Source organism: Lolium perenne, chromosome 2 (assembly GCF_019359855.2).
Source record: "Lolium perenne isolate Kyuss_39 chromosome 2, Kyuss_2.0, whole genome shotgun sequence".
NCBI classification, from domain to species: domain Eukaryota; kingdom Viridiplantae; phylum Streptophyta; class Magnoliopsida; order Poales; family Poaceae; genus Lolium; species Lolium perenne.
In genome coordinates this window covers 314,937,853-315,009,941 of record NC_067245.2, presented here as the reverse complement: position 1 = coordinate 315,009,941, position 72,089 = coordinate 314,937,853, and the positions used below count along the sequence as shown (strand labels likewise).

General features: G+C 43.5%; 1 protein-coding gene across 1 annotated transcript; it reads right to left on the bottom strand.

Moving 5' to 3' along the window:
- Positions 1-40,543: 40,543 nt before the first annotated feature.
- On the bottom strand, positions 40,544-49,835 carry LOC127336779 (uncharacterized). Its single transcript, XM_051363620.2, has 16 exons — positions 49,518-49,835; positions 47,346-47,407; positions 47,214-47,281; positions 46,909-47,030; positions 46,146-46,251; positions 45,975-46,026; positions 45,779-45,896; positions 45,658-45,688; positions 45,466-45,489; positions 45,261-45,385; positions 43,261-43,342; positions 43,010-43,132; positions 42,867-42,920; positions 42,701-42,770; positions 42,066-42,099; positions 40,544-41,118 (listed from the first exon to the last, which is right to left on the bottom strand). Exons 1-16 carry the CDS (start codon positions 49,726-49,728, stop codon positions 40,781-40,783), a joined length of 1,620 nt encoding a protein of 539 aa, XP_051219580.1. The 5' UTR covers positions 49,729-49,835; the 3' UTR covers positions 40,544-40,780.
- Positions 49,836-72,089: the final 22,254 nt, after the last annotated feature.

The following is a 72,089-nucleotide window of genomic DNA, read 5'->3' as shown; positions in this document are numbered from 1 at the left end:
AATTTTCCTGGCCAGTAATAATAAACTTAATACCCAGAAATGTGCATTTTTTAAAGTTTTCAAAAATTCACAAAAATTATACCGTTGGTCCTATTTTTCGATGAGGCACCTGGGAGCACCAGAGGATGACCTGTGGGGCACCACAGGGTGCCACACCACAGGCCGGCACGGCCAAGGAGGGGGGCGTGCCACCCTGTGGTGTGGGCCCCTCCTTGCCCCACTATCTCATCTCTTTCTCCCAGCATCTTCTCTCTCCCGAAAAAACTCGAACCAGCTTCCTCTCACTCGCGTTTTTGCTCAGGAACTCCAGATTTCTCGATCTCTTTGCTCAGCCCAGATTTCTGTCTGAGATTTGGCACATTTGCTCTTCGGTATGTGACTCCTCCGATTATCCAAGTAGAATTTTGTTTGGTGGAGTATATCTTGAATATTTTGCTGCTGTAGGTAACATGTTTAGTGAGCTTGCATGCTTGTTCTAAGTGGTAGAAACTAGTTTTGATGCATGTTTAGTACTCTAGCAAGTTCCTATGGTAGTTTCCCTCATTTATATGTCACCAAATCAAATTTTATATCACTTGTTGAAAATTTCAGAGAAGAGATGAAGAAGTTCAACTTTGGAGAGTTGTTCAAGAAAGGAACAACCAGCACCGGGAGGCCTTCTAGGGCCGCCACCCGGCTTAGGCGATCGTACAATGAGGATATCATCGCGCCTAGCTTCGCGCCCGAAGAGGACAACGGGGCTCCTAATGCTTCATTTTTTCCATGCTATGATTTTCTGAGAAATGCAGGGATATTGGATGATTTCTTCACCCTTGTCAATAGGGCGGGCTTAACCACCTACGTGGAAGACGAAAGGGAGCAATACTATATGCTCACCAAAATTTTCGTCGAGAGCTTCAGGTTCAACAACACGCAATACGAGCCGACAGTTGCATTCAAGATCTATGGTAATCCTGTTACTATGGAATTGGAAGATTTTTGTCGTGCATTGGATATTGCCCCTGTAGGTACAGCAAGTAGGATTGATGACAACCCCCGGGACTTGTTGGAGCTCTATCGAGGGATCACCGATGATGATTGTCGCACCATTCAGCGTGGCAAGATAAGGAACATTCAACTCCCCGCCATTAAGTATTTTGCATATTACATTGCTACTAGCATTCTTGGTAGGGAGAACACTAGCAATATTTCTAGTTACCATCTTGCTTTCTTGAATATTGCACTTACTGGTCGGACATCTTATCACCTTGGTTCTCTTATTGCTCGCCGCCTGTCTAATAGGGGGCCTATTTTTGGAGGAACTATTGCATTGCGCGTTTTAACATATTTAAGACTTCCTCTTGATCCTAATGATGTGCCATTGACCCCTAGGAGACTCGATATTGTTGCTATGAAGAGTCATCATTTTGTTTCCACTGATTCTACTTTAGATAATATGGTCTATAGAATGTTGTTTGCTGACGGGGATGAGAAGGAAATCCCTCTTCCCCAACCAGGTTTGTTCAGTATTGACAGGCAATCATGGTCGTGCACTAAGGAGGAGGTGGACGAACATATGAAGATACAAGACTTCCATCAGCAGCATGACTCCGAGGACGCCGAGGCCTCCCACGACTACACCGTCATGTATCCAGGTGCTTCTTCTAGCACATGCCCGGAATATGATCCATCTTCGTCGTACTACGGAGATACTACCTCATGGTCTCGATGGGATTGAACTCCACTTAGGCCAAAAGCCTAAGCTTGGGGGGAGGTATACCGGCATCACTCATTCTTTGCATATTATGGTTGCTGGATACTTGTACATACTTGTTTAGTTGCTTTGAGTGGTTTTCTAATGAGAGGAAGATGATATTTGGGGAAGTGCTGCCTGAAAACAGATTCTGGACTGTTACCGAAAAAATTCTCAAAAATAGCCAGAACGATATTTTGAGCTGCCAATTTTTGTGCAGGTTCCCCAGGTTGTTATCTAACTTTCATTAGTTGAACACTTTTCGAGCTGAGCAACGTAAGACCAAAAATCGATTTCTGTACTGCTGTCAGGTTTTGGCAGATTTCTGCCATCTCGCTTTTCTGTGTTTCTTCTAGTTTGCTATTTCTTGTTTTTGCTTTGTTTCCTTTCCAAAACACAAAAAGACCAAAAATATTTCTGTTGTTTCTCTTCATAATTTGTTTGCTTTGGTTTCTTGCATTTGTTTCGCTTTATTTGCTATTGCTAGTTTGCTACAAGAAAACCCAAAAAGATTTTGCTTTGTTTGCTTGTTTCCTTTTGTTCTTGTTTCTAATTCGAAAACACCAAAAATATTTGCTGTTCTTCTTTGGTTTGTAAAGTTCATCTTGAGTTCAATGGTCTTCGGTGGCTGGAGCGTGGTTTTCATTTCATATTATCCAAGGTACACAAGTGAAAAGCAATAATGACGATCTACGACAATTGGATTGTGGTGAGAGGCTGGTATGAACTCTATTTGTTTTCATTTTTGTACATATACTCATCCATGTGAGCATGCTTAGTTGGTTCATGTGAGGTATATGTTATTTGAGAAAGTCTAGTAGTTCATGATCTCTCATGTTTAACTCCAATTTATTAATATGAGTAGCATGTCATGGATGTTTGCTTGCATTGTTTTATTCATAAGTAGGTATGGCATTGTGGTATCCTCCTCTGAATAATTCATTTATATCGACTTGGCACATGCTCACGCATGCATATGACTGAACAAAAAGTCAATTAAGCCTCGATGATCTATATTGCTTCAGAGTTCTTGTATCACTTTTATGCCTCCGTTAATTTATTTTGCCGCAAGCATGATTATGACGATTCTTTGCTCTCTTGATTTGTCGCTCCCTAGTCTATTGCTAGCCTTCACTTGTACTGAGCGGGAACGCTGCTCGTGCTTCCAAACACATGAAAACCAAGTTATTCCAGAGTGTCCACCATAAATACCTATGCATGGAATTTCAAACCATTCCAAGTAAATTCTCATGCGCTACCTTTAAAACCTTCAAAATGCTTCCCAATTTGTGTTTATGTTTCATAGCTCATGAGGAAGTATGTGGTGTTTAGCTTTCAACCTTGTCATTTACTTTTGACGGACTCTCATATGGACTAGTGGCACATCCGCTTATCCAATAATTTTGAAAAAGAGCTGGCAACGGGATTCCCAGTCCCAAATTAATTAACTTAAATAGACACTCCTCCATGGTTTGTGATTGATGGACGGCACCGAAGGATTCGGTTAGCCATGGCTTGTGTAAGCAAAGGTTGGGGGAGTGTCATCATCATAATAAAACTAAAATAAAAAGGCACTCCTTCATGGTATGAGATTGTTGGCGAGGCACCCGAGGATTCGGTTAGCCATGGTTTGTGTAAGAAAGGTTGGAAGGAGTGCCACATAAATATGCAAATAATTCATGGGAGCCGCTCTTGAAAGTCCGGTTGGCGAGGTAGTTGGTGTACCCATTACCATTCGTTGACAACAACAAACACCTCTCAAAATGATTTTACTCCTGATTTCAAAAATGAAAAGCTCTAGCGCATGTTAATCCCTGCTTCCCTCTGCGAAGGGTCAATCTTTTACTTCTATGTTGTGTCTCCATTATTTCTTTGAGCACTATCTTGAGAGCACAACTGTCATTCTTAGTATAATATGCTTGTCTCAAAATATGATTGATTGTGGTATAACTTTGATGCTTTTATCTTTGACAATCACTACTTCTAATCTTTCTATGAACTCCGAGGTGCACAGGCATTTACGTTTTGCCGATCAAATACGGGCAAGCGAGATACCACTTTATCATACTCTCTTATGAACATTGCAATCCTGCTTATATACACGATTCATGATGCTTATTATTAATTGTTGGTACCTCTCCATGATTGACATAGCTGTTAGATGATCCTATTTGCATATATCTCATTATGAACTGCTTAAGTATTAGCCATAGCATGAGAATATATACATCATATGAGCAAATGTGTTCGTGAAAGTTCTTTTATCGCTCAGTTGTTAACTGAATTGCTTGAGGACAAGCAATAAGCTAAGCTTGGGGGGAGTTGATACGTCCAAAACGTATCTACTTTCCCGAACACTTTTGCTATTGTTTTGCCTCTAATTTGTGTATTTTGGATACAACTAACACGGACTAACGCTGTTTTCGTGAACTGATTCCGTGTCTCGTTTTTGTGCGAAATCCAACTTTCGGGAAAATCCTCGGAATTTATGCGAGAAGGCCCTATTTTCCCAGAATACCGACGAACGAGAAGGTCAAGTAAGGTGGAGGCCCGAGGGCCCCACACCATAAGGCGGCGCGGCCTGGGGGGGGCCCGCGCGGCCCTATGGTGTGGCCCCCTCGGCCGGCCTCCGATGCCCTCCTTCGGACTACTTATCGGCCTCGACCTAAAACCACAGGGAGAGAAGTCGAAGTCGCCAGAACCCTCCAGAACGCCGCCACATCGCGAAACTCCGTCTCGGGAGCCAGAAGTCTCCGTTCTGGCACTCCGCCGGGACGGGGAATTGGAGGAGATCATCGCCATCATCACCGCCAACGCCTCTACATCAACCAGCCATGTTTCCCCCATCCATGTGTGAGTAATTCCCCCGCTGTAGGCCGAAGGGGATGGTAGGGATTGGATGAGATTGGTCATGTAATAGCATAAGATTGTTAGGGCATAGTGCCTAGTGTCCGTAATTGGTACTTTGATGATATTGTTGCAACTTGCTATGCTTAATGCTTGTCACTAGGGCCCGAGTGCCATGATCTCAGATCTGAACATGTTATTGTTTCATCATGATATTCATTGTTTTATGATCTTACCTGCAAGTTGTATACACATGTCGTCGTCCGGAACCAATGGCCCCGAAGTGACAGAAATCGGGACAACCGGAGGGGATGGTAGTGATGTGAGGATCACATGTGTTCACGGAGTGTTAATGCTTTGCTCCGGTACTCTATTAAAAGGAGTACCTTAATATCCAGTAGTTTCCCTTGAGGCCCGGCTGCCACCGGCTGGTAGGACAAAAGATGTTGTGCAAGTTTCTCATTGCGAGCACGTACGACTATAATTGGAACACATGCCTATTGATTGCTTTGTACTTCGACACCGTTTTATTATTATCTGCAAATGCCCTGCTATGATTGTTACATGAGTTTCTCTCATCCATGCAACGCCCGTTCATCCGTCCCCGTGCCTACAGTATTTTAATCCTGATGTTTACTATAATCACTACTGCTGTCTTTGTTACTCTGCTGCTGTTATTTCACTACTGCTACTGCTATAAAACTGTTACTACTGATAAACTCTTGCGAGCAAGTCTGTTTCCAGGTGCAGCTGAATTGACAACTCCGCTGTTAAGGCTTCCAAGTGTTCTTTGTCTCCCCTTGTGTCGAATCAATAAATTGGGTTATACTACCCGCGAAGACTGCTGCGATCCCCTATACTTGTGGGTCATCAAAGAGTCACATACCGGAGAGCAAATGTGCCAAATTTCAGACAGAAATCTGGGCTGAGCAAAGAGATCGAAAAATCCTGAGCTCTTGAGCAAAAACGCGAGTGAGAGAAAATTGGTGTCGATTTTTTCGGGAGAGAGAAGAGTCTGGGAGGAAGAGATGCTAAAGTGGGGCAAAGGGGGGCCCACACGCCAGGGTGGCGCGCCCCCCTTCCAGGCCACGCCGGCCTGTGGGGTGCCACCCTGGTGTGCCCCACTAGTCATCCCCAGGTGCTCCCAGGTGCATTTTCGAAAAATAGGACCAACGGTATAATTTTTGTGAATTTTTGAAAACTTTGAAAAATGCACATTTTTACTGGCCAGGAAATTTTTTGAAATCTCTAATTAACTAAGGAACTTTGCAAAACAAAAGTGCTACAGCAAATAAGGCAAGTGGAGGAAGAAAGAGATGTTGTTTACCGCCTCTATGCATATAAAAAGTATTCGTTAGCAAGGTTGATCAAGTCTTGCCACCGAATAATTTTTACATAGCATAAGAAGAAATAAACCTCAAATCAATCATGTTACCTTGAATTGTATTGATATGGATCCAATCATAAGATTTTGATATCCTTCTTTAGGCTCATATATAGGACAATCAATAGTTCCAATTTTGATAGTTCTCACATTAGAGATAGTATTGACTCCGCATACTTTATCAATCCTCTTGGGGAAATAGACGGTATGCTCCTTATCATCAACATTGAAAGTAACCTTTCCTTTATTGCAATCAATAACAGCCCCTGCGGTGTTAAGAAAAGGTCTCCCAAGAATAATAGACATATTATCATCTTCAGGCATTTCCAACACAACAAAATCAGTTAATATCAAGCAGTTATTAGTAACTTGAACAGGAACATCCTCACATATACCAACAGGAATAGCAGTAGATTTATCAGCCATTTGCAAAGATATATCAGTAGGTATCAACTTATCTAAATAAAGTCTCTTATAAAGAGAAAAAGGCATAACACTAACACCGGCTCCCAAGTCACATAGAGCAGTTTTAACATAATTATTCTTAATAGAACAAGGAATAGTAGGTATACCTGGGTCGCCCAACTTCTTTGGCACTTTGCCATTGAAAGAGTAATTAGCAAGCATAGTGGAAATCTCCTCATTGGGGATTTTCCTTTTGTTAGTAACAATATCTTTCATATACTTTGAATAAGGAGGTAATTTAATAGCATCAGTCAAAGGGATTTGCAAGAATAAAGGTTTCATCCAATCACAAAATTTATTATAATGTTCTTCTTCCTTTGATTTTAGTTTCTTAGCAGGAAAAGACATTTGCTTTTGTACCCAAGGTTCCCTTTCATTACCATGTTTCTTAGCAATAAAATCTTCTTTAGTATACTTTTTATTTTTAGCATGCTTTTCAGGTTCATCTTCAACTTCTTCTTTATCAGAAACATCATTCTTATCATTATCATTATCATTATCATTATCATGTTCATTACCACTTTCAGTTTCAGCATCGGAAATAGAAATACTATTAGGATCATTAACAGGTTCAGAGGATTCTACAACATTTTTATGTTTCTTCTTCTTTTTCTTAGAAGGAGCACTAGGTTCAATTCGTTGAGAATCTTGTTCAATTCTTTTGGGATGCCCTTCAGGATAGAGAGGATCCTGGGTAGAGACACCACCTCTAGTTGTTACTTCATAAGCATGTTTCTCTTTAGAATTATTTTTTAACAGGTCACTTTGCACTTTAGTGAGTTGATCAATTTGAGTTTGAATCATTTAAAAATGTTTAACAAGCATCTTAACATCATTGGAGGTTCTCTCCACAATATCGTGTAAATTGCTAATAGCTTGAGAATTTTCCATTAGATGATTCTCTACTCTCATATTAAAATTTTCTTGCTTAACAATATAATTATCAAACTCATCTAAGCATTGCGCAGGAGGTTTTGAATACGGAATATCTTCCCTAGTAAAGCGTTGAAGGGAGTTTACCTCAATCATGGGTGAAGGGGGAATTATCTCACATATATCTTTTATGGGAGGTAGATTTTTCACATCTTCGGATTTAATACCTTTCTCCTTGAGAGAATTCTTAGCTTCCCTCATATCTTCATCATTCAATTCAATTAAACCCCTCTTCTTCAATATTGGTGTTGGAGTTGGTTCAGGCGTATTCCAATCATCATGATTCCGGCTTATTCTAGCCAATAATTCCTCAGCTTCGTCTGGAGTTCTTTTCCTGAAAACACAACCAGCACAACTATCCAAATATGCTCTAGATTCAATGGTTAGTCCACTATAAAATATATCAAGTAGATCATTCTTCTCTAAATCATGTCCAGGTCGAGCTCTGATAAGAGAACAAAATCTTGCCCATGCCTCAGGCAATTTCTCTTCATCTCCCTGGTCAAACCTATAAATTCTCTGTAAAGCAATATGTTGAGCACTTGCAGGAAAGTACTTTCGAAAGAAAACATCACGCAGCTCAGTTGGACTTTTAATAGAACCAGGAGGCAAATTATTATACCAAGTTTTAGCATCATCCTTTAATGAGAAAGGAAAAAATTTAGCGACAAAGTAAGTACGCATCTTGACATCATCAGAAAACAAGCTACTCATAGAAGAAAGTTCAATCATGTGTTCTACAGCACTTTCTTTTTCAGTACCACAAAAGGGTGCTTTCTCTACAATAGCTATATGAGATAGATCAAGAGAAAAATCATAATCTTTATCCTTAATGCATATAGGAGATGTGGCAAATTTAGGATCAGGAGATAACTTATGTCTAACAGTATATTGTGTAAGAAACTTTTTAATTTTTCTTGCATCAGCAGTAGCATTGCATCTATTAATAAAATCATCATTAAGCTCCACATAATCTTCATCAGAATCATCACTAGAATAATCAAGTTCAGGTGAATTAACAGGTGTAGTGGCATTTTCATTAGGAGTTTCAGCATTTTCAATTTGTCTAGACCTAGCAATTGTAGCATCTAGAAAGGATCCCAATGAACCACTGATACGTCTCCGACGTATCGATAATTTCTTATGTTCCATGCCACATTATTGATGATATCTACATGTTTTATGCATACTTTATGTCATATTTATGCGTTTTCCGGAACTAACCTATTGACGAGATGCCGAAGGGCCGATTCTTTGTTTCTGCTGTTTTTGGTTTCAGAAATCCTAGTAAGGAAATATTCTCGGAATCGGACGAAATCAACGCCCAGCATCTTAGAATCCCCGGAAGCATCCAGAACACCCGAGAGTCGCCAGAGAGGGGACACAGGCCCCCCAGGAGGTAGGCCGGCGTGGCCCAGGGGTGGCCCGCGCCCCCCTGTGGTGACGTCGCCTCGTTGACCCTCCGACGCCGCCTCTTCGCCTATTTAAGCCCCCTCGACCTAAAACCTCGAGACGGAAAAACCACGGTACGAGAAACCATCCAGAGCCGCCGCCATCGCGAAGCCAAGATCTGGGGGACAGGAGTCTCTGTTCCGACACGCCGCCGGGACGGGGAAGTGCCCCCGGAAGGCTCCTCCATCGACACCGCTGCCATCTCCACCGCCATCTTCATCAACGCTGCTGTCTCCCATGAGGAGGGAGTAGTTCTCCATCGAGGCTAAGGGCTGTACCGGTAGCTATGTGGTTAATCTCTCTCCCTATGTACTTCAATACAATAATCTCATGAGCTGCCTTACATGATTGAGATTCATATGATGATGCTTGTAATCTAGATGTCATTATGCTAGTCAAGTGGATTTTACTTATGTGATCTCCGGAGACTCCTTGTCCCACGTGTGTAAAGGTGACAGTGTGTGCACCGTGTGGGTCTCTTAGGCTATATTTCACAGAATACTTATTCACTGTTATGAATGGCATAGTGAAGTGCTTATTTATATCTCTTTATGATTACAATGTGTTTTGTATCACTATTAATCTATGTGCTACTCTAGTGATGTTATTAAAGTAGTTTATTCCTCCTGCACGGTGTAATGGTGACAGTGTGTGCATCGTGTAGTACTTGGCGTAGGCTATGATTGTGATCTCTTGTAGATTATGAAGTTAACTATTGCTATGATGGTATTGATGTGATCTATGCCTCCTTTCGTAGCGTGAAGGTGACAGTGTGCATGCTATGTTAGTACTTGGTTTGGTTGTGTTGATCTGTCGTGCACTCTAAGGTTATTTAAATATGAACATCGAATATTGTGGAGCTTGTTAACTCCGGCATTGAGGGTTCATGTAATCCTACACAGTTAGTGGTGTTCATCATCCAACAAGAGGGTGTAGAGTCTAGCATCTATCTATTTATTTATGTGATCAATGTTGAGAGTGTCCACTAGTGAAAGTATGATCCCTAGGCCTTGTTTCCAATACTGCTATCGCTGCTTGTTTACTGTTTTACTGCATCTCTACTGTCCGCAATATTACCACCATCAACTACACGCCAGCATGCACTTTTCTGGTGCCGTTGCTACTGCTCATACTTATTCATACCACCTGTATTTCACTATCTCTTCGCCGAACTAGTGCACCTATTAGGTGTGTTGGGGACACAAGAGACTTCTTGCTTTGTGGTTGCAGGGTTGCATGAGAGGGATATCTTTGACCTCTTCCTCCCCGAGATCGATAAACCTTGGGTGATCCACTTAAGGGAAACTTGCTGCTGTTCTACAAACCTCTGCTCTTGGAGGCCCAACACTGTCTACAAGAATAGAAGCTCCAGTAGACATCAAGCACTTTTCTGGCGCCGTTGCCGAGGAGGAAAGGTAAAAGGCACTCATACTCCGGTTCCAGTATGATGCTTTTACGGCGCCATTGTGTGTGTGCTCGAAGCTATTTCCTTTAGATCCTGCAATTGCATCTTTTTGTTTCTTGTTTACACTAGTTAGGCATAATGGAAAACAACAAAAATATGAGAGATCTTTATGAACTTTATCTTGAATTAGGACATGATGTGTTTGAAGAGAGAATTAAAAACCCATGGAACTTTATATGCATGCTAATGGGAATGTTATTAATATGAATGCTTTGAACACTATTGTTGCTAATGCTATGGAAAATTCTAAGCTTGGGGAAGCTGGTTTTGATGAGCATGATCTTTTTAGTCCCCCAAGCATTGAGGAGAAAATTTACTTTGATGATACTTTGCCTCCTATTTATGATGATTATAATGATAGTAGTCTTTTGTTGCCACCTGTTATGGAGGATAAATTTGATTATGATTACAATATACCTCCTATATTTGATGATGAGAATAATAATGATAGCTACTTTGTTGAATTTGCTCCCACTATTACTAATAAAATTGACTATGCTTATGTGGAGAGTAATAATTTTAAGCATGAGACTCATGATAAGAATGCTTTATGTGATAGTTATATTGTTGAGTTTGCTCATGATACTACTGAAAGTTATTATGAGAAAGGAAAATATGGTTGTAGAAATTTTCATGTTACTAAAACACCTCTCTATGTGCTGAAATTTTTGAAGCTACACTTGTTTTATCTTCCTATGCTTGTTACTTTACTCTTCATGAATTTGTTTATTTACAAGATTCCTTTTCATAGGAAGCATGTTAGACTTAAAGTTGTTTTGAATTTGCCTCTTGATGCTCTCTTTTGCTTCAAATACTATTTCTTGCGAGTGCATCATTAAAATTGCGAGCCCATCTTAATGGCTATAAAGAAAGAACTTCTTGGGAGATAACCCATGTGTTTATTTTGTTACAGTACTTTGTTTTATATTTGTGTCTTGGAAGTTTTTACTACTGTAACAACCTCTCCTTATCTTTATTTTGTTGCATTGTTGTGCCAAGTAAAGTCTTTGATAGAAAGGTTGATACTAGATTTGGATTACTGCACAGAAACAGATTTCTGTCTGTCACGAATCTGGGCTGAATTCTCTGTAGGTAACTCAGAAAATTATGCCAATTTACGTGAGTGATCCTCAGATATGTACGCAACTTTCATTCAATTTGAGCATTTTCATTTGAGCAAGTCTGGTGCCTCAATAAAATTCGTCTTTACGGACTGTTCTGTTTTGACAGATTCTGCCTTTTATTTCGCATTGCCTCTTTTGCTATGTTGGATGGATTTCTTTGTTCCATTAACTTTCAGAAGTTTTGGGCAATGTCCAGAAGTGTTAAGAATAATTGTGTCACCTCTGAACATGTGAATTTTGATTATGCACTAACCCTCTAATGAGTTGTTTCGAGTTTGGTGTGGAGGAAGTTTTCAAGGGTCAAGAGAGGAGGATGATACAATATGATCAAGAAGAGTGAAAGCTCTAAGCTTGGGGATGCCCCGGTGGTTCATCCCTGCATATTTCAAGAAGACTCAAGCATCTAAGCTTGGGGATGCCCAAGGCATCCCCTTCTTCATCGACAAATTATCAGGTTCCTTCTCTTGAAACTATATTTTTATTCGGCCACATCCTATGTACTTTACTTGGAGCGTCTGTTTGTTTTTGTTTTTGTTTTTGTTTGAATAAATGCTTGTGTGGGAGAGAGACATGCTCTGCTGGTTCATATGAACACATGTGTTCTTAGCTTTTAATGTTCATGGCGAAGGTTGAAACTGCTTCGTTAATTGTTATATGGTTGGAATCGGGAAATGCTACATGTAGTAATTGGTAGAATGTCTTGAATAATTTGATACTTGGCAATTGTTGTGCTCATGTTTAAGCTCTTGCATCATATACTTTGTACCCATTAATGAAGAAATACATAGAGCTTGCTAAAATTTGGTTTGCATAATTGGTCTCTCTAAGGTCTAGATATTTTCTAGTATTGAGTTTGAACAACAAGGAAGACGGTGTAGAGTCTTATAATGTTTACAATATGTCTTTTATGTGAGTTTTGCTGCACCGGTTCATCCTTGTGTTTGTTTCAAATAACCTTGCTAGCCTAAACCTTGTATCGAGAGGGAATACTTCTCATGCATCCAAATCCTTGAGCCAACCACTATGCCATTTGTGTCCACCATACCTACCTACTACATGGTATTTCTCCGCCATTCCAAAGTAAATTGCTTGAGTGCTACCTTTAAACAATTCAAAATTTATCACCTCTGATTTGTGTCAATGTTTTATAGCTCATGAGGAAGTATGTGGTGATTATCTTTCAATCTTGTTGGGCAACTTTCACCAATGGACTAGTGGCTTCATCCGCTTATCCAATAATTTTGCAAAAAGAGTTGGCAATGGGATTCTCAGTCCCAAATTAATCAAACTAAATAGACACTCCTCCATGGTATGTGATTGTTGGACGGCACCCGAAGGATTCGGTTAGCCATGGCTTGAGAAAGCAAAGGTGGGGAGGAGTGTCATCATAATAAAACTAAAATAAAAAGGCACTCCTTCATGGTATGAGATTGTTGGCAGGCACCCGAGGATTCGGTTAGCCATGGTTTGTGAAAGAAAGATTGGAAGGAGTGCCACACAAAAATAAAAATAAAATGGGAGCCGCTCTTTGAAAGTTTGTCTGGCAAGGGGGTTAGAGTGCCCACTACCATTCGTTGACAACAACAAACACCTCTCAAAATTTTACTTTTATGCTCTCTATGTTTTCAAAACCAAAGCTCTAGCACAAATATAGCAATCGATGCTTCCCTCTGCGAAGGGCCTTTCTTTTACTTTTTATGTTGAGTTAGTTCACCTATCTCTCTCCATCTCAAGAAGCAAACACTTGTGTGAACTGTGCATTGATTCTTACATACTTGCTTATTGCACTTGTTATATTGCTTTGCATTGACAACTATCCATGAGATATACATGTTATAAGTTGAAAGCAACCGCTGAAACTTCATCTTCCTTTGTGTTGCTTCAATACCTCTACTTTGAATTATTGCTTTATGAGTTAACTGTTATGCAAGACTTATTGATGCTTGTCTTGAAAGTACTATTCATGAAAAGTCTTTGCTATATGATTCATTTGTTTACTCATGTCATTTACATTGTTTTGATCGCTGCATTCATTACATTTGCTTACAATAGTATGATCAAGGTTATGATGGCATGTCACTCCAGAAATTATCTTTGTTATCGTTTACCTGCTCGGGACGAGCAGAAACTAAGCTTGGGGATGCTGATACGTCTCCGACGTATCGATAATTTCTTATGTTCCATGCCACATTATTGATGATATCTACATGTTTTATGCATACTTTATGTCATATTTATGCGTTTTCCGGAACTAACCTATTGACGAGATGCCGAAGGGCCGATTCTTTGTTTTCTGCTGTTTTTGGTTTCAGAAATCCTAGTAAGGAAATATTCTCGGAATCGGACGAAATCAACGCCCAGCATCTTAGAATCCCCGGAAGCATCCAGAACACCCGAGAGTTGCCAGAGAGGGGACACAGGCCCCCCAGGAGGTAGGCCGGCGCGGCCCAGGGGTGGCCCGCGCCCCCCTGTGGTGACGTCGCCTCGTTGACCCTCCGACGCCGCCTCTTCGCCTATTTAAGCCCCCTCGACCTAAAACCTCGAGACGGAAAAACCACGGTACGAGAAACCATCCAGAGCCTCCGCCATCGCGAAGCCAAGATCTGGGGGACAGGAGTCTCTGTTCCGGCACGCCGCCGGGACGGGGAAGTGCCCCCGGAAGGCTCCTCCATCGACACCGCTGCCATCTCCACCGCCATCTTCATCAACGCTGCTGTCTCCCATGAGGAGGGAGTAGTTCTCCATCGAGGCTAAGGGCTGTACCGGTAGCTATGTGGTTAATCTCTCTCCCTATGTACTTCAATACAATAATCTCATGAGCTGCCTTACATGATTGAGATTCATATGATGATGCTTGTAATCTAGATGTCATTATGCTAGTCAAGTGGATTTTACTTATGTGATCTCCGGAGACTCCTTGTCCCACGTGTGTAAAGGTGACAGTGTGTGCACCGTGTGGGTCTCTTAGGCTATATTTCACAGAATACTTATTCACTGTTATGAATGGCATAGTGAAGTGCTTATTTATATCTCTTTATGATTACAATGTGTTTTGTATCACTATTAATCTATGTGCTACTCTAGTGATGTTATTAAAGTAGTTTATTCCTCCTGCACGGTGTAATGGTGACAGTGTGTGCATCGTGTAGTACTTGGCGTAGGCTATGACTGTGATCTCTTGTAGATTATGAAGTTAACTATTGCTATGATGGTATTGATGTGATCTATGCCTCCTTTCGTAGCGTGAAGGTGACAGTGTGCATGCTATGTTAGTACTTGGTTTGGTTGTGTTGATCTGTCGTGCACTCTAAGGTTATTTAAATATGAACATCGAATATTGTGGAGCTTGTTAACTCCGGCATTGAGGGTTCATGTAATCCTACACAGTTAGTGGTGTTCATCATCCAACAAGAGGGTGTAGAGTCTAGCATCTATCTATTTATTTATGTGATCAATATTGAGAGTGTCCACTAGTGAAAGTATGATCCCTAGGCCTTGTTTCCAATACTGCTATCGCTGCTTGTTTACTGTTTTACTGCATCTCTACTGTCCGCAATATTACCACCATCAACTACACGCCAGCAAGCACTTTTCTGGTGCCGTTGCTACTGCTCATACTTATTCATACCACCTGTATTTCACTATCTCTTCGCCGAACTAGTGCACTGATGCGTGTAGTTGACACGTTCGTTGGGAACCCCAAGAGGAAGGTGTGATGCGCACAGCGGCAAGTTTCCCTCAGTAAGAAACCAAGGTTTAATCGAACCAGTAGGAGTCAAGAAGCACGTTGAAGGTTGATGGCGGCGGGATGTAGTGCGGCGCAACACCAGAGATTCCGGCGCCAACGTAGAACCTGCACAACACAACCAAAGTACTTTGCCCCAACGAAACAGTGAGGTTGTCAATCTCACCGGCTTGCTGTAACAAAGGATTAACCGTATTGTGTGGAAGATGATTGTTTGCAGAAAACAGTAAAACAGTATTGCAGTAGATTGTATTTCAGTATAGAGAATTGGACCGGGGTCAACAGTTCACTAGAGGTGTCTCTCCCATAAGATAAACAGCATGTTGGGTGAACAAATTACAGTTGGGCAATTGACAAATAAAGAGGGCATGACCATGCACATACATATTATGATGAGTATAGTGAGATTTAATTGGGCATTACGATAAAGTACATAGACCGCTATCCAGCATGCATCTATGCCTAAAAAGTCCACCTTCAGGTTATCATCCGAACCCCCTCCAGTATTACGTTGCTAACAACAGACAATTGCATTAAGTATTGCGCGTAATGTAATCAGTAACTACATCCTCGAACATAGCACCAATGTTTTATCCCTAGTGGCAACAACACATCCATAATCTTAGAGATTTCTGTCACTTCCCCAGATTCACGGAGACATGAACCCACTATCGAGCATAAATACTCCCTCTTGGAGTTACAAGCATCTACTTGGCCAGAGCATCTACTAGTAACGGAGAGCATGCAAGATCATAAACAACACATAGACATAACTTTGATAATCAACATAACAAGTATTCTCTATTCATCGGATCCCAACAAACGCAACATATAGAATTACAGATAGATGATCTTGATCATGTTCGGCAGCTCACAAGACCCGACAATTAAGCACAATGGGGAGAAGACAACCATCTAGCTACTGCTATGGACCCATAGTCCAGGGGTAGACTACTCACACATCACTCCGGAGGCGACCATGGCGGCGTAGAGTCCTCCGGGAGATGATTCCCCTCTCCGGCAGGGTGCCGGAGGCGATCTCCTGAATCCCCCGAGATGGGATTGGCGGCGGCGGCGTATCTGGAAGGTTTTCCGTATCGTGGCTCTCGGTACTGGGGGTTTCGCGACGAAGGCTTTAAGTAGGCGGAAGGGCAGGTCAGGGGGCCACACGAGGGCCCCACACTACAGGTCGGCGCGGCCAGGGCTTGGGCCGTGCCGCCCTAGGGTGTGGCCACCTCGTGGCCCCACTTCGTCTCCTCTTCGGTCTTCTGGAAGCTTCGTGGCAAAATAGGACCCTGGGCGTTGATTTCGTCCAATTCCGAGAATATTTCGTTACTAGGATTTCTGAAACCAAAAACAGCAGAAACAAAGAATCGGCACTTCGGCATCTTGTTAATAGGTTAGTTCCAGAAAATGCATGAATATGACATAAAGTGTGCATAAAACATGTAGATATCATCAATAATGTGGCATGGAACACAAGAAATTATCGATACGTCGGAGACGTATCAGCATCCCCAAGCTTAGTTCTGCTCGTCCCGAGCAGGTAAAACGATAACAAAGATAATTTCTGGAGTGACATGCCATCATAACCTTGATCATACTATTTGTAAGGCATATGTAGTGAATGCAGCGATCAAAACAATGTATATGACATGAGTAAACAAGTGAATCATATAGCAAAGACTTTTCATGAATAGTACTTCAAGACAAGCATCAATAAGTCTTGCATAAGAGTTAACTCATAAAGCAATAATTCATAGTAAAAGTATTGAAGCAACACAAAGGAAGATTAAGTTTCAGCGGTTGCTCTCAACTTATAACATGTATATCTCATGGATATTGTCAACATAGAGTAATATAATAAGTGCAATATGCAAGTATGTAGGAATCAATGCACAGTTCACACAAGTGTTTGCTTCTTGAGGTGGAGAGAAATAGGTGAACTGACTCAACAATAAAAGTAAAAGAATGGTCCTCCATAGAGGAAAAGCATCGATTGCTATATTTGTGCTAGAGCTTTGATTTTGAAAACATGAAACAATTTTGTCAACGGTAGTAATAAAGCATATGAGTTATGTAAATTATATCTTATAAGTTGCAAGCCTCATGCATAGTATACTAATAGTGCCCGCACCTTGTCCTAATTAGCTTGGATTACCGGGATTATCGCAATGCACATGTTTTAACCAAGTGTCACAAAGGGGTACCTCTATGCCGCCTGTACAAAGGTCTAAGGAGAAAGCTCGCATTGGATTTCTCGCTATTGATTATTCTCAACTTAGACATCCATACCGGGACAACATAGACAACAGATAATGGACTCCTCTTTTATGCATAAGCATGTAGCAACAATTAATTTTCTCATATGAGATTGAGGATATATGTCCAAAACTGAAACTTCCACCATGGCTCATGGCTTTAGTTAGCGGCCCAATGTTCTTCTCTAACAATATGCATGCTTAACCATAAGGTGGTAGATCGCTCTTACTTCAGACAAGACGAACATGCATAGCAACTCACATGAAATTCAACAAAGAATAGTTGATGGCGTCCCCAGTGAACATGGTTATCGCACAACAAGCAACTTAATAAGAGATAAAGTGCATAAGTACATATTCAATACCACAATAGTTTTTAAGCTATTTGTCCCATGAGCTATATATTGTAAAGGTGAAGAGTGGAAATTTAAAGGTAGCACTCAAGCAATATACTTTGGAATGGCGGAGAAATACCATGTAGTAGGTAGGTATGGTGGACACAAATGGCATAGTGGTTGGCTCAAGGATTTTGGATGCATGAGAAGTATTCCCTCTCGATACAAGGTTTAGGCTAGCAAGGTTATTTGAAACAAACACAAGGATGAACCGGTGCAGCAAAACTCACATAAAAGACATATTGAAAACATTATAAGACTCTACACCGTCTTCCTTGTTGTTCAAACTCAATACTAGAAATTATCCAGACCTTAGAGAGACCAATTATGCAAACCAAATTTTAGCATGCTCTATGTATTTCTTCATTAATGGGTGCAAAGTATATGATGCAAGAGCTTAAGCATAAGCATAACAATTGCCAAGTATCACATTATCCAAGACATTATAGCAATTTACTACATGTATCATTTTCCAATTCCAACCATATAACAATTTAACGAAGAAGAAACTTCGCCATGAATATTATGAGTAGAGCCTAAGGACATACTTGTCCATATGCTACAGCGGAGCATGTCTCTCTCCCATACAGTGAATGCTAGGATCCATTTTATTCAAACAAAACAAAAAACAAAAACAAACCGACGCTCCAAGCAAAGCACATAAGATGTGATGGAATAAAAATATAGTTTCAGGGGAGGAAACTGATAATGTTGTTGATGAAGAAGGGGATGCCTTGGGCATCCCCAAGCTTAGACGCTTGAGTCTTCTTGATATATGCAGGGGTGAACCACCGGGGCATCCCCAAGCTTAGAGCTTTCACTCTCCTTGATCATATTGCATCATACTCCTCTCTTGATCCTTGAAAACTTCCTCCACACCAAACTTAGAACAACTCATTAGAGGGTTAGTGGACAATAAAAATTAACATGTTCAGAGGTAACACAATCATTCTTAACACTTCTGGACACTGCATAAAGCTACTGGACATTAATGGATCAAAGAAATTCATCCAACATAGCAAAAGAGGCAATGCGAAATAAAAGGCAGAATCTGTCAAAACAGAACAGTTCGTATTGACGAATTTTATCGAGGCACCAGACTTGCTCAAATGAAAATGCTCAAATTGAATGAAAGTTGCGTACATATCTGAGGATCACTCACGTAAATTGGCATAATTTTCTGAGTTACCTACAGAGAAAACAGCCCAGATTCGTGACAGCAAAGAAATCTGTTTCTGCGCAGTAATCCAAATCTAGTATGAACTTTACTATCAACGACTTTACTTGGCACAACAAAACACTAAACTAAGATAAGGAGAGGTTGCTACAGTAGTAAACAACTTCCAAGACACAAAATAAAAACAAAGTACTGTAGTAAAAACACATGGGTTGTCTCCCATAAGCGCTTTTCTTTAACGCCTTTCAGCTAGGTGCAGAAAGTGTGTATCAAGTGTTATCAAGAGATGGTGCATCGTTATCATGAGCTCCCCCATCCGTAGTAGTACTAAGGGCTTTGTCAATTTTAGGCCTATAATAATACTTCTTTGGTTTAGGCACTTTAGAGACATACATAAACTTTTGCTCCTTACCCACATAAGCTTTCTCCTTATATTTAAGAGAAGAAAATGTTGAACCCAAGGTTCCCATAGTTTTTTCAAGTTCGTCAATCCTATTGCTTTGATCGTCATGGACAACACAAGTTCCTAGGACACTAATTCTTTCATCAATTCCTCCTAAGGATTTATCAAGTTCATCAGTTTTATCAAGTAACATTTCCAATTTGGCTTCAATACTTGGAAAATTTTTCTCTAAGGTTTCCAATTTTTTCATAACATCTTCAAGAGAGATTTCAGTCTTAACTTCATCAACAGGGGGTATTCCAAATAGACTCTCAATAATGCAGCTAGCTTCTAATGCAGGAGTACTTAGGAAGTTACCTTTCGCGAGACTATCAAGAACATACCTATTCCAGCTAGAGATACCAACATAAAAATTCCTGAGTAGGATAGTGGTGGAGTGTTTCTTAATGCACCTATTATGGGCATCACTAATTCTGTACCAAGCATCTCTTAAACATTCTCCCCCTCGTTGCTTAAACGTACGAACTTCAACTTCAGGATTACTCATTTTAGCAGTAGTAAATAAAGCAAACTAGATAAAGTAAATGCAAGTAACTAATTTTTTTTTTGTGTTTTTGATATAGAGTGCAAGACAGTAAATAAAGTAAAGCTAGCAACTAATTTTTTTGTGTTTTGATATAATGCAGCAAACAAAGTAGTAAATAAAACTAAGCAAGACAAAAACAAAGTAAAGAGATTGGGAAGTGGAGACTCCCCTTGCAGCGTGTCTTGATCTCCCCGGCAACGGCGCCAGAAATTTGCTTGATGCGTGTAGTTGACACGTTCGTTGGGAACCCCAAGAGGAAGGTGTGATGCGCACAGCGGCAAGTTTCCCTCAGTAAGAAACCAAGGTTTAATCGAACCAGTAGGAGTCAAGAAGCACGTTGAAGGTTGATGGCGGCGGGATGTAGTGCGGCGCAACACCAGAGATTCCGGCGCCAACGTGGAACCTGCACAACACAACCAAAGTACTTTGCCCCAACGAAACAGTGAGGTTGTCAATCTCACCGGCTTGCTGTAACAAAGGATTAACCGTATTGTGTGGAAGATGATTGTTTGCAGAAAACAGTAAAACAGTATTGCGATGGGTGTATTTCAGTATAGAGAATTGGACCGGGGTTCACAGTTCACTAGAGGTGTCTCTCCCATAAGATAAACAGCATGTTGGGTGAACAAATTACAGTTGGGCAATTGACAAATAAAGAGGGCATGACCATGCACATACATATTATGATGAGTATAGTGAGATTTAATTGGGCATTACGACAAAGTACATAGACCGCTATCCAGCATGCATCTATGCCTAAAAATTCCACCTTCAGGTTATCATCCGAACCCCCTCCAGTATTAAGTTGCTAACAACAGACAATTGCATTAAGTATTGCGCGTAATGTAATCAGTAACTACATCCTCGAACATAGCACCAATGTTTTATCCCTAGTGGCAACAAGCACATCCATAATCTTAGAGATTCTTGTCACTTCCCAGATTCACGGAGACATGAACCCACTATCGAGCATAAATACTCCCTCTTGGAGTTACAAGCATCTACTTGGCCAGAGCATCTACTAGTAACGGAGAGCATGCAAGATCATAAACAACACATAGACATAACTTTGATAATCAACACAACAAGTATTCTCTATTCATCGGATCCCAACAAACGCAACATATAGAATTACAGATAGATGATCTTGATCATGTTTGGCAGCTCACAAGACCCGACAATTAAGCACAATGGGGAGAAGACAACCATCTAGCTACTGCTATGGACCCATAGTCCAGGGGTAGACTACTCACACATCACTCCGGAGGCGACCATGGCGGCGTAGAGTCCTCCGGGAGATGATTCCCCTCTCCGGCAGGGTGCCGGAGGCGATCTCCTGAATCCCCCGAGATGGGATTGGCGGCGGTGTCTCTGGAAGGTTTTCCGTATCGTGGCTCTCGGTACTGGGGGTTTCGCGACGGAGGCTTTAAGTAGGTGGAAGGGCAGGTCAGGGGGCCACACGAGGGCCCCACACTACAGGTCGGCGCGGCCAGGGCTTGGGCCGCGCCGCCCTAGGGTGTGGCCACCTCGTGGCCCCACTTCGTCTCCTCTTCGGTCTTCTGGAAGCTTCGTGGCAAAATAGGACCCTGGGCGTTGATTTCGTCCAATTCCGAGGATATTTCGTTACTAGGATTTCTGAAACCAAAAACAGCAGAAAACAGCAACTGGCACTTTGGCATCTTGTTAATAGGTTAGTTCCAGAAAATGCACGAATATGACATAAAGTGTGCATAAAACATGTAGATATCATCAATAATGTGGCATGGAACACAAGAAATTATCGATACGTCGGAGACGTATCATGCACCTATTAGGTGTGTTGGGGACACAAGAGACTTCTTGCTTTGTGGTTGCAGGGTTGCATGAGAGGGATATCTTTGACCTCTTCCTCCCTGAGATCGATAAACCTTGGGTGATCCACTTAAGGGAAACTTGCTGCTGTTCTACAAACCTCTGCTCTTGGAGGCCCAACACTGTCTACAAGAATAGAAGCTCCAGTAGACATCAAGCACTATCATCAAGCACAGCACAAACATTATCAATATTATGAGAGTTTTCAGATTCAGCAGAAGTACCACCAAGCGAAGCTTGTGGCGGTGAAACAAGTTGAATTATCACAGATGGTGAATCAAGAGTAGCAGAGGTACTCAGAGTTGTACCTTTTCTTGTAGTGGATGGTAATATGGCGACTTTAGAATCGCGAGTTTTACCCATGATGGAGAATTTGCAGCGAACAATATCAATCCAAGTGAACTTCCAAATAAAGCTATGCTCCCCGGCAACGGCGCCAGAAAACAGTCTTGATGACCCACAAGTATAGGGGATCGCAGCAGTCTTCGCGGGTAGTATAACCCAATTTATTGATTCGACACAAGGGGAGACAAAGATTACTTGAGAGCCTTAACAGCGGAGTTGTCAATTCAGTTGCACCTGGAAACAGACTTGCTCGCAAGAGTTTATCAGTAGTAACAGTTTTATAGCAGTAGCAGTAGTGAAATAACAGCAGCAGAGTAACGGAGACAGCAGTAGTGATTTTAGTAAACAGCAGGATTAAAATACTGTAGGCACGGGGACGGATAACGGGCGTTGCATGGATGAGAGAAACTCATGTAACAATCATAGCAGGGCATTTGCAGATAATAATAAAACGGTGTCCAAGTACAAAGCAATCAATAGGCATGTGTTCCAATTATAGTCGTACGTGCTCGCAATGAGAAACTTGCACAACATCTTTTGTCCTACCAGCCGGTGGCAGCCGGGCCTCAAGGGAATCTACTGGATATTAAGGTACTCCTTTTAATAGAGTACCGGAGCAAAGCATTAACACTCCGTGAACACATGTGATCCTCACATCACTACCATCCCCTCCGGTTGTCCCGATTCTTGTCACTTCGGGGCCATTGGTTCCGGACAGCGACATGTGTATACAACTTGCAGGTAAGATCATAAAACAATGAATATCATGATGAAACAATAACATGTTCAGATCTGAGATCATGGCACTCGGGCCCTAGTGACAAGCATTAAGCATAGCAAGTTGCAACAATATCATCAAAGTACCAATTACGGACACTAGGCACTATGCCCTAACAATCTTATGCTATTACATGACCAATCTCATCCAATCCCTACCATCCCCTTCGACCTACAGCGGGGGAATTACTCACACATGGATGGGGGAAACATTGTTGGTTGATGGAGAGGCGTCGGTGGTGATGATGGCGATGATCTCCTCCAATTCCCCGTCCCGGCGGAGTGCCAGAACGGAGACTTCTGGCTCCCGAGACGGAGTTTCGCGATGTGGCGGCGTTCTGGAGGCTTTCTGGCGACTTCGACTTCTCTCCGTGCGTTTTTAGGTCGAAGGCAATAAATAGTCCGAAGGAGGGCGTCGGGGGCTGACCGAGGCCGCCACACCATAGGGCCGCGCGGGCCCCTCCTGGGCCGCGCCGGCCTATGGTGTGGGGCCCTCGGGCCCCCACCTGGCTTGCCCTTCTGGCTCCGCCAATATTCTGGGAAAATAGGACCTTCTGCATAAATTCCGAGGATTTTCCTGAAAGTTGGATTTCTGCACAAAAACGAGACACCAGAACAGTTCTGCTGAAAACAGCGTTAGTCCGTGTTAGTTGCATCCAAAATACACAAATTAGAGGCGAAACAATAGCAAAAGTGTTCGGGAAAGTAGATACGTTTTGGACGTATCAGGCGGCGGCGACCGCTCTGCAACATCTCAATCGGGGAGGCGCATGCGTTGTGCGAGGTGAGGATCCTTGTCTCACTGGACTGGCGCCTCCCCTCAGGGTGGAAATCTTCACATGCTGCTACGTCGTGCCGCCGTTGCCGGGTGCCCACACCCATGACGAGTATGTGCGATGGCAGCAAAGTCAACTCACGCCGGAAGGGCAGGCGGATTCGAGATGGGCTGCCGTTAGCCAGCTTTGAGGGGCTGCTTTTCGCGACAGAGCGCAGAGCGTCACTCGTCACGATCATCGGCCCGTACCACGGCCCCTACAACATCCGCAACGAATGCCGCGGCCACCGAACCTCATCGCGGAGTCGCCGGCCGAAGGCAACTCCACCAAGATGGTACTCAACTCCACCTGAAGGAACTTCACAACATCATAGACAAATTAACAATAATTATATACCACTTAGCAACTTCGTGACTATGGTGAGTAGCTTCGTAATAATTCTAGACAACTTGGCAAGAACAATAGACAACTTTAAAATTTCATCACCTAAACCAGTTGTTAGACAAAGTTAGCAGAACATTTAGGGAAATCTATGTATAGAATTGCCTACACACACGAGGATACTCATGAATTATGTTGGCTCCTCGTGATCACGATTGTGCACAGAAGATCAGTCTTGTACTTGAGTCGAAAGTGCTGAACACCACGTTGTAGTAGCACAGTGTTAGAATAGTACTACTGGTCATTATGGGTGTCTTCACGGGAGAGGAGCAAAATCCAAACTGAGCTCTATGTCTCTCCTGCAGTTCTGCTCCTCCGAAATCAATGGACGGGTGGCACTGTGGCAGCAACGCCCTGTCGGGCAGAGGATCCGCACCGGCGAGAGGACGAGGCCGCTGCGGGCACCGGCGGAAGGACGGGGCGGACGTCGTCCGCCCCACGCTGCTGAGAGGTCCAAGGCAGGCGTCGTCGTACCCAGCGGGAACACAAACCGATGAAGGAGAGCCCAGCTCCGCCTCCACGCCATGGACTCCGGGGCAAGAGAGAGCCTCACCCGGGGGAGCTGGCGAACCTGGCCGCGGTGGTAGCACATGATAGAGGGGAGGCCGGCGGCCGCGCGCACGCTCTGGTTCCTGCCACCGCCACCGCGCCTGGTAGAGGAAATGGGGTTGGGAGCCCATCGTGAGAATGAAAATGAAGGGGTAGGTTGGAAGACGGAAAAGAACGACGGGATTTTCTCTGTCGTGTAGTGTGCCCGCCAGAAACTTCGGTTTGGCACGCGCCCGCCCGAAAGAATTTGGGCTAAAATAAACCTACCCTTGATGAAGGCAGATTGTTGTTGGGAAATCAATCTGTCAATCAAGAGGGAGAATCTATTGGTAATAACCTTGGTAAAAATCTTAAACACACAATTTAGCAGACTTATAGGTATAAACTTCCTCATCTCTTTTGCATCATCCTCTTTTGGGATCAGGGTGATCATAGCAAAATTTAGTCTATTTATGTCTAATTTGTTATGACGCCAATCATCAAAAAGCTCAATAAGGTCCCCCTTAATAATGTCCCAAAAGGTTTGGAAGAAGAGGAAGGATAGTCCATCAGGACCAGGTGCTCCTTCAGCATAAGAACCAAACACTGCATTCTTAATCTCTTCTTCAGAGAACTCCTTCTCAAGCTCAATATTTTCCTGTGGAGTGACTTTCTCTTCAAGGGAGAAGAAGTCATTCAGTAATCTAATATCGGGTCTTTCTTCTTTTTTAAACAACTCCTTATAAAACTCAGTTGCTATTTTAATCATACCCTTTTGGTCAGCTATAGTACCATCTGACCCCTCTCAGACAATAATTCTTTTCTTCCTTCTTCTTTGATTAGCTACTGCATGGAAATAGGTTGTATTCCTATCTCCCTCAAGGATATTCCTATCCCTAGATCTCTGCCTAGCCTTAGTTTCCTCAATGATCCAATAAGTATTGAGTTCAATGAGGATATCATCTAATCTTTTCTACCTGGTTCATCTAGAGGTTGAGTTTCAGCCAAAATCTCCAAGGAATCATATTCCTCCATGAGTTCTTTTTTGTGTTTCCTAATGTCAGCCTCTAGATTAGCACTCCACCCTCTAGCTAACCTTCTAAAATATTTACATTTATCATGCCAACTATCAATAGCAGATTTATTTCCCCTACCTAAGCTCCAGGCTTTGATCACTAGATGTTTAAAATCAGGCCTGGATAACCACCACTGCTCAAATTTAAAACCACTTTTTGTTGGTACTTGATCACAGCCAAAATCCCAGACAATGGGGGTGTGATCACTTCCTACCCTAGGCAAGGCTCTAGCATGAGCTAAAGGAAACCTCTCTTCAAACTCAGTAGTACAAATAATTCTATCAATCCTACTCATGATCAAGTTTTCTTGGTTATTGGCCCAAGTAAAAGCTCTACCAGTAAGCCCAATCTCTACTAGGGCCCAAATATCTACCCAAGCATTGAACTTATCAGCCCATCTATGATCAATATTACCATTACTTTTATCTAAATGAGATCTAACAAGATTAAAATCACCACCAATAATGACAGGTCCTTCCCAATGAAGAAAAAGCTCATGTAGTTCAGAAATAAAACCATCTTTCTTCTCTTCATAGGGAGAGCCATAAACAGTGGTAATTCTAACAGTCACATCAGCTATCTTATTCCTAGCAACTACACTGACAGAAAAGTTCCTAATATCCCAAGCAACAACATCAAAGAGGTCAAGATTTATACCAACTAAAATCCCTCCCACAGAACCAACTGCAGGAAGGTGATTCCAAGCAAAATTCCTATTTCCTAACACACACTTCAAAAAGGAATTACTGGATTGCTGCTTTTTTGTTTCTTGGAAGTCAATATAGTCTAGTTGCAGAGGAACAAGATTTTCATCTATATATCTCTGCCTACCCAGGGCTTGAAGTCACATACACCCACACATTCTCACCTCTATCATAACACTCATGATCTGTATTGTACTGATCAGGGATTTTTGGACAGTCAGTTGTACCTGATAGAACATCTACATCTAACTAACTATCCGCAGGTTTAATAGGAGGAAGCATTTGGGTATTAGCATTATCAAAACTAACAGACTCCATTGGATCATCTACATCATCAGTATCTACCTGAATCCCTATTTTCCTAGCCATATCACTTACCTCTTCTACTTGCAGAACATGAAAAGGGTTGGATTTGACTATACCTGTCATTTTTGTAGCAGCTCCTAGAGTTTTCTTCTTCTCCTTCAATTCCATAGCTTTATCCATCACATTCTTTGACCTGTCAATTCTGTCACTTTGTCTGATAGGTTGCATAGGCCCCCAAGCCATTTTCTGTTTCTTCCCAGCTCCTTGAGCTTCTCTATTCTTCAGCAGGTCATCAAAAGCTGGCATGATATCCTCTGGCAAGTGGAGCTATTCTGCAGCAGCTTCTTCCATCCTCTCAGCAAAAGATAAACCCTCTTCATCCCAGAAACTTGTAACTTCAGACGTCACACCCTCATCAGCATCACTGCAACCATCCCATATGAACTGTCCATCAGTACCTATGGCACCCCTTTCCACCAGTAACTTGTACACTTCACTTCCTGGGATCACTCTTTCTTCAGGTGTGTCAGCAGTTATCATTGCAACATGTCTCCCATGAGATGCATTTCCAGTTTCCACCTGATGATTTGAGCCACCACTAGACTGGGAGTTAGTGGTATTTCTATTTTCTTCAGATCTCCCATCAGTATCCATGCCATTAGTCCCATTTCCAAGTCCTCCACCTGCATTGCCACTATCCTGCCCAGCAAGCACTTCTCTCTGAACCCCAGTTGCAATTCGTAACTCAGCAGTGAACTGCAGCTGGAAGAGGTTCCCATGGAAGTTAAACAATCTACCAGCAGGGATTCTATTGGTATCTCTGCAGAGGATCTCCACCCTAACCACCTCAGCACAATTCTTGAAAATACTTTGCCAGTCTACTCTTTTTAGCAAACCACACACTGAAACAGCTTGATCAATGATGTTCCATTCACACCATGGAGGTAGTAGTCCCCTTATCTGAATCCAAGTTGATGGATTCGTAGCATAGAAAACAAAAAAATTCCCACCGTGAGAACGAAAACCAAGCCAAGATGCAATCTAGAAGATGGGAGCAACGAGAAGATCATGAGACTAACCCTCGAAGATTTCCAAAGCCTACGAGATTAGATCTCGTTGTTGTGGAAGATGATCACTTGCCGCTTTCAAAAGCGCGTAGAAGATCTTGACGGTGCCACAGTCGGGCAGCACCCCCGTACTCGGTCACACGTTCGGTGTTGATGACGACGTCCTTCTCCCCGTTCCAGCGGGCAGCGGAAGTAGTAGATCCTCCTCGGAATCCCGACAGCACGACGGCGTGGTGGCGGTGGTGGTGGAGATCTCCGGCAGGGCTTCGCTAAGCTTATGCGGGAGAGGTGGAGGAGGAGGGGCGGCTAGGGTTTGAGGAGAGGGGGCTATGGGCGCCGGCCTCAAGGGGGCAAGGGTGGTGCGGCCAAGGTGTGTCCGCCCCCTCCCTCTCCTCATCTATATATAGGTGGAAAAGCCCCAAGGGTTTGCCCAGAAAACGAATAAGAGTCCAACTCCTAAACCTTCCATAAGGACGAAACCTACCCAAGGTGGGACTCCTACTCAAGGTGGGACTCCCACCCCTTCCTTGGTGGGGTGGCCGGCCACCATGGGGTGGAGTCCACCTGGGACTCTTCCTCCCTTAGGCTAGCCAGCCAAGGTGGGTGGAGTCCCTCCGGGACTCCACCTTCAGCGGTGATTTCTTCCGAACTTTTCTAGAACCTTATAGAACCTTCCATAAATACACCGGATCATTTTCAAACCTAGAAAATGACTTCCTATATATGAATCTTATTCTCCGGACCATTCCAGGCCTCCTCGTGATGTCCCGGATCCCATCTGAGACTCCGAACAAACATTCGAACTCCATTCCATATTCCATATCTACTTAAAACGACATCAAACCTTAAGTGTGTCACCCTACGGTTCGTGAACTATGTAGACATGGTCGAGACTCTTTTCCGATCAATAACCAATAGCGGGATCTGGATATCCATAATGACTCCCACACATTCAACGATAACTTACTGATCGATTGAACCATTTACATACGATACCGATTCCCTTTGTCACGCAATATTTTACTTGTCCAAGGTTTGATCATCGGTATCTCAATACCTTGTTCAACCTCATCTCCGACAAGTAATCTTTACTCGTACCGTGGTATGTCATCTCTTATGAACCATTCATATGCTTGCAAGCTAATCAGATGGCATTCCACCGAGAGGGCCCAGCGTATATATATCCGCCATCGGGATGGACAATATCCCACTCTTGATCCATATGCCTGAACTCATACTTTCCGAATACTTAATCCCACCTTTATAACCACCCATTTAGGCAGTGGCGTTTGGTGTAATCAAAGTACCCTTCCGGTATAAGTGATTTACATGATCTCATGGTCGAAGGACTAGGTAACTATGTATCGAAAGCTAATAGCAAATTGAACTTAATGACGTGATCTTATGCTACACTTAATTGGGTGTGTCCATCATATCATTCATATAATGACATAACCTTGTTATTAATAACATCCAATGTTCATGATCACGAAACTATGATCATCTATTAATCAACAAGCTAGTTATACAAGAGGCTTACTAGGGACTCCTTGTTGTTCACATAACACACATGTATCAATGTTTCAGTTAATAAAATTATAGCATGGTATGCAAACATTTATCATAAACATAAAGATATATAATAACCACTTTATTATTGCCTCTTGGGCATATCTCCAACAGTTTCCCACTTGCACTAGGGTCAATAATCTAGATTACATTGTAAGGTACCTAACACCCATGGCATTCTGGTGTTGGTCATGCTTTGCCCTAGGGAGAGCTTTAGTCAACGGATCTGCCACATTCAGATATGTGTGTACTTTGCAAATCTTTACTTCTCCATCTTCGATGTACTCGCGAATCAAATGAAAACGGAGCTTGATATGCTTCAGCTTCTTGTGTGACCTTGGTTCTTGTGCATTGGCGATGGCACCCATGTTGTCACAATAAATGGCTAGTGGGTCCAATGCACTAGGAACCACACCAAGCTCAACAATGAACCTCTTCATCCATACCGCTTCCGATGAAGCCTCTGAAGCCACTATGTATTCTGATTCAGTTGAAGACTTCGCCACCGTGCACTGCTTGGAGCTACTCCAGCTTACTGTAGCATCATTCAATATAAACACGTACCCAAACTGAGACTTAGAGTCATCAGAATCAGTTTTTCAACTTGCATCGGTGTAACTGGTTACAACGAGCTCTTGGTCACCGCCATAACAAAGAAACATATCCTTAGTCCTTTTCAAGTACTTCAGGATAATCTTGACCGCTGTCCAGTGTTTCATTCCTGGATCACTGATATCTGCTGGTCAAACTAACAGCATAAGCGATATCCGGTCTAGTACACAGCATAGCATACATGATAGAGCCTACTGCCGAGGCATAGGGAATCTGATTCATCCTTCCTCTTTCTTCTGCCGTAGCTGGACCTTGAGTCTTACTCAAGACCTTACCTGGCAACATAGGCAAGAACCCTTTCTTCCTTTCATTCATTCTAAACTTCTTTAGAATCTTGTCCAGGTATGTACTATGTGAAAGCCCTATTAGGCGTCTTGATCCATCTCTATAAATCTTGATGCCTAAAATGTACGCTGCTTCACCAAGGTCTTTCATTGAAAAACACTTATTCAAATATCCTTTTACACTGATTAATAGTTCTATATCATTCCCGATCAATAATATGTCATCTACATATAATATCAGGAACGCTACAGAGCTCCCACTCACTTTCTTGTAAATACAGGCCTCTCCATGACACTATATAAACTCGAAGTCTTTGATCACCTTATCAAAGCGTCGGTTCCAACTCAGGGATTCTTGCTTCAGTCCATAAATGGAACACTGAAGTTTGCATACCTTGTCAGCATTTTTAGGATCGACAAAACCTTTGGGTTGTACCATATACAACTCTTCCTCAATATCACCATTAAGGAACGCCGTTTTGACATCTATCTGCCAAATCTCATAATCGAAAAATGCAACTATTGCTAACAAAATCCTCACAGACATTAGCTTCTCTATAGGTGAGAAAGTCTCATCGTAGTCAATTCCTTGAATTTGTCGGAAATCCTTTGCGACAAGTCGAGCTTTATAGACAATAATATTACCATCAGCATTTGTTTTTCTCTTGAAGATCAATTTATTCTCGACAGCCTTGCGACTATCAGGTAAGTCTACCAAAGTCCATACTTTGTTATCATACATGGATCCCATTTCGGATTTCATGGCTTCATGCCATTTGTTGGAATCAGAGCTCATCATCGCTTCTTCATACGTCGCAGGGTCTTCATCATTGTTATCCACAATCATGACATTAAGATAGGGATCATACCAATCGGGAGTGGTACGCTCCCTCCTCGACCTGCGAGGTTCAGTAGCCACTTTGTTCGAAGTTTCATGATCATTATCATTTTCTTCCTCTCCTATCGGTGCAGGCGGTACAGGAATATCTTCCGGTACTGCGCTACTCTGATCTATGAGAGAAGGATCAATAACCTCATCGAGTTCTACTTTTCTTCCAGTCACTTCTTTAGTAAGAAACTCCTTCTCAAGAAAGGATCCGTTCTTAGCAACAAAGATTTTGCCTTCGGATCTGTGATAGAAAGTATACCCAATAGTTTCTTTAGGATATCCTATGAAGATGCATTTCTCCGCTTTGGGTTCTAGCTTGTCAGGTTGTAACTTTTTTACATAAGCTTCGCAACCCCAAACTTTAAGGAACAACAGCTTAGGTTTCTTCCCAAACCATAATTCATACGGTGTCGTTTCAACGGATTTAGATGGTGCCCTATTTAAAGTGAATGCGGATGTCTCTAATGCATAACCCCAAAACTATAACGGTAAATCAGTAAGAGACATCATAGAACGAACCATATCTAAGAGAGTTCGATTACGACGTTCGGACACACCATTGCGCTGTGGTGTTCCCGGTGGTGTCAACTGTGAAAGTATTCCGCATTTCTTCCCAAACCACGATTCATACGGTGTCGTTTCAATGGATTTAGATGGTGCCCTATTTAAAGTGAATGCGGATGTCTCTAATGCATAACCCCAAAACTATAACGGTAAATCAGTAAGAGACATCATAGAACGAACCATATCTAAGAGAGTTCGATTACGACGTTCGGACACACCATTGCGCTGTGGTGTTCCCGGTGGTGTCAACTGTGAAAGTATTCCGTATTTCTTTAAATGCATGCCAAACTCATAACTCAGATATTCGCCTCCACGATCAGAACGCAGAAACTTAATCTTCTTGTTACGTTGATTTTCTACTTCACTTTGGAATTCCTTAAACTTCTCGAAAGTTTCGGACTTATGTTTCATGAAGTAGATATACCCATATCTACTCAGATCATCCGTGAAGGTTAGAACATAACGATAACCACCGCGCGATGCTACACTCATTGGTCCACACACATCGGTATGTATGATTTCCAATAAGTCTATAGCTCGCTCCATTGTACCAGAGAATGGAGTCCTAGTCATTTTTCCCATTAGACATGCTTCGCATCTATCAAGTGACTCAAAGTCAAGTGACTCAAGAAGTCCATCGGAATGGAGTTTCTTCATGCGCTTTACTCCAATATGACCAAGACGATAGTCCCACATATAAGTAGAATTATCATTCAATCCAATTCGCTTAGCATCAATGTTATGAACATGTGTATCACTACTATCGAGATTTAACAAGAATAAACCATTCATCTCAAGCGCATGACCATAAAATATATTATTCATAAAAATAGAACAACCATTATTCTCTGACTTAAATGAATAACCGTCTTGCATTAAACAAGATCCAGATATAATGTTCATGCTCAACGCAGGCACCAAATAACAATTATTGAGGTTTAAAACTAATCCCAAAGGTAGATGTAGAGGGAGCGTGCCGACGGCGATCACATCGACCTTGGATCAGTTTCCAACGCGCATCGTCACTTCGTCCCTCGCTAGGCTTCGTTTATTATGTAGTTCCTGTTTTGAGTTTCAAATATGAGCAACCAAACCAGTATCAAATACTCAGGCACTAGTACGAGAACCAGTAAGATAGACATCTATAACATGTATATCAGATATACATTTCTTCTTCTTGACAAGGCCGCTTTTCAGATCAGCCATGTACTTGGGGCAATTCCGCTTCCAGTGCCCCTTCTTCTTGCAGTAATAGCACTCAGTATCAGGTTTAGGGCCAGCCTTAGGCTTCACAGGAGGCGTGACAACTTTCTTGTCGCCCTTCTTGAGCTCCCTAATCTGTCAGGGCCAATTTGTCTTGTAGATGTTAGAAAATTCCCTAGCCAGGTCCTCTCTACCAATCTCTCCATCCTCAATAGTCACCACACCACAGTTTCTTGTAGAACTAATGGGATTAACACTCACTTCAGGGGCTTCAATGTGATAGAAACCAAGGCCATTTGCAGAGCTTCCTATGTTTCTAGCAATCTGGTGAGCCCTCTTGAGCACTGGGCAGTCATCCACTGCATGATTGCTTGCCTTGCAGATGAAGCAGCAAGCTCCCTTGGAATAGGCAGCCTTCAGATGTCCTGGCTCCCCACAACCTTCACAGATGGTATCTGCATAATTCAAAGAGCTTGAACCAGATGATTCAGTCTGAGCTGGGCCTTTCTTCTGTTGAAACCTCCCCTGTTGATTCTTGTTTCTACCCCATACTCTCAAGCTGCTTGTTGTCCTTGACCACCATTCTGCTGCGGGTTCACCCATTGGTTTGGTTGCATACCAAAAGGTTGCTGATGATAGGGAGGAAAAGGACCCCCAAACCAAGGTGGAGGCATAGCACCAGGCATGAAACCGAAAGGAGCTTGAGGTGGGTAAGGATAACCTTGCATCTGGTTGAAATCTGGCTGAAATTGTTGATTCTGTTGTTGATGTCGATCTCCTCTACCGCTATTACCACGACCACGACCTCTCCCTCGATCAGCCATGATCAGATCCTCTTCCTGCTCCAAAACCTCGACACCAAGCACACACAAGCCAGGTCGATCAGGGGGGAGTGGTGGCGGCGGCTTGAAGGGGGAGACGCGAACCTAGGTTCACCCCTTCTTATACAAGGACGTCTCTGCCCTGGTGGTTTGGTAGGATCCGGAGGAATATGCCATAGCTGCTTGTAGAAGCTTTCCACCTCGTCCACCTCTGAGCTAAAGTTGTTCCAAATGTAGTCTAACACCTCACACCTTGGACTCTTGTCAACGGCTAAACGCCCAGACAAAAAATTACTAGCAAAACATCCAAAATCTTGACGTTGAGGCAGAAGCCTCAACCCTCCTTCTTCCCTTCCACCAGCACCTGCAGAGTTTTCTCCATAAGCAAGCTTGGTGGCTGAGAACCAGAAGGGAAGTTGCCGCAATGCGATCCCTGCGCGAACCCCCATCCGCAGCTCTGATCGGCTCCCACATTGGTGGCATTTGGCGGTTTGCTTCCACCATTGCCATGGACACAGGGGAGAGAGGGCGCCTGGGACGGCCTCGCTATCCATCCCGCCTGATTGTCTGACGGGAGGCCCTCATGGCGCAACGAGGAATTACCGACGGCCCTTCCTCCTTGTCCTTGAGCTCGTCGCAGAGGAGTTTCTTCAGAGTCTTCTTCTTCTTGCCAGACTTCACCTTCACTGGGCTCATGGCCCTCTCTCCATTGAAGCAGCCTGACGAGCTCGCTGCACACCTGGAGATGATGAAGTTCCCATGCGGCTCAACTTGGATCGGGATCGGCCGAATGAGCCGATGCAGAGAGCGAAATCGCGAGCTCCCGGTTCCGCCGTAGATCGAGGACGGCGCACCGCTCCTTCCTCGGCCCGCGCCTCGCCCAATCCAGCAAACGGAAGCCACGGCTCGGATCGCCATGGATCTGCCCCCGAGCTTGATGGGGTAGAACCGCGGCCTTCTGCTCCAATCCGCCGCTCGCCGCCTTGTCGCGCTGGGCCTTGAACCTCGCGGCCACTCTCCGAAACCTCTCCTCCATCACCACCGAGCGGCACCAGCGTCAGGCGCCTCCGGGGGGGACGACGATGTGGGAGTGGGGGTAGCGAGAGAAGGCTTCGCCACGAAGCTGGACGAAGATGAGCGGACAAGCAGACGGAGTGGCGCACGGACGCGTGTCCATGGGAGCTAGTAGAGCCAGCGCGAACTTGCGACGCGTCATTGGTCGGATCTTGAACTATGACCTACTACGTATTTGCTTAGTCACTTAGATGCCATGTTGAATTGAATTGATGCACCCTCTAGTTTATCCAAAATTTCAAACTGACTGTTGAGCAATATATTTTAACATATCCCCCTCTATCTCATCATTACTTTTAAGTTGTGCTTATTTCATGTGCATCATTGGATTTTCCCTTTTCACCAGAATCATGTAAGTAAGGACTTTTTTTCATTTTTTATCGGGTAAGAAAACATTGTTGATTAATAACGTTGTTACAATCAAGATGGAGAAGCTCATGAATGCAAGTGAGCGATGCAAGAATCTTAATCCCACGGTTTTCCAGATTTTCTTATCCAAAAGGAGCCCTCGAACACTATGCTAACGAAAAATTGCCGAAGGTCAAAATTATTCTAATATTTGAAATTCAAGCTCTCTTTATCTCTCTTAAACTAGGTGCGCGCATGTTAATCTGAGACGAAGGTAGTACTTTAATGTGCATTGAAAATATAGAAGTATATATTTTTCTGAATAAAGTTTGAGCTAGATGTCCACTTATTTGTGCACAGAGGGATTTGAGACAAAGTGGGCCACGTGCACAACGAGGGCTGTCCCGTCTGCAGGTAGGCCCCAAGGCACGTGAGCAGCCTTTTGCACAAGTATCGACGCGTGGCCTACCACTTAATTACCCTTCTCTCGGCTGGGAGAATGCACGTTACGGCCACGTGCAGTGCCAACGACAGTATCGTTCCCTTTGTACCACTAGTAGAAGAGACCTTTCCGTTAAGCATCTTCTTCTTCCTCCAAAACAAATAAACTAAGCATGTTGTTATCATCAGCCTCTTACTAATCGCCTCACTAATTGACCACGGCCAGGTGTTGTTACTTCTTAGTTCTAAGTGACCTAAGTAACCACTGACATGGGATGCATGCAAACACCAGGTTGTTTTTTGGCATGCAGCCATGATAATACGCTTAATCTAAATGCATGTGCAAAAGATGATGAACGGCGACTACCACCACCAGGCGTAGATCTAGAGTGAGAGACGACCAAAATCCGAAAGTGGCCATGATTAACTCAGGAGCAGCACCACTTAGCACGACTACAAAACTTTCTTGTCTTCATCATAATATTTCTCACGGAGGTTTCGTACGTAGTACTTGTGTGATCCTCCTAATTAGCGAGTCAACATCCGTTATGACTTTTGAGTACTTTTGGCTATGCATGAGTTTGTACCGCCTGATCGAGATAGCATTATCAGCAGCACAAATTGTACTAGAGCGAGACTGGTAATTAAGCGCTGGAAAAGTAATTTGGGTGGATGAGAAACGAACATTTCTTGTGATCCGGATCAGACCCGATGCAGATGTTTCACTAGTTGGTGAGCTGTGCAAAAGAAGAAGCCAAAGGTCACTCTCATCTTCTTCCTCGACCCATTTGTTAAGCACAGTAGTTAAATTAAAGCAAGAAGTAAAGCAGCAAGCAGATCTTCCATGGATAACAAAAGTCGCCCATGCTCTGATGTTCATGCCCAGCGCAACGGGGCACACACCGCCTTTTTCTCTTTATTTTCCCTTTGCGTATCAGTGCAATGGTTGCTTGTTTCAGAAGCACACAACAGTGATTGGTGGCAGAGAAAATAGCATGGCATGCTCAGTTGCTCTTTGCATGCATGGATGGATGGATGGACCAGATGATAGATAGATAGATGGCTCAAATCCCTTCAGATGGAGCATAATTAAGCTGGGGTTTATTGTGGTTGCTAATGAATTGGTTTAGCTTAATTAACTCAAGGTGGTTAACTGATTGATTAATTAGTGACCAAGTGGAATGTCACTGTCAGAGGGTTGGGAGGCAGTGACAGGCTACTCCATGTTGCTTGTGGAGGGAAAAGAGCAGGCTTGAGGGGACTGGATCAGAGTGACTGCGTGCCATCTGATCTCAAGAATGAGATCCAGTGGCAATGGGGTTCCCTACTATTATTAGGTATGCCCATCTGTACACTAGTAGACAGATTATTATTATACTTGTCCTAGAGCAGCATATAGTTCCACAAGTATCCCTGAAATGCAGGAATAAACAGATGGCGAAAATCTTACAAAAATTATGATCGACATAAAAGGAATAGAAAACAAAGACAATTAGTTTGATGCTTACCAGTAGGTACATCAGTTCCATATATATATCAGCATGATTGAGATTAGGAATATGATTAACGATTGGTGCAGCACATGCACCAAAGGTTTAACTACTAGTGCTAGCTTGTAGGCTAAACCCCCATCCTAATATGACAAGCTGTACTCTTCATAGTACAATATGTTGATCTGGATCCTTGATGGCAGTGATGGGATAGCTATGTTATCTTAATATGCTATTGAAAAAAGAACTGAATTTAAGAGTAAGAATGCAGGTATGCAATGCAATTATTTGGGGCCTTGTCATTTGTTGGAAGGACAGATGAATGCTCATCCGGGATGCATGTGTCTACCTACAAAGTCTTCCTGAAGCTGGGGCCGAGAAGGAAAATTCCAATTGAGATGCTACGCTATGTAATTGCTGAATTCTTCATGAAATGTCATATCAGGACTATTCTTCAAACAGTTTTTAGTTTCGAATAAAACTTCAATCAAATAACTAATCAAGTCTTAAGAAGATTTTTTCAGCAGACATGATGCCTTAACAGAAAGAGAAAGGTAGTTAATTGAAAATAGTAGTTAGGGAGAGATGGCATTTCCATTTCAAAATTGATTTGCCAGTTCGTCAGGGAGTCCTAATTGTAGCAGATCAGCTTTAGCCTTTAGGTGAGGCGTGTTCTATCCGTTAGTTGAGGAAATTGTTTGTGGATGCTACAGCTAATTAACTGTATCTAGGGAGCTACTTGGCATCTCATTTATGATTACGAAGTAGGAGAATCACTAAACAATTTTGTGCATTTTTCCTGCCACTAAATCTCGAGGCTCAGCTAATACAACACAGACATTCATGCTAACGGAGGCCTGAACTTATGAGTTCGGTAACGAAATATGTGTGTACCTCACCGAAATTTAGAAAACCATTTCAGATTTATTACACGCAAAATTCTTTGAATTTGGACAACTTTTGGTCAAATTTGAATGTGTTCTCAATATCTTTTTTAAGGTGATGCCCATCAATGAGACAAGTGCATGCAGTCCATGATATATAGTACGTCTAATTAAGGCGATACCAATCCTTGCTCCATTGCAAAGGCGAGGGAAAACACAGGAAGCATATTAGCTGAACAATGACAAGGTAGCTAATTAGCATCTAGGAATCTTAGAGAGGTGGGAAAACCCCTGAAAATGACAAGTGTTAGCTGGGTAGCTCTAATCCAGGAGAGACTTTTGCCTCAATAACCAGCGCAAGGACAAGGAGACTTCACCTCTTCCCTTATACTTTTCTCTTATACCGACAGTGATGCTTCACCTAATTAATTGGTACTAGTATGGATGAAGTTCCCATTCTTGTTACTATTTCGTTAATTTTCTGTTAGCTAGCATTCCAGCATGATGAACCACACTCTAGCTTGCTACGAGATGCTCGTGCTGCCTAGCATCAATGCCGTAAGCAACGGGATGAGTTAAGCATACTGCACTCTGCCTTGATATGACAGTTGAGTTATGTCTACCGGAAGACAAGATTCTAGCCTATGAACAAGTAATGGTGATTAAGACAACACATCCGAAAATTGTTCGCATGGTGAGGAGTTAGAAATACGAACCAATCTTGTGTTGTCGGTTGAATTAGCATGTTCTTTCAATAATGGGTGTTTTATTACTTAAATTTTTTAAGTATTACACCTGGCCTCTGCATAATTGAGGTGCATACAGCCGCTCACAGATCCAAAACAGAGTGAAAATAAAAAAGAAAGGCAAAATACATATCATCGTCGAGAAATAGTAAAATGCCTATTGGACTGCTAAATATATCTGGAGATTATGCGGCCATCCATGTTGGACAAAAGTATCTGTGGATATGACCTCCAGCGATTCTCCACGTGTTCTAGAGACGATCATGAACGAAGCGTACCGGTGCACCGGTAAATAACCTGCATAAGAGAAACTGTTTTATTGTTAAAAAAAATATTATTTCTACATAACTAGAGCCGGCCAAATAATAGCAAGCGCTCCCACCTTATAATCATTATAAACCTGAGATCTATGTCATGGATCCAATTTCCAAAGATATTGGTCACACTACGCAGAGGATACAAGTCTTAAGCTACTTAGATGATTGACCATTTAGATCTGCCAAACCGGTATTGGAAGAATACGTGTTCTATTGTGTTATCGTAATGATAGAAAACACATTTAGAACTTTCCTGCCAGTTTCTTTTTGCAAGGTTATCTTTAGATAAGGTTACTCCTCGACGAAGATATCAATCAAAAAAATTGATTTTTAAAGGTATCTTCATTTTCCAAAACTTCATCGACTGAAATTACGGGTTAGATCAATACTTTGTACACAGATCCAACATAGAATTTGCCATCCTCGTGTAGGTTCCAACGAAATTCAGCCGGTAGTGTCAGTACTACATTTGTGTAATAGTTTGTAGGCCGTTTTAGACGTTGACATGGAGCTGACCAATCACCACCGAAGAATCCTCCTCGTAAACCCAACCCAACCACATGATCATGACTTTTATGTCATGAACTGACAATTTAACTCGGAATCTACCATACCCAGTGGTCAATCCTGTACACCCCGTGTCCTCTGGCTCCTTGATACGCGCCCACATGCTACGCCACATCGCTGCTACAGTGGACGGAAGTAGGCACGCACATGGAGAATGAAACGTTGCTGAGAGTACTACGCCCCATGTGTAGAGGGTGGATTACCGTCCATTTGCATGTAGCATATGCAATGCAAGTCCCGTCTTGCACCAGTTTCTTGTCGTCGTCCTTGCGAGGAGCATCCAATGGGCACATGGCATGGATAAGCGGATCACTATCGTCGTCGAGGGACACCGCATGTTACTGCTCGTACTCCTTCGTCAAGGGACACATATGTACATGTCTAGATCGGATACGCTTATACCGCCCAACTGTTAGGTTTCATGAAGTCCATTTATGAGGTATACCACACGACTAGATCCGAAGAGCACTCTTGTGTGTGCATCTACGTGTACACGTATAGCATGAGTTGATCAAAGTAATGTGGGCGTGCTTTCGTACTGGTACTAGGAGGGTATGAATACCAGCTGAATAATAATGCAGTAGAGGGGTGTGAGCCAAACTGGGGACAGTATCGGAGTACTGGTTACAGTGACCGCTGCTGCACTGACTCCGCCCTGAGCGAATAAACTTCCGGCAGGGCAACTAAGCCTGCCCTGTCAATATGTTCATTCAGTCAAGGGTTGGTAGGAAGAAAGATCACAACATCCAGCACAACCTGCTTTGATCTTCGTTGGGTTAGTTCGAGATGATCTGCACGGTATACATGTAGCATCAACAGCATTCAAGTTGAATAATCTTTCTCTGCAGATAAGACTGCTTGACATAAACACTGCTTGCAGGAAGGCATTCCACAGGATTGAACAGAGAATTTCACTCAGAATTATCAATGAAATATTCAGTCGCCCATGTTAACATTCCAGACACACAATAAGAGGCTACAAGTCCGAAAAATCTTTTGGATCACAGGCAGGCAGTCATGGCCAGAGCAAGAAAGCACTGCTAAGAAACGACTACTCTCGAATGGCTGGCTGGATCACGTCAGGTGTTAGACATCACTTGACCTGATTTCCGCAAAAGGATTGCCAAGGCTTTAGGCCTTCCGAGGCCTGCCTCGGCCTCTCTTTCCACCTCGTCCTGAGCTCTCTGCCTTTGCTGGAGGGCTCTCGGTTTTCTTCGGGCGGCCTCTGCCCCTTCCAGATGACTTGGGCTCCAGAGTAGCCTTCTTGGCTCCCCTGCCTCTCCCCCTAGTCGACGCTTTGCCACCCCTGCCACCCTTTGCACCCTTAACATCTCCATTCTCGTCGTCTGAGCTCTCGTCATCTTCCTCTTCTTCTTCTGATTCAGAAAGGTCCTTGGCTTTCTTACGCTTGTTGGACTTCGCGCTAGCAGGTGCCTTCTTGGTTGCCTTCACCTGCACTCTCTCTTCTACTGCAGTGAACATTTCAAAACCATCGATGAGTACACAGAAAACAAAAGGACGGGAAGCAAGATGTGAGTCAGTTAACACAATGCAAATGTAAGCAAGCACGCTCTACTTCAGCGAACAGTTCAGAACCATCGATGACCATGAGGACACAAGAAACAGCATAATGGTAAGCATTACAGCAAGCATTTTAACAGTGAACACAATTCACATGTAAGCAAACAGGATTTCTGTTGTATGGATTCACACTAGGTGCATTATTAGAAGATAAACATAAAATTAACATCGTAGCTGCCCTACCGTTACAGAGTTAGGTAAGAAAAAAATAGCGAGCAAAAGTACACGGTTACCAGTACTCAGTACATCCTACACATGAAAGCACTATTCAACACTAGATTCGCCCAAAGAAGCGCTAGGATGGATCGAAATGACCAAGAACCTATTAGCTAAACAGAACCTAGTAAAATCAGTGCAACAGCGGCTAGTGCTGTACTGTAGTCAAACATCATGCCAAAAATATGCAGTTCTGTTTTCTAGTGTTATACTGACCAACATGGCATTTGTGTCATGCTTCTCCATCCATGGGCTGGTCCAACAGGGTGCAAGTGATAATTTATCCAAGTTATTAAGGAGAGTAAGGTCCAGTTACTAACTCCGCAAATAAAAATTAAGACCAGAATTAACTATTTGACAATATAGCAGAGAATGTACTTCCTCCGTCCTAAAATAAGTGTCTTAGTTTTGTCTAGATACAGATTGTAGATACATCGGTACCTAGAAAAAGCTGAGACACTTATTTTAGGACAGAGGGGAGTATTAGAAAAAATGATAGAAATTTATTTTCTAACAGATCAAGTCAAAACCAGTATTGACTTAACCATTAAATGTTTCAAGCTGGCAGAACGATGCATGCGTAACCCAACCCCTAAACCAAAATAAGATCAATGCAAACCTTGAGTGGAGGTATCGCCATCATAAATATCCAGCTGAGGAAAAAAACATGTACACAAATATTAGCTGGGTAATGAAACGATTTAACAACAAATCCATATTGTAAAGTTGTAAACTAGACACAGATCCTTAACGGTTAAAATTTTAAAATATGTTATTATTAGCCTAAAAACTACAAGCGTACAGCAGAAAAAGGTGCACACAGCCTGTGGATATGTTATTGGTATCTATGCGTGGCACATTTTGTTTCACTGTACCCTCCCAACTTATTTAATAATATTAGCATGCCTATATAATGATCACCTGGATCTATTAATGTGCTAATTTAGTTGTTGAGGACAAGTGTCAAACAATAGTGAATACAGCTCAATTTATGAATTATTATTGGATGGGCAGAAGAAAGTCTCTAGAATTCAAAGTTCACCCATACAATCCAAAAGGTTGTGTAGAATACATGAAAAATTGGAGATTACAGCTATACTACAACATACAAGTACATAAAGTTCAGCTGCTCATGAATCAAACCCATTTCATTATTTATCTTTAACATTAAAAATAATATAATGCATTAAATTTTAAACTCGGGGTAACTTTGAGCAGGAAAACAGTTCATGCATGAAAACACAGACATATTACCTCATCAAGCTTAGAACCAGCTTGTGCTCTGTCCACAACAATCAGAGACAGTCCAAATCCACAACCAACACTGCAGAAAGTGTTCAGAACTTAATATTGACTATATTGCTAGCACTCAGAACTAAGAGAAAATGCAACCAGGTACATATTAATCAAGTGCAATTACCTTGTAACATGCATTCCATTTAGACTGTCAACCTTTTTAGGATTCGCAGATGATCTATATTAAATTGTAATATAGATAAAGTAACACGTAAGAGTTTGCAAGGCTAGTATTTCATACAATATCAGCATTTTAAATATACATACTTTTGGCCGTTAGGGCCATAACCGAGCTCTCCAAATTGGGCAGCACCCCAGCTTATGCAAGAATCATCTGCACCGACAATGTGGTGCATGTTACCAGAAGCCATGCAGCGGACATTCCAGCCACTGCAGCAAACAAATCATCAATTAAATAACATAACTGAGGACAATAGATAAATGACAGGAAGTATAGCCCGTGATGGCACTGGGTAAAAGTATAGTAATGCACAGTTAATTAACAGTTCAAAAAGAACCTTAAATCCATTAGTGGCTTTGGATACATCCAATCATCGCCTGTATTCTTCATTTTTCCCCACATGTACATCTGTCCACCACCTAATAATCAAATCAAACGACCAACAGTTGATAATAACATTTTAGTACCAAATTTTGCAAAACAATGAATCACAAATCTGGCTGGTAGAGTTCAAGGTATAACAATAATATTTGCCACAAGATGCTGATAGCAGTATGTGATATGAACTCTCATCTAACCGGCAGAAGAAAATAACTTTTTGAATAACAGTAAATCCAAGCAGATGGAAAATAGGATGTGATTCAAGAATCATTTCATACGTCTCTTTTTGTAGTGCACCTAAACCCAAGCAGAAACCTTTTAAATATATAAGTAAAGAGTGTGCATGCTTTCCATAGTACAAAGAATTATTCGAGGATAAGCCATACAAACACAAAACGGGAAAATTACAACATAAAGTTGCCAGAACATTTCATGAATAAGTGTGTACAACCTGCTAAAGACCTAAAGTATTTAATTTTCCTTTCTGAAAGGGATGAAACTTAATTCCACAGCCTCATCCCAACTAAACTATTTGTCTTTAGAACCCCATTACAATCATTAAAGAAGGCACATGCTCTAATTATGACAAGAAAATGAAACTGGGAGTGATTGTTCAAATAATATTTTCCCTTACATGAATTAATTCAAGCATAGTAGTATAAGACATACCCAAGTTTTTACAAAAAAATGTTCAAGTAGTAACTCGCGTAAGCAGCGACTAAAAAAGGAACATGTTATGTGGGGCCAGACGCAGGCGCAGGAAGACCATCAAGGAGGGATCCACGGCACAGATTTAGGTGGATAAGTATCCCTAGTTATCCTTAGCAGTTTAGATCTCCTAGAGATATTTCTTGATTTCCAAGTTAGTTATTTCTGAGTTTGCTAGTTCAGCTTAGCCTCCAAGTTTGTAAGAGGGCTATATAAATGCCTAGCCATATCGATCAATAGACAAGCAAGAAAATAGTCTCAATTATCCTCCAACAATATTGCACAGGTTGGAGGACAAGTTTGGGTCTGCAACGGGCCTAGTTCCACAACCAACTCTACTATTGTTCTAAGTCATTTCCCTGAGAAGCATGAATAATTGCACAATCAGCTCATCCAGAGATATAACCAATGTGGTACACAAACAAAACCATGGATTGCGAGTCGAGACTAGTCGACGACTAGTCTACGAGTCGCATTTGCAAGGTCGACTCGGCCAGTCGACTCGACTCATTTGATGAGTCGATCGAGTCGATCGACTAGTCTTGACTAGTCTCGACTAGTCCAGGTTTGTGAGTCTGTCGACTAAAAAAATGACCCCACATGTTATAATTTTTTCCATTCTTTCCTCCCATTCCCATTTTCCCCCGTCTTCCCCCGTGAAACCAAGATCGAGAGACAGTTTCCCCCGCTCAAACCCAAAAGCCAAAACACATCTTGGTGTTCTCTCCCTTGGCTGCCGCCTCTGCAAGAACCTGCCGGCCATTGGAAGGAATTGCCCAGGTTTTCCCCCACTCCCCTGTCCCCAACCTGTAGGCTGCTGGTTCATGGACAAGAGGAAGGCCTTGGCCATTGGAAGGAATTGCCCAGGTTTTCCCCCACTCCTCTATCCCTAGCCTTATATTCTATCCTACATTAAACACATTAGTAATTTAGTGTTAAACACGAGTCTTGCTGAGTCGAGACTAGTCTTGACTAGTCTCTGAGTCGCTGCCCCAGAACGACCTGTCGACTCGTCGACTCGCAATCCTTGAACAAAACTGAACACAAGCTTAGATCACAGGGTAAACTACTTGTAGTAGCTATTAGTCCCATGTATTACACTACTTGGAAATCTAGAAACTCAAAAGTAGCTTCCCTTTTCCTTTCTTTTATGACAAGCTAGCCCAAATGCCCAATAATGAACTCTGATAATTTATACCCTGAATGCATTATAAGATAGTGTGTGCACCAAAGATAGCTGTATCATACCGGCAGTACATGCAGAACTTGCAGAACCAGCTGAGACAATAGCATTGGGAGGCAGAACATTGTGCCTTTGAAATATTTCAACGAGGCGAGGTTTCCACTCATCCTTTTGTTCTCTGTGGCCCAACCTATATAACAAGCAAGTGGTTAGATCAGTAATGTTGAGTGCATCAAGATTATCGTAAGATCCATAGAAAGAATATCTTACCTTCCATACCCACCATAACCCCATCTGGCAAAACAAAAAAGAAAGTAAATAAGTGCAAAAGAAAAGAGAACAAGGTTTTGGAGAAATCATATCTATGCAATACATAAAGGAACTTGGTACAGCATTTAGAGACAGTAGTAAGTCATATTTGGATCTTTAACCATGCAAACATATGGGGGATTAAGAACATACGTGTAAACAAATCCACTTGAATCAACTGCAACTGCAAAATACAAGAAAAGAAAAAGTGTAGAGATTAGTGCTAACCAGGACTATAAAAATAAGCATGGAAAATGAAGTGGTGAAAACGAACCTGTATGATTTGTTCCACATGCAACTTTCACAATAGTTTTCTCAGAGAACACAGCTATTGCCTTGGGGCGGGGTTGGGCTTCATATGATAGCTTTACTGACGAATCTTTGGTATTGTACTACAATAGCAGAAATCGCAACACAGTTATTGATGATAACAAAATAGATAGGTTAGTTGTGTTGCAGTAGGAATAAACCTCATTGTCAGTTCCATGACCAAGTTGGCCGTACTGGGGAAGACCTGCTGTACTGAATAGAATAGATGAATAAAACACTGCTTCAAAAAATCATACAAAAAACACCCCCTAACTACAGCAAATTAAGATATCAGTTGAAAGATAAAGTTTCATAAGTTCAGCAAGACATACAGTATAGAAGAGCCCTCAACTGAAGACAGCCAGACAGTAAAATCACCACCACAAACAGCGTTAGTTACATCAGTCACAAGACAGGGCACTGGGGATGTCTCAATTTCTGCAGCAATTTCAGAACAGGGACAGCAAATGCATCAGCGTAGAAACCAAAGACAAAATAAGCTGTGCATAACATTCTGGAAATTAGTCTACAACCAGTATGCTGGAATACATAATATGCACATTATTCTTAGTAACCCAACAGGTAGGTATGTTAATCAATCATCATTGTTATACAGGGTAAAAAAGAAATTCTGAGATGGCATCATTAGTAACACAGGGTGTGTTTGGTTTGTGCCCAAGATTGCCCTACCAAAATTTTGGCTAGCCAATATTTTGGTTGAGCTATTCCTTGCCCACAAGTTGGTCAATATTGGCCAAAAAAATGAATTAGAGTTGGTAGTGGAGCATTGACAAGCCAAAAAGTTGGCAACTATCCAAACAAGAACCAATCTTTTGGTCATGGCCAAAAAAATTGGTAGCTTATGGTTTGGTAGCAATACAAACACAGCCACAAGTTCTAAGGATATGTAATAGGACATATGGCTAGTAAAAAATACAAAATATTGAAAATTGTAAACAAAATGTACAAGGGAATCCTCAAACAGATAAATCCAGAGATCACCCAAGCACATAATGATTTTTCACACAACAATTGTACAGTGCTGATGTTATACATTAACTAAAGGAAGAAGTTAAAGAAGACCAAGTTATCAACCATTCCTAAGGGAACCTGTCCCCAACTGCCCATGTTTGTTGTGACCAAAAGCGAAGGACTTCCCCTCGTCGGTTACAACAACTGTATGATTTCTTCCAACACTTGCTTTAATTATTTTATATCTGCAGAATTTACAGCAACGCATTAGTATCTAACAAAATGCTGAGGCAACCTTTAACCCTTCAAACCATTCAACTAAACCAGATTGCCTGCTCAGTTTATAAACTTAGCAATAGCATACAGTACACTAGTATCAACAAATTATAATGCAGGTACAGAATTTGGTATTGCAGAACCTGTCTTACTTTGATAGTTCAGAAACAACAGTTGGTAGGTTACGCTGAAGAGTATCCCCATGCCCCAACTGCCCCTTCTGCTAGGAAAATATTAGTGTTAAGTACAAACCAAAGAAATCAACTATCATCTCATATTTGTACCTCATTGCGACCCCATGTATAGCAACGACCATCAGCACCCAAAGCAACAGAATGGCAAGCCGCTGGCAAAACAAAGGGAGACCAATAAGATTGAATAGCGACTAAACAGAAAATAAAAGGATGAGAAAATAATGTGTTTAATATTTTAATTAGAGGAGGTCTCTATTGAAACGATTTGGGCACAAAAATCGCATTCTCGATGACACCAAGCACCAGCTGTCCTAGAGTTATAACTGCTTAGTGAGGCTTAAACATACCAGTCAGCCCACACTCGCCCAGAACACTTTAATTTACCAACTGTAGAACAACAAATGATCGATTGAATTCCCCTTTGTGGACTTCTTTGCAGTATAATCTTACTTTGCATCTGTTTGGTTAGTCTCCATCACCACATCAAATCACTATATTCAAAGTATTTGACAACAGAGCTACTAGTGCCTTCTGTCATCAACTCATCATAGCATTTGATAGACCTTATTATAAAACCATTTCACAACACATGAAAATCGAAATTTTGAAACCGAAGAACCTTGCGGGCTATATTCTTTCAACAACAATACATGACAACTAGCGCAATGAGTAATGAGATTGAGATAAATAGCGTAATAGAGTTTAAATGTTATACAACATAAAAATAACGATGAAATTCCACTTTCGGGTTACTTCTAATAGATCTCTTTGTGGCATAGAGGAAATCCATTTTGTACCCTTCTGCAGTTAACTCAAGTCACACTACCTTACACTGCTCCTGGATGAAATTGTGAACAAAAGGTAGAGGTGTTACGGACTCAGGACTGAGAACGTAACCAGCAAAGCAAGGTCTGGGTGGCTGAATAGCCACAAGCTTGCCAGGCAGTCATGCCAGTGAGTCGAAATGTACCGTCCCAAATGTAACTCGTCCCCAAGTGCCATTCCAAACACTCAAAATTATGGAAAATACTATCACCATTAGGGTTTTGATCAATTCTGGGTGTTAGGGCGCGAGGAACTTCTCAAGTGCCATTCTAAACACTCAAAATTATGGAAAATGCTATCACCATTAGGGTTTTGATCAATTCTGGGTGTTAGGGCACGAGGAACATCTCAAGTGCCATTCTAAACACTCAAAATTATGGAAAATGCTATCACCATTAGGGTTTTGATCAATTCTGGGTGTTAGGGTGAGAGGTACACTTCTCAAGATACCAAGTTGGCCACAAACATAGAGGGCAGGCAGAGAACTCTATCGCGGCACACTATCGAGCAGGCAGTAGCATCGCATGTCCATCTCAGGCAAAGTGATAGCGAGGTGGGAAGTGACTCAGAGCATAGAACAGACATTTTGCATCCCAAAGAAAACATGAAAGAAAGGACGGCGACGGTGTTTTCCACGAGAGGCAGTGTTTGGGGTGGAATTTCTTTAATTTGCATCTAGCACTCACCTAATTCTCTCAACTTCTAAGAGGCATCGCTTGTTTGCTAAGGGATGGCAATACTGATCAAGTTTAGCATCCATAGCCTCAACGAACTTGTGTGGAAGATATAAATAGTCTTCGCGAAAAAGGTAATAGCATATTTTTCTATCAGCCATGGGTTCCTTATCATCCCAAATTCAAATAGCTGACACCGTTCACTATGTGGGGTATTTGAAACAAGCTATAATTGAATATCATCAGCGATATTTGGCTGTGATTTGACAGCTCACCCCGAGGGTACTAGCATCTAATTCAGCCACAAGACTTATTATGAGGGAGCATTCATTTCAGGCGCGTGTCTAACAAAACAAGTTTCATTGGTTTACTGAAAATGCCCTGCAGATCAGGGCACAGCTAGGCCTTATTACGAGGGACCATTCATTTCAGGCGCGTGTCTAACAAAACAAGTTTCATGGGTATAGTGGAAATGCCATGTAGATCAGGGCACAGTGAGTCCTTGTGATACAGCTTACAGCGTTAGACTGTTGTTTAAACCTAGCGAAATGGCGGCGTTACAGAATAAGCCCATTCAGAAAGTTCAAACCAAGGCCAGTGACCGACTGTATTTCCCCTTCCCTCCGCCCGCCCGCCCGCCCAGCTCTAATCGCCAAACATTTCTACGCGCAGGCGGCGCCAGTTCCCAACCCTCCACCATCACACCACACACGCGTAAGAGAGAGGAGGGGGGGGGGGGGGGGGGGGGAGAAGGAACGCTCACCGCAGCCGGTGGCGACGGAGCGGATGTCGACGCCGACGAGCGAGCGCAGGCGCGTGGGGGACACCAGGTTGCCCTGCATCCCGCCCGCCAGCTTCCTGTTCATGGCCTCGAAGTTGGTCGCGCCGCAGTAGAGCAGCTCCCCGCCGGAGCCGGCCTCCGGCTTCTCCTCCGAGGGGGCGGGAGCCTTCGCGGGGTCGGCGCTGGCCGACATTCTCGCCGGCGGCGGCCGGAAACCCTAGATTTGGTGGGAGGGGGCGGAAAGGGGGGCACGGTTTGAAATCAAACGATGCCGGGCCAGATTGAAACTTGTTTTGCCGTTTGCGGCGGGATATTTATGTGCGATTCCAGAGCCGCCACACTGCAGTGGGGCTCGGCGAGTGCGGCAACTAGTTACCGAAAATGCGTGTAGATATTTGTGAACAGTCAACTGTGACCATGACTCGTGGGACCCAGTTAGATTCGGGCCACTTGTCATTGAGTCCATGTACGTGCTTGGAGTAATCTTCTCTTTCTTAATAGATGGCCCCATTTTGCTGGTTTCACAGCGAGCCACGTCACCTCAATAAGAATTTGCCCTACATCTCATCTTTACTACTTATAAAGGCACAAACTTTGTAGGAAAATTGAATCTACACCGTACATCCGTGTAGATCACACGGCTCACGATTGTTTGTTCTCCCCACCCTGAAATCATGGGACCTTCCTTCCGATCTTGCGAAATCAGGGCGCAATTTACCCCAACACCCGGACGCAGCGTGCGGCTTGGTCCAGATCTTCGATGTCACCTCGATTGAGGGAGATCGCTTCCACACCTCCTCCAGCGAACAAGAGCCATCCATGACTATTCATGCCGCCATGTCCAGAGGCGACATTGCTCGCGGTCACGCCGCCCAACCTCCTCGCCACCACGCAGAGTGCGGGTGCCGATATCAATCTTCGCGCCCCGCTCACTTTGCCTTTCCTGACCGGGGCGTTCTCTTGAGTTTCACTTCCGTTGCCGATGGGATTAGCGGCCTCAGGCCGTCACAAAGATAAAGGTAAAATAGAGGGCATCCCGGTGGAAGTCATCTTACCCAGTTCCGTTCATCCTTGTGCTTACACTGTACCAATACTATCAGTTATCACCACACTAGCTGAAAGCCTAAAGGATTTCTGGGCGATTTTGTTCTTTGGGCCTTCAATATATGAATGGCAGGAGAGTTCAGCATTTGTCTTCGGCGCCATAAGAGTATCAGATCATTGTACTACATGTTTTCAATTTTGATTCCCATTCAGAAATTGTGTTTGGTGGATTCTGTTCTTAATTGATTGCTCTGAAGCTTAATCTACACATGATGTTTGGATTATGGCTTATTAGCTCTCTGTTCTTTTCCTATGTGATGAAAAAAGTTGACATTTTAACCCCGGTGCCCATGGTGTGTTTAATTTGTGTAAGCTCAAAGAAATTCTCATTTTGTGGTTTCGTCAGTTAACTGATGAATTTGATTGCCCTGCAGGTTGTTTTGTATGAGAATACCACCGACCAAGCTGGAGCCAGCTCTATGAATAAAGACACGGCAGAGGTTGCACTGTACATGTAGTTTCTCGGTTTCTTTGCAGGGTCTACAATTGCACACATAATGGAACTAATATGATTTTGTTAGATTGTCAGATAGTTTGCTCACACGGTGAAAATTATTCTTATTTTTTTGATGATTACGTTACATTTTGGAAGTACCAGATTATGTTCTCCGCCTTATATCCTCATTTTTGGTGGAATCTTGCTAATTATACATTCTTGATAATTTATGTGAACCGAAGAATGCTTCTGAATTACGATGTTGTTTAATATTATTATTATACACTAAAGATAGGAACTAGGAGTACATTATTAGATTATCTCAACGGAAGTTGTAGTACCAGTGTGGTTTACCAATAGGAATGCCAAACAGAATGGGAATAATTTTTACCTAGGTTATTTGGTCTCTCTTCGAGGCCTTCTGTTTTGCGAGCTATTGTAAGTCTTGCTCGGATGGAAAAAAAATTGGCACTCATGAGTTACCCGGGTTAGCGCCTACTCAACAAGGGTCCCAAATTTACCTCTCCTTTCCTTTCCTGGAATCGCCAAATGAGGCATTTTATTACTTATGCTGCTCTAACTCATTTAATTTAAATAAAATGTAAGGATGGTTCTTTTTGAGAATACCACATGCTGACTTCAACTGAAAGTTTGGCTACTGTTGCAAGTCTTGAAGTAGACCTAACTACTCTAGAACAGATTTAGCTGTTCTTGTCATTTTGTTCAATAATCGGCAGTGCTTTGGGAGTCCTACTGAAATTACACAGCTGACGCCTTTTATGCCATATCTGAATTGTCAAGTATGAGGATACATTTAATCGATTATTATAAATCTATTTATAGAGTTGCATCTAGGTTTTGCAATACATTTGATAACATTGGTGACAATCGAGTGAGTACAGAACGCCACACAGATGAAACAATATTATTGTATCCCTGCTGTAACATGATCACAATTGTGTCTCAGTTTTGTAAATATAACCTGAGCAACATTAAAACAAAATGGGTACATTAACATTTTACTTTATTGAAAGTTTATTTTTAATTTGACTCCCATGAGTTTCAAATGTATTGGTGATATTTTGAGACGTGCGTTGCACGTACATGTATACTAGAGTAGTTGTTTCAGGCGTACCCAACAGTTTTTGCAACCGAGACCGACACGGCAGGACCGACGAGCCGAACCAGCGCAGCTTCCTCGCCAGACCCACCGCACGAACGGAACCACGGTCCACGGGTCCTTCGTTGCGAGAACCACCTGTGTCCACCAGATGGGCCGACCGAAGGCAGCCCATGAACCGTTCGACCGATGTTCGCTTGTATTGAAACAAACTACGCGCATGTCTTTTCTACTTCTCTCAATCCACTAGCATGCACTGCATTAACTCTTTTCCATTGACTGTTGATCTTCAGCGTTAAAACTCCCTCCCTATTCATCTTCCCCATGGAAATGAGACCGATGGATTTCCTTTTCCATCCAGCACTCTAAACGACGGGCTGTCTCCATTTAAGTTGTTCCATTCCCGTCCTTCCACTTTCAGAGCTTCGCGTTCCGCGTCAGAAAACCAATACGGTGGATCTGGAGGAGAGGAAGTACGTTGAAGCTCCCAACCAAACACCGACTTGCTATGCATCGACAGTTTGGAGGAGTCAACATCACCCTCCCCGAGCACCGGTGAGGTGCTAGATCGCGGTACCTGTAGGTCGGATGCCCTTCACGACCAATGTCTTGGCGCCGTGTCTGGCGTCTCTACCACAAAGAACGTTGTATTTCTAGCCCGCTGATTGATGAACAAGTCCTCCTACTTTGACAGCACCGGGGACTTCGCATGTAAGCAGGTATCTAACCCCTAATCTCTGATTGATTTCGTACTTAACCTTGCAACATCACCCTTCTGATGATTCGGCTTTCTTTATTGTCTTTTTCAGCTCATGGACGGGGAAAATTTGGAGTCGTCTTCGCCTGCATTAGTGCCTTACCTCACGGGATTACACTGACATCTTGTGATTCAGCCCGCAGACTGTTTCCATCCCCTCACCGTATTCATATCAGCTGTATGCTCTTCACATCTGTCTTTCTGATCAGAGACAATAGAAATTTTCCTAAATTTATGGACAACATCAAAAGAAGAAACGGGATTACAACTAACTGTCAAGCCATTCTCCAGTAATGTACTTTCCTAGCTCTATGAGACATCATAAATAGTGAAGGTTTGAAAGTTCCGTTCCTACTATGATGCATCTATTGCCTCATCTTTTCAGTACTATTGTCTCAGCCTAATGCAAACTGTTCCTGAATCATGACAGAGTTTAGTGAAAATCTTTCTCCATATGCATCACCAACAATGGGAATTTATTTCCTGTCTGGTAGCAGCTAGCTCTTTGTGGTCTTAAATGTGTTCAAGATAGCCCATCCAGAATATTTACCTACATAAGTTGGCGACATTCTAGAAATTGCACATTTGTAACATTATTGCAGAAGATATAAGGAGTCGTGTGAGTGCCACCACTACTGGTTAGTATATGAGCCACACTTTGGTCAGTATAAATGTATCCAGAGAACCATATAAATGTATCTAGAGACTAGGAAATTTGTGTTTCATAACTTTATATATATACTGAATCACTAATGTTCCTTGCATTTCTATATAACACCTAATTTTGAGTAAATTGCCGCAGCAACGCGCGGGGCATCATCTAGTAAGTATCTAAAGGTATAATACACTAGTGGTTTTTTTTTTTGAGATGTAATACACTAGTGGTTGGGGCGCCTCTTGGGACCCAATTCCCTTCTTTCTCGCTGACTTGAATCAACTTACGATTGAAGTGAGGATTGACAAGATGATTCGATTCTAAGGCTACTTTCTAAAGGTGATAATTTCTGATAGGCACCCTCCTCACTGTACAGTGGTGGCCCAATCTGGTTCGAATGTTTTAGAATGTTTTATCTACGCTTTACGGCATCTCCAGCGGCACGACGCAAATCCGTTTGCGTCCGTCGTGACCGAAAATGCGTCTGAGCACTGCTCCAACGGGGCGACGCAAAGTGACCGGGCAGTCCGCGGCCACGCAAACCTGGCTCAAATATGCGTCAGGTTTGTGTCTCCGCGGATGTTGCGCGCTCGCACCGAGCCTCCTCCTTTTCCTACCAGTCCCGCAAGTCACGGAGAGCGAAATCGAACGCTTTGGTTTGCTTCTTTTCCCCTTCTTTGCTGCCCTAGTGCGACGGCACTACCCCAACCCCAGCAGCCGCTGTCCCGCCGCAGCGGCTCAGTACTCGCCGTCCGGCTCGGTTTTCGCCGCGCGGGAGAGCAGGATCGTACTCGGGATTGGCTCCGGCGCATACCTGTCGGCTGTTTTGGGGCCAAACGTTGCCGGTTGCGCCGCCCTTCCGCGCCGCCCACGACATGTTCGGTCAATTGCGCTGGTAGGTTTCTTCACCTGTTTTCGGCGCAATTGTGCGCGGCCATTGATCCACATTTCGTACCCACGCAGATGGACATGTGGCAGATGCTGCAGAAGTTCCACGCCGAGGTCGTTGACTCATCTTCCGATGAGGAGTCCGATCAGTCGATGCAGACATTGGCAACTACTACGGCCTCCATGATCCACGAGTTCACTTCAAATGAGGGGCCGGTGCACCGGGGCTCTGTCAAGGGCCGCTCAAAAATCCTGCAGCGCAACAGAGTGCAGGGGTAGCTCCGGCTCCACAAGGACTACTTCCACCTCACCGATCCGTTGTTCAAGGAAAAAATGTGGGCGCCGGTACAGGATGTCAAGGGAGCTGTTCTTGGTCATTCTCCGGGGCGTCAGAGACTACGACCCCTACTTCCAATGCAGGCCCGATGCAACATGTGCGCTAGGCTTCACTTCCTACCAAAAATGCTCCGCCGCTATTCGCATGCTATCATATGGAATGGTGTCAACACCCGGATTTTTAAGTTCAGATGCCTATTATGCCATTCATCGCAATCCCAGGAATATTGTTGTTGCGAGACATAACAGTCGAATATCATAAGTCATCATTCATTACAAACCATACTTGTCTTACAAATTCAGATCACATGATCCATATTACACAAATAGTTGATCTATTGATCAACGAACACAAAGTTCATAGCGGAAGCGTAATAAAAGGGGACTCTCTAGTCCACAGGCCAACGCTTGACGTTAGAAGAACTCCTAGTTGTCGTAGGCGTCCTGCTGGTCGTCACTTTGGTAGTTCTGCTCCTCTTCATAGTCTGGCCATTTGAATAGCCAGGGACACAGCCGTGAGTACTTTAAGTACTCGCAAACTAATACTAGTGTAAGTACTACTAATTCTAGTAAGGGGGTGCTAAGCTCTAGTTTATTTTGCATAAAGCCAATTTTAGTTCACACGTATTTGACAAAAGACTCGTTATGTGCTAACTAACTCAAGTGGGAACATTAGGGTCATTCCCACAACACAGTTGTGATTCAAATCAAGTCACCATTCACTTCATCAACATTTTCAAGAAATATCTGACACCGGAAACAGTATGGCCTTTCCAACCTCTGTAACCGTGGACACGGCTATTCGAATAGGTTTACACTCTGCAGAGGTTGCACACTTGTGCCACAACATTTGATTACATCCGTCAGGGATAACCCTGAATCATCGTAACTCAGTACGCGGATCATCAACAATAACCTTTCACTTACATACCCTAGTATAGGTACCTCTCCCCATGAGCTTGGCCTCCCAGTGAAGACCAACTGTCAACCTGGGAACTGCACAGGGCTTGGGCCGTACATTCACCTCAATTCACATCATTTCACTTTCAACGGAGGCAGCCTCGGCATAACCCATGTGATGCTTGTTCAGAGGGAACCCATACTAAGATGTATAAACTTCCAGTTAAGCCCTACCCGTAATCAGGTATTGTGGGGGTACTCAAAAATTGGAAAGGTATCGCATCCAAACCAATATCAGTTTTGGTAAATTTCACCAAGTCATATTCACCTTCAAAAATCTTTCATTAGAATGACTCATCATTCCAAGGTTTTCAACTTCATTTCAAAACTCACAAGTTCCCATCTAGAGTAGTCACATTTTAATTAGCACTAGCCACTAGTCATGAGGGTGCTATCTCGCTTGAAAGCTTAGTAGGCTAAGTGTGATACTCTTGACTACTTATCTAGCTAGACCAAGTGAATCATGAATCAAAAAGTAAACTTTGATAAACCAAAACTTGTAAAGTAAAAACTTGAGATGGGTTCTTTGCACATGAAGTAAAGTAATGGTGCCTTGCCCAAGGAGAGCTTTGCACTTGCAAGAATATTAGCTTGCCTTGGTGGGGGTAGTGATCATAGTTCTCTTCCTCTTCTTCTTGGTAGAAGCCTTCCTCCTCTTGGTATTCTCCGGTACTAGCGTCTAAAAACGAATACGAGATACAATCACCCAACAAGGTTCAAGAGCTACACTAAGCACACCATGGCTTCACACAAACTATTCTATTATCATGACACACATAACATATTAGTTGCATTTGGTTCTCTTTCTTTAAGAAAAATAATTTCCTCTCATTACATATGTAGATTATAGTTTCCATTTAGTTCTGTGAGGAAATAATTTCCTCTCTTTGAATCTTATTAAGATTTAATTTCCTCTACAATCATGCATGAATCCATGTTGACCAAAGTCAACCCTTCATCATCATCATGTGGGAAAATAATTTAAATGAGGTAGAATACCTCATACCATTTAACAATACCACTTATGATTTAATATCACCAAGTAATTCCATGTGAGAGTATTTAGACCAGGGCCACAACTTCATATGAAAGTACTTGGGACAAGATTTAAATGAGAGCAAGTCTCTCATACAATTTACTTAATAGTTTTGGACAATATCATTTGACTAGAATAGCCATATAGTCCTTTATTTAAACTAGGCCATGATCACTCAAAGTAAACATACCATATCTTTGCAGAAACAATTAGTATACGTGAAATGTGAGCTATGAGAGTTGAAATCAACTCAATAGCATTTTTGGTTGATTTTTAATAATTGTTTGAATGTGCAAAAGTCCCTGACTTGTTCTTTTTGTCACATTATTTATACAAAGATTTTGGTGTGAAACCAGTGTGGTTGGATAGATCTTTTCATAAGCTTTCCAACAATATCAAGTTTGTCAAATTTGGTGAAGTGGATTGAGAGTTATTCAAATTCTAAGTGAGCACCAGTGTGGAATTTGAAACTAAAAGAATTAAACGATTTCAAATTGTTGGGCTTGGGCGGGAAAGCAAACGGGCCGAACTGAGGGGAAAGGAACTGGGCTGGCCCAATAACGCTTCAGCGCTTCGCAGGCCAACTGACAGCAGACCCCACATGTCAGCGGGTGTTAAGCAGCGAAGCGGTACGCAGGCGTGCGGAGCGTTGGATTAAAAGAGGATCGCACGGCTGAGGCGCGTCGTCTTCTCCGGCGAGAGGAGGCTTACTGGCGGCGAGGGTTTGGTGATGGCGAGGTCTCCGGCGGCCGGCGAGGCAGGGCATCGACGGTGTTCGAGGTTGTCGATGACGGCGGTTCCAGTGGTGGTCGTGGGAGCGACGGAGGTGACCTGGAGCGTCTCCTCCTTCGAGCTACTGCGGCGGCGGTCTCCGATCAAATTGCGGCAGCTGATACGTCTGTTGCTGCCAAAACCCACCGGCGAGCAGCGACGGGCAACACAGTAGAGCCGGGAGGCTCCCAGAACTGCGGTTGGCTCTGGTCCCTCGGGCGACGGCCCGCAATGCCTCTGGCACACGTCCCAGCTGAATGCAAGGGCGTGCCACCTGACCTATACCTGGTCAGGAAGGTGTTGGATTGCTTCGATTAGTTTCCTGCATGGCAAACACGTAAACATTAAATACGAGCGCCGATCGGCTCTTAAATTGTTCTGTGGATCGGCTCAAAGAGCCGATTGCCCCATGGTTCGTGTTGGATTTGCAATAACATGGGGATCCTGCTTAATCCATACCAAGATGAATCAACCTACGATAGTTTAGGGTTTTCACCGCATAACCGGAACGTCCTACACGTAATTGAGCCTAGCAGATACATAAGATAATAGAAAAAACTATCCCTAAAGAGGCCTAAAAACCAACATAAAGTCGATCCCCGGAACAATCCCTCTAGGAACAGCAAACTACACCTTACGCGCCACCGGATCATTCAACCCGTTTGCAAGGCCTAACCATGCGGATATCAAACCAATCCTTGGAGACCAAGGACCAACTATAACGGATCAGATCTACCAAATAAAGACTAAGCAAGATGTTGCCCTTACACCTAAAATAGGTGCAAAGGCAGCTAGACGTTGAAGGGTGGCATAGCTAAGCAAGTATATCAAAAAAGCATCCACGTCGGCCCTAAAACATCTATGATAACGGTGTTGCTCGCCATCAACAAGGCTTCAGCACGAGCAACACCAGGTAACGAATAAACAGATACTGCCTAGATCGCAATATGCGATCTAGGCAGCATGACGCTTATCCGGAAGAAACCCTCGAAACAAGGGGTGGTGATGCGCCTAGATTGGTTTGTTGTGAACGTGTTCGTCCTCCTTTCTCAATAACCCTAGATACATATTTATAGTCCGTAGACTTTCTAACTCGGGAATAATCCCAATCGTGTACGAGCTAAACTCTAACTCTTAATTCTAACCGACACGGAATGTACTATAAATTACAGATACACGGGCCACTTAGCCCAAATTCTCGTATAAGGCCGATTCATAATCTCCTTTACGTGTGTAGCTTCCAAGCCCATCTAAATCACGGCCCACCTCCTGATTCGGTTAAATTCTGGTGATAACACATGCCCCCCTGGTTTTGGCAATGATGATTCCAAAACCACTCTGTTTTCTTTGTAGGGTCATGTCCTGGCAGAGCAGAACCGTCGCATTATCCTTTCATCATGATGCCTTGCCTTCTCAACTTCTCTGCACGATTTGACAATTTTTTGGCACCACTTCCTCGGAAACCGCTGTAGCATTAAATCTCCACTATATCCCCTTTATTTAACCGCGCCGAACAGTTCGCCTCTTCATCCCCTTGCTCTGTACTAGCCATCGGCAAAAAACCCCCCTTCCTCCATAGCAATGTCTTCCTCTTCCTCCTCCTCCGCCTCGTCGGGCCTCTCTTTCCAGTCCTCCTCTTCCACCTCCCGCCCACCTACGCCGGAGTGGACTTTGATGGCGGCGCACAACCGCCGCGCCCCAGAGGAATGGGACCAGGAGGACCATGACTCCTCCGTCTGGTCCGAGGACGACAAGTCCTTGACCGATGGAGACGATGACCTCCAGTTCCTCGTCGATGGGGAGCTGGAGGCGGAGAGCGAGGACGACCGCTTCTCCTGGGACGACTTCACCTCCTCCGACGAGGAGGAAGAAGAGGAGGATGACGACTCCCTCGAGGACTACCCGCCGGCGAAGCGCTTCCGCGCCGGATCGGATGACGACAACGACGACGACGACGACGAGGAGGAGTACGGAGCCTCTGCCAAGGGCTTCGACAGCAGCGACGAGGACGTCGCCGGCAGCAGCGCCGACGAGAGCTACGACGGCAACGACGAAGACAGCGACGGTCCCTAGATTAGGGATTACTAGCATAGGACTACTAGTAGTAATCGGCGCTTCTTTTGTTCTTCCTTTCCTCGAGCAATCGGCTCTTCGCTGTAAAAAATCCCCTTTATCAATGAAAACTGCTTCCAATTGATTTTGCCGATAGTCAATAAGTCAACGCCCAAAGAGCCGATGGCAGCGCATCGCCCTTTACCATAAATCGCTAACAAGGCCAAACTTAGTCGTCTATTCAAACGGTCACCTGCGCCTTTCCAGCGGGGAACGAACTCAGATCCCCAAATCGCCGCTCGAACAGATTCAAATCTCAACCACGCGAATCCCAGATTCCAACCGCAGATTCAATTCCGCAGCAGGTCTGATGGCAGAATCATCCAGCGCCAATGCTACGGTCTCCGGCCTGAAGGTAACTCTCAACCGCTCCTCGCCATCCGGGCATAATGTTAGTCTTAACAACAAAACACCTGAATTAATGTTTCATCCCATCATTAATTTTAGGTTTCAGACATCTTGCTGCCGCATCCTTCTCTTCCAAATTCCCTCTGTCTTGGTCCTCGTTCTACCGAGAGTCCTGCCCATTTGATTTCGTGCGAGGCCAATAGGATCCCTTTTGTGAGCCAAACCCTAGATCTGACTTCCTAGGCCGACTGCTTACGAGCCTGGCCTAACCCTCCCGAAGATTGGGTATCATGGTACAGTAGGGTAGCTAAGTCCCAACAAGCCAAATGGGAAACCACATGAATAGCCGATGCTTTATCTCTATCGCTGTCTCCGCTTGAGAAACATGAAAACCTCTTGAAAACCATCGGCTACTTTTGGTCTGATGCTCTGAACAGTTTCATGTTCGGCCACGGCCCCATGACACCAACTCTTCTAGATGTGGCCATGATCACTAGTCTAGACATTGCATCCCCCAGCCCCTCTGCCTTTAGGCTACCAAAGGTCCCTTTCAAACTCTCTTCCAAAACAGAGTGCACAAACTGGGGTGCTTATCTTAGACACCACATGAAAACTAAAGGCCCTGTAACAGAGAAAGAACACATAGCTTTTCTGAATTTCTGGTTGGAACACTTCATATTCTGTGGCCCTTCGCTTGCTCCAACCAAGAACTACCTTTCCTTGGCCTATGAACTTGCCAGAGGCACTCAGCTTGGCATCGGCAAACTGTTCCTGGGAGAAGTTTATCGATATCTCCAACTGACGTCTGTCAATCTATTCTCCCAAAAGACAGTCAAAACAGGGGGTCCCTGGTGGTTCATTCAGCTATGGGCTCAGCTGTATTTCCAGAATCACATCCCGAACTTCCCACCTTTGGCCACCTGCTCCTTTCCAAATGCTAATGGGAAGCCAATCCGATGCACCAGCTATGGCCAAGCTCTGTATAGCCTTCCAGGTAGTAAACTGATTCCCCAAGAAGCATCAGAATGGTTCAGAGTTTTCTACCAAGGCTTGGACGACCCTCTCTTCTTCCCTTACCGGGAGTCTGAAAATTTTGAAAATTCAGTCTCCTTCAGGCTAGACAGCTTTGCCGATGACGCCAGCACACGGCAGTTGTATTCCATCATGATCCGTCCCTGCTTCCTTCCAGTTGTCATGAGCTCTTCCAACCGGATCATCAAACCTGGTTACGAATCTTACCAGCCGGTCGTAGCAGCCCGGCGGTTTGGTCTTGGGCAGGTGTCTCCTCATTTCTTCCTCCACCACCTGACAGAGAGCAGAGCTGAGTTGCCTGATGTCCTCACTGGTCAGAGGTGTTACTCTTTCTTCGACGCTCTAACCATCCCAGTCCCTCACAACCTCTCTTTCATCTCATCGACTGATGGTTTCGAGACCTGGTGGTCAATGTGGAAGACTCATGCTTTCAAGAGAGCTCTGGGACCGCTGCTGAAACAACTTGATGCTGAATATGATATCCCCGCAGAACAGGTACCAGTACCCGTGAATTCTGTTTGAAGTGGCTCGCGCGAGGCAACAAGATTGTTTTCACCACTTTACCCTGTCTTTTGCAGCAACTGGACGGTCCAGAGCCTACACATGATGACGGCTCCCCCTTCACATTTCTCCCACCAGCTCCGGTGGTTCTCTTCTGCAAGAACTCGCCACCCTTGAAAAAGGTGGTGATGCAGAGTCAGCCGATTTCACCAGAATCGGCTTCCAAGAGCAGAGTATCTTCCGAACCGGCTGCCCCCGAGTCTCAATCAAAGCGAGAGCAGCAGTGAGGAAGGTAGCTGCCAGGAAGACCCTGAAGCGCCAAAACCCTATTCCAATTCAAGAGAGTTCACACGTAAGTCGGCTCATGCCCTGGCTGATCTATCTTATGGTTTGTAAATATGTTGGGGCTTAATAACTCTTATTTTTCAGACATCCCTTGATGACAACTCTAGCAAGGAAACACAAACCAGTCAAGGGCATTCGAGCTCGGGCCATTCTGGGAAGATCACCATGCAGGGTCAGCCAGATCTTCCACCATCGGCTTCCAAGAAAAGGTCAGTTATTGAACTTGTTGCCCCTCAAGCTCCAACCAAGGTACGCACAAAGAGCCGATGCACCAAGAGAGCTCGAAAGGAACCGCAAGCCCCTGCATCAAATCAAGAGGTTTCAAACGTAATTACTCTCCATACCCTCCTTGGCTCGTATTTCATACTGACCCATCACTGCCTGCATTGGCTAACCATTCCCTTTGCAGACTGATGACACCTCTAGTGGGGAGGTTGAGGAGGTACTGATGCCATCCGCCACCCTGGACCTAGCAACCTCTAAGAGCGTAGCTGACCAGGTTGCCAACTTGGCTAAGCCCACATCAGAAACACAAGAGCCGATCATCTCCTCATCGGCTGTCCCATTGGTCTTAGGAGAGCTACATTCCTTCCTCTTGGATCTATCCTTTCCCCTTTGCTGCATACTGACGCTGCTCTTGTTTGTTTGTCAGGGATGTGACCTCTTAAGCTTGCTATCGTTCGACCCTGAATCCATCGAACCAGCTACTTTCAGGGCCAGCGAAGAGCCAGGACCCAGCACTACCCATGGTCAACTCCAGCGTCTCAAGGATTTGCTCTCTTCCTCCATTGAGACATTGGTTGAAAACCCCGAGGAAGTGAAGGGCATTCTTGAAGACATTCAGCCCCATCTCCCTGTTGCATTGCAGGTGAAACTTTGGCCAGCCGTGACTCTGTCAGTTTTCAGGTCACGGGTGCAGTTGGCTCGTCAGAGAATTAACCTTCGGCACGCCCAGCTCCCGTTGAAAGTCGACATCGCAGCCAAGTGTCAACGGCTTAATGAGAAAAAGGCTGCCTTGGACACCAAAACTGACACTTCTGTCAGCAGTACCGAACTTGAGACCCTGCGCAAGGAGCTGGAGAACCTCGAAGAGAGGGTCCGGGTAACAAAACAGCTTATCCAAGATAAGGAAGCTCTTATTGCCCGCTCCCAAGAGGAAGCAGAAGGCCTCAAAACTGAACTGAAGACTGATCTGGCCGAAATACGCTCCCTGAACAGCCAGCCAGTGACAGGCAAGGACGAGGATGATGAGGCAGAGATCGCCGAGGTGGATCGTATCCGTGTTGACGCCCTCCATGCCCTCAATGTATTTCTTCAGTAGAGCCTCTCTATGTAATAACTCTAGAGTCGATGGCTATGCATCAGTGATACGTCTCCGACGTATCGATAATTTCTTATGATCCATGCCACATTATTGATGTTATCTACATGTTTTATGCACACTTTATGTCATATTCGTGCATTTTCTGGAACTAACCTATTAACAAGATGCCGAAGTGCCGATTCTTTGTTTCTGCTGTTTTTGGTTTCAGAAATCCTAGTAACGAAATATTCTCGGAATTGGACGAAATCAACGCCCAGGGTCCTATTTTGCCACGAAGCTTCCAGAAGTCCGAAGAGGAGACGAAGTGGGGCCACGAGGTGGCGACACCCTAGGGCGGCGCGGCCTGGCCCTTGGCCGCGCGGCCCTATGGTGTGGGCCCCTCGTGCCGCCTCTTGACCTGCCCTTCCGCCTACAAATAGCCTCCGTTGCGAAACCCCCAGTACCGAGAGCCACGATACGGAAAACCTTACTGAGACGCCGCCACCGCCGATCCCATCTCGGGGGATCCAGGAGATCGCCTCCGGCACCCTGCCGGAGAGGGGATTCATCTCCCGGAGGACTCTACACCGCCATGGTCGCCTCCGGAGTGATGAGTGAGTAGTCTACCCCTGGACTATGGGTCCATAGCAGTAGCTAGATGGTTGTCTTCTCCCCATTGTGCTATCATTGTCGAATCTTGTGAGCTGCCTAACATGATCAAGATCATCTATCTGTAATTCTATATGTTGCGTTTGTTGGGATCCGATGAATAGAGAATACTTGTTATGTTGATTATCAAAGTTATATCTACGTGTTGTTTATGATCTTGCATGCTTTCCGTTACTAGTAGATGCTCTGGCCAAGTAGATGCTTGTAACTCCAAGAGGGAGTACTTATGCTCGATAGTGGGTTCATGCCTGCATTGACACAGGACAAATGATGAAAGTTCTAAGGTTGTGTTGTGCTGTTGCCACTAGGGATAAAACATTGATGCTATGTCTAAGGATGTAGTTGTTGATTACATTACGCACCATACTTAATGCAATTGTCTGTTGCTTTGCAACTTAATACTGGAGGGGGTTCGGATGATAACCTGAAGGTGGACTTTTTAGGCATAGATGCAGTTGGATGGCGGTCTATGTACTTTGTCGTAATGCCCAATTAAATCTCACTATAATCATCATGATATGTATGTGCATGGTCATGCTCTCTTTATTTGTCAATTGCCCAACTGTAATTTGTTCACCCAACATGCTGTTCGTCTTATGGGAGAGACACCTCTAGTGAACTGTGGACCCCGGTCCAATTCTCTTTACTGAAATACAATCTACTGCAATACTTGTTCTCTTGTTTTCGCAAACAATCATCTTCCACACAATACGGTTAATCCTTTGTTACAGCAAGCCGGTGAGATTGACAACCTCACTGTTTCGTTGGGGCAAAGTACTTTGGTTGTGTTGTGCAGGTTCCACGTTGGCGCCGGAATCCCTGGTGTTGCGCCGCACTACATCCCGCCGCCATCAACCTTCAACGTGCTTCTTGGCTCCTCCTGGTTCGATAAACCTTGGTTTCTTTCTGAGGGAAAACTTGCTGCTGTGCGCATCATACCTTCCTCTTGGGGTTCCCAACGAACGTGTGAGTTACACGCCATCAAGCTCTTTTTCTGGCGCCGTTGCCGGGGAGATCAAGACACGCTGCAAGGGGAGTCTCCACTTCCCAATCTCTTTACTTTGTTTTTGTCTTGCTTAGTTTTAGTTACTACTTTGTTTGCTGCACTATATCAAAATACAAAAATTAGTTGCTAGTTTTAATTTATTTACTGTCTTGCACTCTATATCAAAAACACAAAAAAATTAGTTACTTGTTTTACTTTACTTAATATCATGCATGTTTTTATTTCACTAGTTAAGCATAATGGAAAACAACAAAAATATGAGAGATCTTTATGAACTTTATCTTGAATTAGGACATGATGTGTTTGAAGAGAGAATTAAAAAACCCATGGAACTTTATATGCATGCTAATGGGAATGTTATTACTATGAATGCTTTGAACACCATTGTTGCTAATGCTATGGAAAATTATAAGCTTGGGGAAGCTGGCTCTGATGAGCATGATCTTTTTAGTCCCCCAAGCATTGAGGAGAAAATTTTCTTTTATGATTACAATATGCCTCCTATATATGATGATAGCCACTTTGTTGAATTTGCTCCTACTACAACTAATAAAATTGACTATGCTTATGTGGAGAGTAATAATTTTATGCATGAGACTCATGATAAGAATGCTTTATGTGATAGTTATATTGTTGAGTTTGCTCATGATACTACTGAAAGTTATTATGAGAGAGGAAAATATGGTTGTAGAAATTTTCATGTTACTAAAACACCTCTCTATGTGCTGAAATTTTTGAAGCTACACTTGTTCTATCTTCCTATGCTTGTTACTTTGCTCTTCATGAACTTGTTTATTTACAAGATTCCTTTTCATAGGAAGCCTGTTAGGCTTAAATTTGTTTTGAATTTGCCTCTTGATGCTCTCTTTTGCTTCAAATACTATTTCTTGCGAGTGCATCATTAAAACTGCTGAGCCCATCTTAATGGCTATAAAGAAAGAACTTCTTGGGAGATAACCCATGTGTTTATTTTACTACAGTACTTTGTTTTTATTTTGTGTCTTGGAAGTTGTTTACTACTGTAGCAACCTCTCCTTATCTTAGTTTTGTGTTTTGTTGTGCCAAGTTAAGCCGTTGATAGAAAAGTAAGTACTAGATTTGGATTACTGCGCAGTTCCAGATTTCTTTGCTGTCACGAATCTGGGTCCACCTCCCTGTAGGTAGCTCAGAAAATTAAGCCAATTTACGTGCATGATCCTCAGATATGTACGCAACTTTCATTCAATTTGAGCATTTTCATTTGAGCAAGTCTGGTGCCATTTTAAAATTCGTCAATACGAACTGTTCTGTTTCGACAGATTCTGCCTTTTATTTCACATTGCCTCTTTTGCTATGTTGGATGAATTTCTTTGATCCACTAATGTCCAGTAGCATTATGCAATGTCCAGAAGTGTTAAGAATGATTGTGTCACCTCTGAATATGTCAATTTATATTGTGCACTAACCCTCTAATGAGTTGTTTCGAGTTTGGTGTGGAGGAAGTTTTCAAGGATCAAGAGAGGAGTATGATGCAACATGATCAAGGAGAGTGAAAGCTCTAAGCTTGGGGATGCCCCGGTGGTTCACCCCTGCATATATCAAGAAGACTCAAGCGTCTAAGCTTGGGGATGCCCAAGGCATCCCCTTCTTCATCGACAACATTATCAGGTACCTCCCCTGAAACTATATTTGTATTCCATCACATCTTATGTGCTTTTTCTTGGAGCGTCGGTTTGTTTTTGTTTTTTGTTTTGTTTGAATAAAATGGATCCTAGAATTCACTTTATGGGAGAGAGACACGCTCCGCTGTAGCATATGGACAAGTATGTCCTTGGTTTCTACTCATAGTATTCATGGCGAAGTTTCTCCTTCGTTAAATTGTTATATGGTTGGAATTGGAAAATGATACATGTAGTAATTGCTATAAATGTCTTGGGTAATGTGATACTTGGCAATTGTTGTGCTCATGATTAAGCTCTTGCATCATATGCTTTGCACCCATTAATGAAGAAATACATAGAGCATGCTTAAATTTGGTTTGCATATTTGGTTTCTCTAAGGTCTAGATAATTTCTAGTATTGAGTTTGAACAACAAGGAAGACGGTGTAGAGTCTTATAATGTTTTCAATATGTCTTTTATGTGAGTTTTGCTGCACCGGTTCATCCTTGTGTTTGTTTCAAATAAACCTTGCTAGCCTAAACCTTGTATCGAGAGGGAATACTTCTCATGCATCCAAAATACTTGAGCCAACCACTATGCCATTTGTGTCCACCATACCTACCTACTACATGGTGTTTTCCGCCATTCCAAAGTAAATTGCTTGAGTGCTACCTTTAAAATTCCATTCTTCACCTTTGCAATATATAGCTCATGGGACAAATAGCTTAAAAAACTATTGTGGTATTGAATATGTAATTATGCACTTTATCTCTTATTAAGTTGCTTGTTGTGCGATAACCATGTTCACTGGGGACGCCATCAACTATTCGTTGTTGAATTTCATGTGAGTTGCTATGCATATCCGTCTTGTCTGAAGTAAGAGAGATCTACCACCTTATGGTTAAGCATGCATATGTTAGAGAAGAACATTGGGCCGCTAACTAAAGCCATGATCCATGGTGGAAGTTTCAGTTTTGGACATATATCCTCAATCTCAAATGAGAAAATTATTAATTGTTGTTACATGCTCATGCATAAAAGAGGAGTCCATTATCTGTTGTCTATGTTGTCCCGGTATGGATGTCTAAGTTGAAGAATAATCAATAGCGAGAAATCCAATGCGAGCTTTCTCCTTAGACCTTTGTACAGGCGGCATAGAGGTACCCCTTTGTGACACTTGGTAAAAACAGTGCATTGTGATGATCCGGTAGTCCAAGCTAATTAGGACAAGGTGCGGGCACTATTAGTACACTATGCATGAGGCTTGCAACTTATAAGATATAATTTACATGATGCATATGCTTTATTACTACCGTTGACAAAATTGTTTCATGTTTTCAAAATCAAAGCTCTAGCACAAATATAGCAATTGATGCTTTTCCTCTATGAGGACCATTCTTCTACTTTTCAATGTTGAGTCAGTTCACCTATTTCTCTCCACCTCAAGAAGCAAACACTTGTGTGAACTGTGCATTGATTCCTACATACTTGCTTATTGCACTTATTATATTACTCTATGTTGACAATATCCATGAGATATACATGTTACAAGTTGAAAGCAACCGCTGAAACTTAATCTTCTTTTGTGTTGCTTCAATGCTTTTACTTTGAATTATTGCTTTATGAGTTAACTCTTATGCAAGACTTATTGATGCTTGTCTTGAAGTGCTATTCATGAAAAGTCTTTGCTTTATGATTCACTTGTTTACTCATGTCATATACATTGTTTTGATCGCTGCATTCACTACATATGCTTTACAAATAGTATGATCAAGATTATGATGGCATGTCACTCCAGAAATTATCTGTGTTATCGTTTTACCTCGCCGGGACGAGCGTAACTAAGCTTGGGGATGCGATACGTCTGCGACGTATCGATAATTTCTTAGGAGCCAGGCCACTTGATTGATGTTATCTACAGGTTTTATGCGGACTTTATGTCATATTCGTGCATTTTCTCGGAACTAACCTATTAACAAGATGCCGAAGTGCCGATTCTTGTTTTCTTGCTGTTTTTGGTTTCAGAAATCCTAGTAACGAAATATTCTCGGAATTGGACGAAATCAACGCCCAGGGTCCTATTTTGCCACGAAGCTTCCAGAAGTCCGAAGAGGAGACGAAGTGGGGCCACGAGGTGGCGACACCCTAGGGCGGCGCGGCCTGGCCCTTGGCCGCGCGGCCCTATGGTGTGGGCCCCTCGTGCCGCCTCTTGACCTGCCCTTCCGCCTACAAATAGCCTCCGTTGCGAAACCCCCAGTACCGAGAGCCACGATACGGAAAACCTTACTGAGACGCCGCCACCGCCGATCCCATCTCGGGGGATCCAGGAGATCGCCTCCGGCACCCGGCCGGAGAGGGGATTCATCTCCCGGAGGACTCTACACCGCCATGGTCGCCTCCGGAGTGATGAGTGAGTAGTCTACCCCTGGACTATGGGTCCATAGCAGTAGCTAGATGGTTGTCTTCTCCCCATTGTGCTATCATTGTCGGATCTTGTGAGCTGCCTAACATGATCAAGATCATCTATCTGTAATTCTATATGTTGCATTTGTTGGGATCCGATGAATAGAGAATACTTGTTATGTTGATTATCAAAGTTATATCTACGTGTTGTTTATGATCTTGCATGCTTTCCGTTACTAGTAGATGCTCTGGCCAAGTAGATGCTTGTAACTCCAAGAGGGAGTACTTATGCTCGATAGTGGGTTCATGCCCGCATTGACACAGGACGATGTAAAGTTCTAAGGTTGTGTTGTGCTGTTGCCACTAGGGATAAAACATTGATGCTAGGTCTAAGGATGTAGTTGTTGATTACATTACGCACCATACTTAATGCAATTGTCTGTTGCTTTGCAACTTAATACTGGAGGGGGTTCGGATGATAACCTGAAGGTGGACTTTTTAGGCATAGATGCAGTTGGATGGCGGTCTATGTACTTTGTCGTAATGCCCAATTAAATCTCACTATAATCATCATGATATGTATGTGCATGGTCATGCTCTCTTTATTTGTCAATTGCCCAACTGTAATTTGTTCACCCAACATGCTGTTCGTCTTATGGGAGAGACACCTCTAGTGAACTGTGGACCCCGGTCCAATTCTCTTTACTGAAATACAATCTACTGCAATACTTGTTCTAATGTTTTCTGCAAACAATCATCTTCCACACAATACGGTTAATCCTTTGTTACAGCAAGCCGGTGAGATTGACAACCTCACTGTTTCGTTGGGGCAAAGTACTTTGGTTGTGTTGTGCAGGTTCCACGTTGGCGCCGGAATCCCTGGTGTTGCGCCGCACTACATCCCGCCGCCATCAACCTTCAACGTGCTTCTTGGCTCCTCCTGGTTCGATAAACCTTGGTTTCTTTCTGAGGGAAAACTTGCTGCTGTGCGCATCATACCTTCCTCTTGGGGTTCCCAACGAACGTGTGAGAACGTGTGAGTTACACGCCATCAATCAGCCTTTTATATTCTAAAGTCGACGTCTATGCATCGGCTGTGGCTTGTGTGTGCATTTTTTTTCTCCGGCCGATTTTATGCATCGGCCCCTATATTTCGCTGTCCATCATCGCGCATGTGTACATCATTGCACATGCTTATCCGTTTAGGTGCCCCCCCGAGCCGAATCTTTTAGGCAATTGAAGATATCGGCTCCCTAATTATCCTGTCCGAGGAACTGCTCCTGAACATCGGCTGCATCAGGACCAATGTCGACCTATTTTAGCTCGTCGGCCGATGTAAACCCATACCCTAGCTTTCCATCACCTGCTAGGTCAATGTTGAACGCAGGTAAAATATATGATGAGGGTAATATGGGCCGATTGCCTGAATCGGCCTCCTTTTTCATTGCATTGCTCAACGAAGGTTTACAACTCATTTTTATCTTTTGGGGCCGATCACAGGGATCGGCCTTGCTACACCTGTCTAGTGACTTTGGTGCTGTTACTCTATCAGGCCAGTGGATAAGACCAGCCTCACCCCGTTTTTTTGTAACCTCAATACGCTCACAGCCGTCTAAACTGACTCCAGAGAGCGGCTCTTGACCGTCCGCGTCCCAAATGTTCATGCCAGCTGTTGAGATCTCAATCGAATCATCGGCATGGACGACTTCCACTTCATCTCCATCCCATTGTATCAGGCATTGGTGCATCGTGGATGGAATGCAGCAGTTGGCGTGAATCCAATCTCTCCCTAGCAGGACAGCGTAGGTGCTTTTTCTGTCGACGATGAAGAATGACGTAGGGACGGTTTTTCGGCCTACAGTTAGGTCCACGTTCAGAACACCTTGAGTCTCTGATGCTTGGCCGTTGAAGTCGCTTAGCGTGACGTTGGTCTTGATCAGATCCGAGTTAGAGTGCCCCAAACGCCGTAGCATGGAGTATGGCATGATATTAACTGCCGCTCCCGTGTCAACCAGCATCCTGCCAACAGGCTGTCCATTGATATACCCTTTCAGGTACAGGGCCTTCAGATGTTTGTAGCTCTTCTCCCGTGGCTTTTCAAAGATAACTGGTTGTGGACCGCAGTCGAGCTGTGCTATCGGCACTTCTTCGTTTCTTGGAGCACAGAACTCCGAGGGAAGTATGAACACCATATTTGTGCCAGCCGATGCCTTCGCATCGGCTTTTGTTTGTTTGGGGCGCCATTTCTTCTTTGGTGGCCGATCTTCTGCGTCCAAGGTTTGCTGAATTTTCACGGCCAGATCGGGCCGCGCCTTCCTCAATGTGTGCAGGTATTGCGCCTCAGCTTCCTCCAAGCTACGTAGGCGCTGAACTCTACGCTTCTGGGAGTGACTAAGTCCATCTGGGCACCACCTTGGCCGATGGTATCGGTCTTTTTCTTCATCCTCCGAATCCTCGAGATCTTCCTCCCGAGGTGGCTCGGCTCGCCTGTTCTGAGATGGGAGCGGCCCTAGACGCTTGAACACTGACTCGTCGCGTGTGCCCTTCTTCTTCTGTCTGCACTCCGGGCAGTTGTCGACTGTAGGCAATCGGCTCATCCCTGAATCCCAGCAATGCTTAAAGAAAGGACAGTCCCAGTGCCTGTCCACGTCTTCCTGTTCTCGTGGCGTCTCCTTTGCGTGGTGATCGTATCTCTCGTCATCTCGATCATACTGACGATATCTTCCATTGTCCACGTCAGACCGATGATATCCTTGGTCGTCTCTGTTGTACCGCTGACGTCGGTCGTACTGACGCTCGTATTTATTGAGGAGATGGTCTGAGAGTGGCCGCTGATACCGCACGTTCCTCACTTGTTCTTCAGTGATGTACCTCTTGTCATCATATCGGGGCCGATCGCTTGAACCGGCCTCCTCTTTGTCCTTGCTGCGGGAGTGACTGCTTTCTTCGTCGTCTTTGCAATGACGGTATGCAGACCCTGCCATGTTGACACCGAACGAGAAATCTAGCCGACGCCTTGCGGAGCGACTGAGTTCTACCATGTTGACGCCAGGGAACGGATGCGTGTCCACTTTCATGGCAAACTGTCCGAAGATCAGACGGCCTTGCTCTATCGCCAACTGGATCTGTCGA

Bases quoted from the DNA above. Each gene is read 5' to 3' on its own strand.
- LOC127336779 (XM_051363620.2), bottom strand. From the start codon at position 49,728: ATGTCGGCCAGCGCCGACCCCGCGAAGGCTCCCGCCCCCTCGGAGGAG. The intron at 47,282-47,345 runs GTACAAATATGA...TTTTCCTAGCAG, and splicing joins ATACATGGGGTCGCAATGAG to AAGGGGCAGTTGGGGCATGG. The intron at 43,133-43,260 runs GTTCTTTTTGAA...TGTTTGCTGCAG, and splicing joins AAGCCACTAATGGATTTAAG to TGGCTGGAATGTCCGCTGCA.